The 72089-nt window shown below is 40.6% G+C and overlaps 3 protein-coding genes across 4 annotated transcripts; 1 reads left to right on the top strand and 2 right to left on the bottom strand.

Annotated features, from left to right (window-relative positions):
- Positions 1-25013: 25013 nt before the first annotated feature.
- LOC138889948 (uncharacterized) lies at positions 25014-25370 on the bottom strand. Its single transcript, XM_070173296.1, has one exon. It carries the CDS (start codon positions 25368-25370, stop codon positions 25014-25016), a length of 357 nt encoding a protein of 118 aa, XP_070029397.1.
- Positions 25371-26155: 785 nt separating this feature from the next.
- On the bottom strand, positions 26156-26560 carry LOC104239683 (uncharacterized). The gene has a single exon (XM_009794378.1). It carries the CDS (start codon positions 26558-26560, stop codon positions 26156-26158), a length of 405 nt encoding a protein of 134 aa, XP_009792680.1.
- Positions 26561-49921: 23361 nt separating this feature from the next.
- On the top strand, positions 49922-54131 carry LOC104239682 (protein DETOXIFICATION 54). 2 transcript variants are annotated; one of them, XM_009794375.2, is made up of 5 exons: positions 49922-50026; positions 50144-50200; positions 50417-50486; positions 50577-51449; positions 53258-54131. In XM_009794375.2, exons 3-5 carry the CDS (start codon positions 50433-50435, stop codon positions 53819-53821), a joined length of 1491 nt encoding a protein of 496 aa, XP_009792677.1. In that variant the 5' UTR covers positions 49922-50026; positions 50144-50200; positions 50417-50432; the 3' UTR covers positions 53822-54131. The 2 variants fall into 2 exon arrangements, with proteins under 2 accessions (XP_009792677.1, XP_009792679.1); XM_009794377.2 differs by having other exon boundaries at positions 50373-50486.
- Positions 54132-72089: the final 17958 nt, after the last annotated feature.

The following is a 72089-nucleotide window of genomic DNA, read 5'->3' as shown; positions in this document are numbered from 1 at the left end:
TACTGTTGACCACATTCCCGATGGGGGTGGTTTTCCTCTTCTTTCCTTGCTCCGCGTTGTCTCGACCCCTTTTTCATTATACCCCATTGACATTTAGACCAACTCATCATTCGGTCTTGCAACAAATGTCTTTTCCATTTCATTGCCTTATCTTTGGCATGTCCTGTTCGCCTTTTGCATCGCACCATTTTTGGCAATTAGTAGTAAGCTCTGAAAAACAAAATCCCTCTAAAACACACTACTCGAAAAAAAACTCTTTGAACCCAAAAATGAAAAGTGATGACTTTAAAAGATAAAAGAAAAAGTTTTTCTGAACAAATGTTGGGGAAAGAAAAGGAAAAGAACTTATATGAATGGTACAATCAATCCCAATGATTATGTCATGCATTTCCGGATCAACCAACTCAGTCTATTTATATCAATCAATTTTTCTGACGGCCTTACTTTGCGGGGGATGCGCAGAAGCCTAACTTTTGCTTGGATGCGGATCATTTTTGCCAATCTTATCTTGCTAGCCCCCTTTATATCCTTGTCGCCTCATAGTGCCCTTCGAGGGGTTTTCACTGATGAGACTCTCTCATTTCTCTCAATTCTCGTCGCCTTATGGTGCCGATATGACTCTTTGCTGGGGATTCTTTAGGTTATCAATTCGTTGCCGACTTTTCTCTGCTTTTATTTGCCTGACTTGGCATTCCTCGGATTCTGATCGGGAGGTCTTTTTTGGACATCAACATGGGTTTTTGTTTATGGCTAAAAGAAAAAGGGGGCATCAAAAGGGTTCAAAATAATTCTGATGGGTAAAAACCATTACAACTCTTGGAATCGAACTTCTTTCTCAACATTACAAACATAACTTCTGCCCCAGTTTCTTGCTTGGGGATTCTTATTTTTGGTTTCACTATGACCGAGCCGTGAGGCGCCTACGTATCCTTCTTTGAGGAATCAGGTCAAACGTAGTTCAAAACTCCCTTTTTTCTTTTTTTTTTCTTTCTTTTTTTTGTGACTTTTCTTTTGTTTTTATTATATTTTTCTTCTCTCTTTTTTTCTCATTTTCATTACTGATTCCAAAAGAGGGGTATGAAAGAATAAATAAGGCTCAAAAGGGGAAGCAAAGTTTAAAATGTTTGGATAGAAGAAAAAATTGCCTCCGTCATTTCATTCTCCGATGAATGCCAAGTATAAACAAACAAACAACAATTAATAGCAATGCCGATGCATCTTCCCTCGACATCTGTCTGACATAAAGCGCAACTGGATAACATATTGGTCACAATAGATGGCCACTGCCAATTCGGGACAAATTTGCCATTTTTGCTTTGGCCTGATGTGGGAGGATCCGTTTCAACACTTGCTGTCCCTCTTCAAATTTCCTGATATCGTCTGCATCCCCTAAATTGATGTCTTATGCGTCATTTAAGTTGGGACTGGATTTCTCTTCCAACTAGCTTAACTCTCTGTTTGTCTATTTGAAGGCTTTATTATCACTGTATTCCGATTCGTCATCGTGATTGACCTTTTGTACAATCAGTTCGGAATCAGATTGATTTTTAGACTAAGTTGATGATCCGTTGTGCATGCCATGTCATTGGAATCAGTATAAAGAGCATTGTTTAGAAAGAGAAAAGGAAGAAAATAGATTCAAAATAAAATAAGAAGAGAAAAGCTTTCACTTTATAAAAATAAAGGATAACAGAGTTTCACACTAAAACAAAACTGGATTACAACTCTGCAATAATCCAAAACAAGAAAGAAAAATCAGAGCCCACTACCAAGACTCCCTTCGGATAGGACGAGGAGTAGCCGTCCAATTGTTGACCGTCCAATTTTCATTTACGATTTTTTATTTTTTTTTAATAAATTTTTTTTTTTTTTAATCTTTTTTTTTTTTGAACTATTTTCACCGGCACGGATCGTCATTAATGTTTGGCGGCTCTGGAACCTGAACCTCGATCCTATTTGTGTTGATGAGCTCTTGCACGACATTCTTCAACTTCCAACATCTCTCAGTATCGTGTCCGGGAGCCCCCAAACAATATTCACAACTTGCTGAAGGGTCAAGATTTTCAGGAAGGGGATTTGGTAATTTGGGCTCAATAGGATTCAATAGGCCTAACCGCCTCAATTTGTGGAACAGGGTAGTATAGGATTCTCCCAGCGGAGTATACTTCTGCTTCCTCTCATTCTTAAAAGCTTGATTCCCACGGAAACCTGACCCTGGAGGGTTTCTATAGGCCCTCGGAAGTGGATATATGTTTGGTGGAGGTGGGTATGTATTTTGGGGAGCCGGCGCACGCCATTGTGCATGTGTTGGAGAATGGGTATAGGTTTGTGCATGATGAACGGAAAAATGGGGATCTGGCAGTGGGAAATAATGTCGTGGAGGGCTAGATGGAGTGCGGGGGTAGTTTTGGTGGTAGGGTCGCGGTTGGCTATAGTAGGGTGACGGGCCTCTAGATCCGAACCATGCTGCAGACTCAACAGTCGTGACATCTTCTTCCTTCTTCTTCCCAAGTACGCCCTCAGTACTGCTCTGGATGTCCTGAGTGGTTGCTTTAATTGCCGAATAGCTCAGGATTTTGTTGGACCTGAGTCCCTCTTCGATCATACCGCCCATTTTTACTACTTCGTTGAAAGATTTACCAACTGTCGTCACCAGATGACCAAAGTAAGTTGGCTCCAAGGTTTGTAAGAAGCAATCCACCATTTCACCTTCCCTCATTGGTGGATCGACTCTTGCTGCTTTCTCCCTCCAGCGGAATCCGAATTCTCTGAAGCTCTCTCCAGGCTTTTTCTCAAGTTTTAACAGTGTGAGACGGTCCGGGACGATCTCAAGGTTGTACTGGAAGTGACCCGCAAATGCTTGTGCTAGATCGTCCCAGGTGTACCACCTGCTGGGATCCTGCCTTGTATACCACTCCAGCGCAGATCCGCTCAAACTCTGACCGAAATAAGCTATCAGCAGCTCATCTTTGCCACCTGCTCCTCTCATCTTACTACAAAAGCCCCGAAGATGTGCCATAGGATCGCCATGCCCTTCATAAAAATCGAACTTGGGCATCTTGAACCCTGCTGGTAATTGGATGTCAGGGAAAGGGCATAGATCCTTGTAGGCCACGCTGACCTGGTTTCCTAACCCGTGTATGCTCCTGAAGGACTGCTCCAGGCTTTTAAATTTCCTCAATACCTCATCTTGTTCTGGGGCTTTAACCGGCTTTTCAATTTCTGCCGGTACCTCCAAATGTGGATTGTAGGTATGTGGTTTGGGGGCATGGAATGTAGGCTCAGGGGGATAGTATTGCATATCGGAAGCCTGAAACAATGGCTCGCTGGCCGTTCTCTGCAGGGTGGCTGATGTGGGTCCCACAGGAATGGGAACATTTGGTGTTGGGAGAGGTTGATGCGGTGGTGGAGCTTGGGAATCGTGGGGGCTTCTTTCTTGATGATAACGGGGATTTGAAGGGCCGGAGGGATGGTATTCCGGCATGTGCCCCAGTGGCTCAGGGCTCTTTTGTGTTTTGGCTAAAGCTAGCTGCATTGCATTCATCTCTAGTCCCATCCTTTCAATCTTTTCCATCGCTTCTTTTAACAACTGGCTCATCGGCCTTTCTTCCTCGGTACTATTCTCCGGAGTAGTCATGCTTGTTGCTACCGGTCCTTTGGATCTGGTTTGGTAAGGGTGTGTTGCCAGAACTCTTTAACAACTAACTGTCTAGATTCAGACAACAACAAACTTTGGTAGCGTTAGAGATTAATAAATTTGGTAACAACACATTGAGAATGCAACGCTCCTAGGCAGTTAACCGTTTCTAACATGCTATGCTTCAAACACACGCGTCATCTCGGCTTGCTTACTTGCCCCCTAAAGTACTTTGGGAACCCCCGCATTTTTTTTTTATTATTATTTTATTATTTAATGGTGGTCGAATCTTATGTGGATTGCCTATGTATCATGTCCCCGCATGAATCAGACCTTGCGTAGTTCGGACCACTAAAAGATAAGCAATACTAAATTTTTTTTTTTCATATTAAAACAAACTGGGTTTCAAAGGTTTGAAGATGACCTACAAACTGAAAATCAAACAACCCAAATATTCTAATTAAAAGATTTACAAACTCCAAAACAAATGGCCAGCTTTCTTTCCCCGTTTGACAAATGCAACCAAACGGCTATTTTTGCAAATGTGACCCCTTCCCAATCTCACATGAATTTTGAGGCCGGGGAGGATTATTTTACGACACTTTACAAACTTGTCCGTTCTTTTACGAAAATAACCTTTCGACAACTGAAAGATACTCTAAGGCTGTTTTGGCAAGAACGGTTTAAGACATTGCCGAAGCTGGCTTGGCTTATTTTTGACTAAAAATTCAAACCGTATTCGCCTGACCGCTGACTCTTGTTTTTTTTTCAAATTACAATAAAAACCTGGTATTGCAAACACGACCTTTCAACGTCTCGGGGAGAAGATTTTTAAGGCTGTGAGGGTCAACTGGACCAAATCTTTAATGTGACCCAAAGGTGGCTATTTATGCAAAGTCAGCCTTCCGGCGTCCCTTTCGGGAACATTCTGCTATTTATGACAAAACAGAATCACCCGACTTCTTTATGACAGAATTAAAATTTTGACACATCTTTTTATTATTATTTATTTATATTTGGCTTTTTAGCAAAAGGGTGGGGTTGGACCCGATGAGGGTTACCTACGTATCTCACATCTGGTGAGAATCAACCCCGCGTAGTTCGGGCAATCCCGAATAAAGTAAACAAACTAACCCCTTTTTTTTAATTTTATTTTTTGAAGGAAAGACTTATAAAGAAGAAAGAAAATATTTTTGGAATTTTACTTTTAATGAAAGATATGCTTACGAAAATATTTTTTGAATTTTGAATTTTCTTTTCAATGGAAAAGTAAAAGGAAAATATTTTCGGATTTTTTTATTATATATACTTTTTATTGTTTTTTTTAATAATTAAAAAGACTTTCTAAAGAAGTCAATAATGGAAAATATTTTTGGATTTTTTTTTTTTTTGAAAATTGGTGGCATAAAGAAACTTTTCTAGCCTTTTGGCAAGACAAATATTTTTTGCAACTAATAAAGATATAGATATATATTTTGGAAATAAAGAAAAAAATTTGGACTTATATATATATATATTTGTGACAAATAATGAATGGCTCTTTTTATATTTTTATTTTATTTTTTTGCATTTTCATAAACAAATAAATAACAAAAGAAATATCCTTTTAAAAATAAGACTCTTTTTCATTTTCATTTTTATGGCAAGACAAACTATATATTTTTTCTATTTTTTTTTTTTGAAAAACAAAACAGTAACAACGACTTTTTTTTCGCTTTTAATAAAACAAACTAATAAGACATTTTTTCATTTTCTTAAAATTTCGACGGAGTTTTGATAGTATTTGGGCATTTGTTTTTTTTTTAAAAAATAAACAATCAATTCCCTAACCGCTATTTCTTTTTTTTTCAGTTTCAAAATATTATTCCTGATATTCACAAGTCAGTCAACACACAAGTCCGAATCAAATTAATGCGCAAGTAGTAACAAGTAAGATGCATCAGGATGGTCATTTTCATTTTTCGGTACACCTGTCCTAGACAGACCCAACCCTTGTGTTGAGCCTCCAAAGTCAAATGCACGTTATGCAAACAAACGTTCCTACTAGGGATCCGGTATGAGGCTTTGTTATACTAAGTTTAAAAACCTAAATGTTTGTTCTAGACCTGGCTTACCCGAGCGGACAGCTCGAGCCGAGGAGGAGGCGGCAGTCCGGGAATACAGAAGCTTCACCGGCTTTGCGACTTATCCAAACCTCGTTCTAAATTGGGACTTGACACTATACAGAAAAGAAGTCGTACGAAGTACACCCTTCTTCATGATTCAGAAGACTCAGAGAGAAGATGGGTTTCGGCACAGTTTATATACAGTTCACATAATATCAAAGCGGTAAAAGCAACATTTAGCACATTAGGCTCAAAACATGTAAAAATCAGATAAAGCCAAATATAACAATTTATCTAAGCTCGAATTTCTAACCCTGAACCAGTGGTTCTGGGTTATTATCCCCAGCAGAGTCGCCAGAGCTGTCACACCTCCTTTTTCCGTACCCGAGAGGGTACAAGGGAGTTTTTTCCAATTAAAGGACAATCGAAACGGGATTGGTTTGTTTATTTCAGAGTCGCCACTTGGGAGATTTAGGGTGTCCCAAGTCACCAATTTTAATCCCGAATCGAGGAAAAGAATGACTCCATATTACAGTCTGTGTACCAGAAATCCGGATAAGGAATTCTGTTAACCCGGGAGAAGGTGTTAGGCATTCCCGAGTTCCGTGGTTCTAGCACGGTCGCTCAACTGTTATATTCGGCTTGATTATCTGATTTTATACAAATATGAACTTATGTGCAAATTTTATCTTTTAACCGCTTTATTATTATTGTTTTTAAAAGAAATGTGAACATCGCTTAAAACACGTCTTTGGACTGCGTCACATGAAATGCACCCACAATCCGGAACACGTTTTATTTGATGTTTTGGGATTTGGATTCGGGTCGCATGAAATGCACACCCAGGCTTAAGAAAGTAAAATATTAAACACGCGCCTAAAGAGACTATCGCGTTATTATTTTGGGAAGACCGTGAAATTTGCTAAACGGTCCTTCCGAATTCTAATTAAACCATACATTTTGTGAGAGCCCCGCAATCTATACGTTTTATTTGGCGAGGCTCGTCTCATTTTTATTTTAAAGGATAAACCTACAATGACTATATTTTCTATTAAGTTCGTCTCTAAAAATAAAAGAAAATCTCTTAATTATTTACATGCTGAAAAACGTCAACTTATTAGTTATTAGTTTACGGCTAATGCGAATGGAAAATTGCGATCGAGTTTGTACAAAGAAAAACTACTTTCATTCTATATTCTATTATTCAATAATACGAGAACATGAGATTGACATGCCATAATATCAAAATGAATTAACTAGTATTTGATTAATTTAAACTAATATTATTAGATGAAGAAATTATACATATGCAACCCCATTACTCATTAATAAATCGACTACATTTTTATACAAAGAAAGGAAAATTATATTCAAACACAAATCTAAACATGAGGGATTCAACAGGAACAAAAGCCTGATTAATATTTCATTTCTCTTCCAACCGAGAGTGTACAAATGTGTACCTAGAAATGGCAGTACAAGAACAAAAGAAGGAGAAGTCAGCAGCAATAATACCACAGCAACAGCAGATTCGGCAACACCGCAAAACCAGTAACAACCAGTAGAATAACCCAGCAACAGATTGAAAACTCAGCAATACCAAAGTGCAATCACAATCAAAGCAGAGGAGAGAAAAGATACAAGATGCAGTAATTTCGGATTTTTGAATAACACTCGAGAAAAGCAAACGGAAATTATTCGAGTGAAAGTTCAAATTGTATTTCTCTTTTACTCTCTAACACTCTTGAAATTTTCCAGAATGTATTACTCTCAAAAATATTCTCTCAATAATCCCTCTGTCTTCCTTAATGTTCAAGTTCTCCCCCCTTTTAATGTCAAGAATGACTCTATATATAGCAAGACAAGTCTTCAATTCCCAACCCCAAATTATTCCCCCAATGGCATGCTTTGTTCCACTACTTAATGTTTTCTTTATTTTAAACTTTGTCCCCCATGCCTACATTAAATAAATACCACATTCCCAACCCACTACAATATGTCCCCCATGCTTAATTAAACAAGTACAAGATTCCTCCCCATTATGTTTTGTCTTGTCCCCCATTATATTAAACAAGTACATCAAAAACCCCACCCCATTATATTTGTCCCCCATGCTTAACATAAAGAATCAAAATAATGTTCAATTACCAAACTACCCCTCCGACCTTATTGCAATTACAAATCTACCCCCGAATGCAATGCAATTTACCAAATTACCCCCATCAGCTCTAAACACTCAATTAATCATAACTTGACCAAAATATAGCCAAGATGACCAATTTCTCAACAATCTTCAACAACAAATTATACGAACACGATGAACAACACAACTCCAAATTAATGGGAATAAATCAACCATATCGGGAACCAATCCTGGTTAATTTAGACCATCAATGGATGAACAAAGAGACAACAATACAAACAACAATATGCATGATTCAAATTAAATCAACAAATCACAAACAAACATAAACTCACATTAAATCACTGGATTTAAACATGAACTTCAAACCAAGACGAACATGAATTAAATCTATTTTTAAGCAACAAACATGACGGATTCACATGACTCAAACAACACTAATAATTTCTGGAAAATACATAACAACATGAAACAAATTGAAGAAATAACTAATTAAATTTCAATTTGAATCTAACAAACATTAAACTAACAAATATTCACTTAAACAACAATACAAACATGAAATAAACATGAAAAATAACCAATTAACTTCCATTTGAAATTTGAAAATTAATTCAACAAAAACACATGAACATGAACAAAACCAAAAATCAAATATCTAACCATAGACATGAACAAAACAAACATTTGCCGATTTTAGATTCGAAAATATCAAAACAAGATACGGACAAAATAAAACTCAAAAAATCTACTAACCGAATTGAGCGACGACGAATTCGATTGTATGGACTATTTCCACGAACCTCAGATGGGAATAAATCTGTCCGGACTCAACGACGAACTCAACGACGAACTCGACTTCCTTGTAAACTTGGCGAACTCAAAACTACGCTCGACGACCTCGACTAAAACTCGACCAAACGAGATGGTCGAATCATGTTTTAGGACTGAAGGCGACCTTGACTAAAACTTGGGACTGAAGACTGGACTCGACCAACAGAAGATGAAGAAGGCGTTGGACGTAGCAGCTGCTACAGTGACGACGGAGCAGTGACAGCAGCCACGGCGGACTGCTTGTCGTCGTTCATGGTGAAGCAGCTCGATGGGTCCGTTTGGCTTAAGGACGTCGAGCAGCTGCTCGTCGAGGAGGAAGGCTATGGCGGACAACAGTAGCTCGGGGGTGACACAGAAACTGTGCACGTGTGGGGGACTGCCGGACTGGTTTGGGTGGTGTCCGCGTGGGTTCGACGGGCAGTAGCAGCTGGAGGTCGACGACGATGAGAAGGCAGCTGTGGCTGGTTGGAGATGATGAAACAGTGGCAGCTACCATGTGAGAGCACCGAAGCTCAGCCATGGTTGGACATGGCAGAAGCTCGAACGGGGACGATGAAGTGGATGACGGGGAAGATGTGCTCGTGTGAATGTGTTGACGCAGCTGTGTGTGTGTGCGTCGATGAGGAGCTTGGAGGTGGAGGGTGATGAAGCTTGGTGAGGGCAGCCATGGCTGTGTAAATGGAGATGGAGAAGAAGAGAGTAAGAGAGGGGGCGGATGGTTTTTTTTTTTTTTGTGTTTTTTAGGGTTTTTGTTTTGTGTTGTGTTTTGAAAAATGAAAAAGGGTGTTGGGTATTTGGGTTAATGGGGCGGACCGGGTCGACCCGGTCTGAAGTGGACTGGGTCATGGAGAAGATTGGGCAATTTTTTGGGCCTTTGGCATACAATTGAAGAAGTGGCCCAATCCGATTTTCTTTTGTATTTTTGTTCTCTTTTCTTCTTTTATTTTCTAAAACTAAATTATAAAAGTACTTAAATTATTATTAAGAACTAAATTAAGTTATAAAAGTGCAAATTAACTCCCAATAACAATTAACGCACAATTAAGTAATAATTAAGCATAAAATTGTTCATTTGGACATTAAATGCTAAAAATGCAAAAGATGCCTATTTTTGTAATTTTTTAATTTTTGTAAAACTAATTTAATTACCAACACTTGTAAAATTAAATCCTACATGCAAAATGCGACATATTTTTATATTTTTTATTAATTTAACAAATAATCAAACACAGACAAATACAAATAATTATCCAAAAATATCACAAAAATACACAAAATTGAAAATCATTTTTTTTGGATTTTTTTTTGGGAGTATTTCTCATATAGGGCAAAAATCACGTGCTTACACTCGCAACGGTAAGGAAATAATTCGAGGGCAACGTCCTCGAGGAATCTTCAGCGGAACCGGATCTGACGAGGCGCAAACCAGCAGAGGAACCCCGCCAGCAGAGTACGATTTCAGCATTGCCATGGCAAACATCATGATCACCATAAGCGAAACCAGGGACGCCGAACGACTCAAGCCTATTCGACCAAGACCCCTTCAAAAGAACCAAAACCCGGCGCGGGAACCGCAGGGTGCGAAGGGGTCACGGGGTCAAAAATGACCACCAGCTCGGAAGGACGACGGTCGTGTTACTCAACAAAAACCACCGCCGAGTAACATTGAGCGGTCAGGATCGAATCTGGCCCCAAGGAAGGAAGGTAAACGGGAAGGATGAAGTGAACAAGCCACGACTTATTACCACGACAGTGAAGGGGTGGCGACACCCTCCGTGGACTCATAAAATGGAAAGTGAAAATGTTCGCCGTCAGGAAAACTCGTGTCCAGGGAAGTATTCCGGAGGACACCCTTACATCCATGGAAAAGACATCGTTACTTTGCCTCGGCATCACACTGACGCATTGGTAACCCTCTCCCTCATTTGATTTATTTTGAATAAAACATGTGTTCATGAATTCAGGTGGTTCAATCACGTACAACAACGATGTCGAACCAAAGTCAATAGGGCGGTCCAGGCTAACGGACCAAATCACTCCCGTATCCCGAATCCCTGGCGAATTCCTAATGACGAATCGCCATAAATACCATCCTCTTAATACGGCCCGAATGAGCTCGAGCCAGGACATCGAGTCATGTACCATTGGAAGAGGCGCAAAGCATGGACGTCTTATTCTGATGACTGGTGGCACACCACACGGAGACAGCGTCGGCCTCGTTTTACCAAAATCATAGAACCCCTCACAAAGGGCAGAACTAAAATAAGCCGACAGAAAGCAATACGCAATGAGAGGAAATTCTTCACCATATGACGCATCACCGGCCTCAATGCCCCCACCCTCGGAAGGATCAAAGGCTAAGCAAACCATATCTTCGGCCAAACCTAATAAGACACAACGGATGGCTGTATCGGGGCTCACACCTCAAAAGGATAGAAACATAATCTCAAAGTGTCGCCTACGTGTCCCGCAGTGAGGAAGAACTGCTTTATTCCCTTGTTATTGTTTCACTACCTATATGCAGACAGCTGGCCAGGATATTCGGAGGTTCCCCTTAGTCGGGCTTCCGCCCCAAAGAGGGCCTTGTAAACAAGATATTAGCAGAGCCACGTACCCCCAGAGGAGGATCCGATATAGTCACAGGCCTTCTTCTACAGTCTAACGACGAGCGATTATCTGCTTCTAAGGGCACCGTCCCCTCGGGAAGACCGGAAAAAAGCAGACTAAACCCCAATCGGGAATTATGTACGTGATCGAATGGTCCGAGAAGCCGCGCCCATGCGGGCTGAGCTCACGATGATGTAACAATGTATGTCTACACCAAGCAATAAAAGGATATCTTTTCAACGTCTTATTCTCCAGATAAGGATATCTCAAGTATACCCCCGACAAGGTCTCTCCGAAAAACTCGTCCTGAGATACTCGGAGACTTAGCGTCAGTGATTCAGTACCCGCACGACCCCAGGGACGGAACTCCGGGCTCATAAAGCCCCTACAAGGAAACTCCGAGCTCATGAAAAACGGTCTTCACGCTTAAACAAATTTGATGACTCGGAGACTGTCGTTCATCGCTAATCGCCTTGCACTGGACAACCCGAAACTGTAAGACTCCTAGCGGGCAGACTCGGCGTAACCAGATCTATTCCACATTACAAAAACTGTAAGACCTCAACAGGCATGACAAACTGTAAGACCTCAACAGGCATGAAAATCACAAAGTTTAGGCTATACATCGCATTTGTAAGAATCCTAAAAAGGCATACCCTTGGTGTTGACGCCTAAACTGTCACTCAGGATCAAAAATGGCTATGGCCAAACACATATGACTACGGTCAAAATGGCTGATACAGCCAAACTAACGCAACTCTGTGATGCCCGACCGTCGCTAAACAAAAATCACAAGCCACTACTTCGAATATACTTCGGAAAGAACCTGTTAAAACAGGCTTCCCTTAACAGGCAAAAACGAGCTTCGACCATGTCAGCTCCAAATCACAAAGCTTCGATCTACTCAGCCTACGAGCTATGAACCTTACGAGGTGCTCAAAACATCGCCGATAATGACTTGAAATTGAGGTTCTTCTAGAACTGACGACGGGTCAGGCAAAAATCTTTCAAAAGACCTTAACGAGCGAAAAATAAAGCTTACAAAAAGATCACTGGCAAAAATAGTGTTAGAACCAGTGTCGCCAGCTAAGCAAGCCTCCGGGCCACATATTAAAAGTTCTCCACGACCAAACAGCGTAAGAGCCATTGTCATCAGCTTGAAAATTGACAACTTGAGGATTCAAATGAGCTCGAATCGTAACCCGATTCGGAGATCGAATCTAAAATAGTTAACTATGCAAGCCTCCAGGCCACATATAAAAAGGTCTCAATGGCCAAAATAATGTAAGAGGCACTATCGCCAGTCGGGAAATCAAGAGTACTTAAGGGTCAATTAAAGCTCGAGTTGCAACGCCACTCGGTGACTGAACCCGAAATAACTAAACTACAATAAGCCTAAGGGAACGGCATAAATGCCCTATCAATGAGCCTCTGGGCCACCCACCTGTAAGGTTACTTCGACCCGAATCATAAAAGGCCATTGTCATCCGCTCATGCAGGCAGGAAAGAACTTGAGGGTCAGTTGAAGCTCGGATCAGAACGCGACTCGGAGACTAGACCCAAAATGGCTAAACTACAATATGCCTAAGGGCACGACATAAATGCCCTATCAGTGAGCCTCCTGGCCACCCACCTGTAAGGTCATTTTGACCCGAAGCGCAAAAGGCCATCGTCGTCCGCCCATGCAGGTAGGAAAGAACTTAAGGGCCAATTGGATCTCGAGTCGCAATGCGACTCGGAGACTGGACCCAAAATAGTCGAAACGGCAAATGCCAAAGGGCAAGAAATGGGAGCAATTACTACTTGCCCGCACGGGCATAGATGATTTAAGGGCAAAAAGGCTCGAGTCAAACCTCGACTCAGAGACTAAGCCTAAGCAGTTGGGTAGAGCACGGAGGCCCCAACACCTACTCACGTCAAGGATCACACTTAAGAGCCCCCGGGCCTGCCCGATCAGCTCCGGACCTACGAGGATCCTGCCAAACACGAAACCAGCCCGCCTGGCCAAAAGCAATAACAGAAAAGAGATGCTGAAGAAATAAAGCTTCAAGTTTCCTCTTATATTACATACACAAAAATTGGGGGCGCGCTCTCCATCTACAAACATGTTCTACAGAAACAAAGCGACAAAACGGGGAAATCTATGCTCTACTCCAAAGGGCTATAGCTTGCCGGGTTCTCTCTCCGCCTCATCAGCCCTGATCTTCGAGAGATCAAATTCAAGTTTCACGATCATATCCTCTTGAAATTTGGCATTATCACGAGCCAAGACAAGTTGAACTTCGAAGGCGGGGACCTTGGCCGAGGCGCCTGCCTCCTCTAATGCTTGAGCTCGCACCTGAGCCTTGAGCTCACCACAAGTAGTTCTGATGCGGTCAACGTCGCCCTTGAGGTACTTCAAAGCCTCCATCCTTTTCTGTAGCTAATATAAGAAAAAGGGGGTTAACCTTAAGGTCCAAGGGGAGCAAAGCACGAGTTGTAAAAAGTTACTTGCTCCATCAAATAGCTCTCATAATTCGAGCTCCGGTACGCCTCATATCGCCAATGCTGCAACTCAACCTCCTTCTCCTCGCTAAGGAGCCTAAGGGACTCCCCTCGTCCAGACTTTTCTGAAGTCTAGCCCCTTGACGGAGTAGCTCAGACATAAGTCTATCACAGGCCTGCACAAGGAAAGTTCAATAGAGGGAGGAGGACACGGAATATAGGGGAGCTGCACCTAAACTCACAAAAAAGTGAAGCCGACGGGCTTCCTCGAAGTCGGAACACACTCCTGTTGATCCTGCCTCTTCGGCCTTAGGAGAACCGACCTCGGGCACAACATATTCACTCAAAGGAACTGCCGACCGGGAATCAGGTACTCTGAGAGCAGCAGACACGGATGGTGCCCTCTCTTCGGAAACACGGGCCCGATCAGCACCACTAAAATCTCTATCACACCGCGGGTGTGGATCCCTCTTATTGCCATCGTCTCTCGGCTCGGAAGCCGACGACTCTTTCCCCTCTTCGGATGAACACTACCTCATCCCAATGAACCGCTCGATATCTGCAAGATGAATCCAGTACAAATGAAAGTGGAAAACATTACCTCAAATATACGAAGGCTAAGGCAAAGGCTGCATATGCACATACCTTGGTATTTCTCTACCCATCTGGCACGGAATACAGCGTGCCACCGACACTCATCGCAGAACGAATGGGTCACCAGCCTTCGGACCCAGCCGGGTAGGTCAAGGACTTCGCCCAGCGTCCACGAAGTTGCTACAACAAGGGAGACAACGTTATTACTCAACTAATTTTTGCTATAGGCAAAATCTGAAAAAGCACCAGACGCTCCACTCACATGCATAATTCCACCCTTCGGGAAATGGCAAAAGATCCATGAGGATAATATCGATCATCTGGACCCTTATAAACCAACTGGCGCACTCTTGATCCTCGTCCTCTTCATCGTCAACTACAAAAGGTGTGGTCGAACGACACCTCAGGGTTAGCAGGCCCTGGTGATGAAAGGGTCGGTATAGCCTGACGAAATGGTTAAGCATGAATTCAAGCCCAGCCTTCTCCGCAAAGAACCTCATCATCAGCACCACCCGCCAAAACGATAGATGTATCTGCGCCAAAGTAACCCGATACTTCAAGCAAAAAACCAGCACAACCCTATCAAGGGGATCAAATGCAAAAGGATATATATATACGCTCAAGAATCCATCAGTAGAGTCTGTAATACTCTCATCCGAGGGAAGCACCTACGGAACTATCCACTCGCTCCACCCGCAGTATTTTCTCTCCATCTCCAGATATTTCCCTCTTATCAAAGACACCATCTTCGGAGCAAACTCCAGCAGTTCCTGAGCACCAGGAGCAGCACTCCTCGTTCCCTGCCGGGCCGGCCCCTAAGTGGTTGCCATGACTATGGAAAAACTAACAGATCAAAGCAAAGGCGTGCACCAACACTTTTTGCGCCTGAAGAGATGAATAACCCTATGCCAAAGCGGAAGAGCAACTATCTAAAAATAGTGAGGTCTTGCGAAGAAGCCGAAGCTATCAGAACAATCCAGGATTGGTCCGAGGTACGACTATGGTTTCGGAAGAGAGCTATGTCAATCGACAGAGGATCAGAAAGAACGCTCATTCAAAATCCTCGAAGGGCGCGAGAACATGCAATTATGAAGCAAGGATTGAAAGCAGAAGTCAATGAAATATATTCACATTCATAAAGATCCATGTACAACAGCCCTCGAGGGGTCCTTACATACAATTACAAAGGCCTACGGAGGATCTCTACGCATAAAGGAAGAGACAAAGGGATGCACATGCAAAGTAAAAGCCTGAAGACCGGTCCACCTTCGAAGCTCCGCAACAGGTGCTTCCGGACGCACATCCTCATGAGTTTCATCCCAACCTTCCACACTGATATCCCCAAAGGGCAAGGTGAGTGACAAGGAGGTATGAACAAACGCCATAGCTCTCCGAAGCTCGAGGACCCTCTTTGGCCAAGGGAGCCTTAGAGAGACAGTAGACCGAACAACCTCCGGTCCCGCTTGCACGACTACTTAGAATCCACTTCTTGGAACGTCTAGCTATGCAAACCAACTCGGAGCAGGGCACCACGTCGAGCCGGGGTACAAAGGTGAGCAGCGATGTATAATCCGAGCCTACTTTTGAGCAGCGGTGAATAATCCAAACGACTGTCTATATGAGGGGGAAACTAACTCCTTGTCCATCATCACCTCGGGCCAACAACAATAGCAAAGGCTAGCATATCGATGACCACAGCAATAGTGGGACAACGCGATTATGCTCGACAAAGGGAAGTCCCGGCAAAAGGCCACAACACAGTCTAAGAAAGCTCCGCCAAACGGCCTTGAGGCCATGAGACCCAAGCATAATGTTCAAAGATAGAAGAAAATGGTAAGAGGGAATAGGCAAGCAAGCCAACAAAGGCAATGGGAAAGAAAAAACAACACCAAAATGCCCCCATTTATAGAGGGTTATGACGCGGTCATCGAGGCTTTGGAAGATTGACCAATGGGCGAAGTCAATACATCCATGGAAAACCGAACCGACGGCGGTACCTTCACTTTGGAAAGCGAGTATCAGGAGTGCATTGAATGAGGTTGAAATACACAAGCCTGTGGATGCCCGGTTACCACAAAACTAATGACAAGAGTTGCATCATAGGTATGGCATTGCCGAGAGAAGCTCGAGGAGTCAAATGTCAGAATCATTTCCCATCACTTTGCCATGGGAAATGCGGAGACTATCTATACGCGGCAAAATTAGAGGACTTGATTTCTCACTGTCAAGTCATTTTGGGGGCAGGAGGCCACGACCGAGTTCCCTACCTCGGGGCTCGTCGAGGCCCAACTCAGAGAAAATAAAGATCGAAGCCAGGACAGAGGACGAAGCTCCAAAGGCGCACGACTAAGTCTAATAGGGTCGGCCTATCCAGAGCCTATGATGAGGCATCACGTCACACCATCCCATCTCCCTACTCTGTAATTAATCTCCTCGTACATGCAGCCTAGTTCCCCTCTTATATAAAGGGGACTCACCCTACCTTGTAAGGGACTGATGTTGCTCAATTTCTCTACAAAGTGCAATAATATCTCTCTCTATCTCTTTTCTTTCTAACTTGTTCGTTCTCACTGGCCCAAGGTCGCCTCGATATCCATCGCTTTCTTACTTGTTCTTTATCATATACCTTAGTAGTGGCCATAAAGAGCCTTGTTTAATTATATCTTCAACTGTTATCCCATCCCTGACTATCCCCGATAGCTCGAGCTCGACCCTGACATCGACCCTAAGGTCCCTCATCGACCAGACCTGTATTCGGGCAGCAGGCCCTTCGGTTCGATTATTATCTCATTTTAGCTCGTATTTAATCTTTGAACCCCATATTATTAGCATCAACTGCTCTAACAACTAGCTCGAGAATAGATCACGTAATTTTAGAATCCCATTTACAAATTTAATTGTTGTTACCATTTTCATGGTAAACACAACTATGAACTTCTCAAAAATTGAAAGCAACCACACATGCATGTCATAATACATGAAGTGAATCTACTCAAGTCCTCAAACCGCCTAACGACGTTCTAGACCTCAAAATGACCAGTCGAGTCATTACATTCTCCCTCACTTAAACATACGTTCGTCCTCGAATGTGCCAAGAACCGTCCCCGAGTTGCCCAAAATCATAGTTTAACACTTCGTGCACCTAACCGTGCCACCATAACCCATATGAGCACATTATCTCAAGCCAGTCTGAAGTTCATTCCTTCTACCTTAGCCCATAAGCCTTAGAACTAAATTCTAACATCCATAATTCTCTACCAGGTGATTCTAACATATGAACACCGCCTTAATATCAACATGTTGCACCAAAACATGATCATGCACCCATGCTGAAATCACACAATGCATCGCATAATTATTATGCCCATAATAACATCCTCCAACCACAATAGCTGCAAATTCAAGAATTCCATGCTCGTAACTTACCATATGACACATACAAGACCCATTCCAAACCGTGCAATACATCAACAATCAAAGGGACGTGTAGAAACTCATAACCACCTATCAAATCAATAACTCATGGAGTTTCTCCACTTGACAAGAATCATTGCCTCATTCTGAATTAATTAGTGACATTTTCCCTTTAATATACATATTCAAATCTGATTACACTGATTTCAGGTCTAGCAACCTCATCTCACATGGTACAAGCTACTGGGCAATAAGCCACCTCAAACACCATCTAAAATCTCACATGATGACACCAATGCGCCAATAGCATACAACTCAAATATGACCAATAAGGATAATGAACTCTGGTAAAGAACTACCCAGCCCAAATAACATTCAAATCTACTAGACAAACGCTATGAACCTATCTTAAGGGTTAAAAACAAAACACACGAAAAACGTATAAGTAATCATGCTCCACATCTCACTGTTGTGGCATGCAACCCGATCTAAACATAATACCCGTGGCGGCGTGCCACCCGATCCCCACATAACAATCAATAAGGAAATATTCATCGAGCCAAAATGCTCATACCCACTAAATGTTCGAATATCGACCACAAGAAGGCCAAGTGCATAAACACAACCCTAGGGAGACATATAGCTCCATGCTCTACAAAATGCCAAGCACGAGTAAGGTGCAATAAACAACCAACGTCTTGAAGGCCATTTCACTTTATAACACCACAAACTACACGGGATCACAACACACATGTGAATAATCAAGCCTTCTCACAACACATGGCATAAAAGAGTAGCACCTGAAATAAACGAAGGAAGGAATAACATCCACCACACACGAAGCCCCATCCATAAGCAATGTTATGCTGAATAAGCATATCTGATATAATATAGAACAAACATTCACATTAAGCCTACCCATTGACCTTACAACCGATTTCGGTCATCCCAAAATAGGTCAATGACCTTCCAAAGATCCATAATGATCATATCCATGACACATACGATCTACCATCCAATACAGAACAACTTCCACAGTCTGCAACCAAGGGAATAGAGCATCTCACAGATATAAACTTTCCTATCAGTGACACTGCCATAATCTCCATACCTAATTTCAATCTCTGCCACTTAAGTAACTGACATGTCACACATATATGGTCATCCCGTAGGAGATACTCCCACAACCTTCCGCACCAAGTAGCAAAATTTGCACATCCATGGATGCTAACCAACCATACTATTTCTGTAACACAATTCAAGAATCTGTGATCCAATAAACAATGCCTCTTCCACGGAAAACACCATTTTCGGGCGGCACAAAATAGAACCAGCATACTCTGAACACCTGAGATCTCTCCCCAGCTCTTTCGAGCTCATGACATTCCTGTTAAAACTAGATCGCAACCTTGATCCTCAAGTTCCAATTCCATACAGCTCACTGCACCTATCATGCTGCTATGCAAGAGTACAAGAATCTCATCACAACTCCTGAACCACCAGTAGAATAAACACTTCACCAGCTAGAAACCTTTTACTTAACTCATCTAAGAAAAAGAACCATAACGCACAACTAAGTTCCCATAACAGCAGAAAATGCAAACCACAAGTCATGTTCCAAACCGATATGACTCTTCCGAGATTGATTTACACATAACAAAACCATCAAAATCAAATACCTCAAAATCAATCATACGTTTAGCCATGAATCATCTGTATATCCTTACCACACTGAAGGAACCGATCCTTTCCTTAACCATGTCAATCCAAGCCATTACTAGACTAACTTAGCTTATTCCGATTTACTCTTGACTTGCCTTCGAAATATTACCTCTATTCAAACACATAATGGACCTCAATCAACCGTCATCCTAAATGAACCAAATCACAAGACCACGTAGTCTCAACATCCATAAGCCATTTTATACCCCTTCCCCATGCACTCAATAGTATCTCCAACTGATACACATGCGCTGATTAGATCTTCTGTGAACCCGAAGCTATTTATCCTATTTCTCTAACACTGCACCTCAAACCTGATGATAACTTACAATAGTCTAAGTGCCCTTCACCCTCTGATACAAAACCTTATCTTTAGCCACAAAACGAACCCAAAAATCCTTAAGCATCAAACCTTAAATCTTGAATCCACCAGGACCATTATTGAGAGTGGCCCGCTCTAATCCACTCCCGATTATTTAACCAAATAACTAGTGCTCCATTAGCATATGACCACTCTAGTGAAGTAATTAGATGAATCCTTTCTCGTGTACATCACGTCCACCAGAAGTATAAAATCTAAATCATTCCACAACCCTCACATATCAGTAAGGTTACACGTCGCACACATCCATTAAATCCATTGCTCGAATTCCTGGTGTTTTATTCACTTAGTCATAACTAATCCACCAACATATTGATAACCCAAATCTGCTAAGGCACATAACAACGTGACCCAAATCATAAATAGTAGGCTCCCCCATTTAGCTTTAAGCGACAATCATATAAATCTAGAACCCACAATGACTTCTCCTTCTCAGTTACCATAATCTCGCATTGTTACTCAGCCAAATTATCAGAAACTTTTGTTGCACTAATCGTGACATACCCCGAATTAATAGCCCCAAACACACACTCAACCTCCTAGAAGTCGCAACATCTTCTTCATGCGATCCTACATCGTAGTACATGACTCCCGCTAGATAGAAAGTAGAACCCTTCATAGGAACTTCATCAGAAATCACGCAACTGCTAACCTGCTCACAGGAGATACCTACTTGTGTAATTCCATATCGACATCTTCCAATGACATTGCCATGGTTACAACCACCACGAAATCCGGGAATCCTCCTAAGCCCACATTTACCCACCATCTGTAAGAGTCCGTCCATTTCCATTAACACCCACTAAAGATCCAACAATGCATCCCATAACTCGAAGTCATGTTGTATCCAAACATAATGATCAAGAATTCACGTTCCTCTACTTTCCATGCAAACTCTTCCCTTCACATTCAAACTTCCTAAGTACAAAAACCATTGCCCTAAATTGAACACACAGACTTAGTTATTTGTCAACCATGACCCCAATCACTATAAACTTGATCAAAGCATGTGGCTACCCTACCACCAAAAATCCAAATGATATGCTTCCACTCTCATTCTGGTTAACCCATCTTCCTAAGTAACTACTCGATCTCTACTACTCATACTTGATCTGCTAACAATTCAACCACTACGAGACATAATCCTCCATGTCATTTCTCATCCTTCGCTGCCAATGAGGTTGTTTTAAATCATGATCCATCTCTATAGCACCCAAACAAATAGATTACCATACTCTAAGCCTCCTTAAGATCATTTTTCTTGAGCCATCGACACTAGAAACACTCATTAGACCCTAAAGTTGCAACACATTATCACCCACAATAATCGGTTTTTAGATACTACTTAACAACACTGTGCCCCAAAGGCAAACAAATGAATACCATTATACTGATTAGCCTTAATGCGTCCAAACAAGAATGACAACACCATAACACAAACAAGATCTCCACCAAGTTTGAAAATATCCAATCTCGCTACTCCGCCAACCAAATCTTAAACATCCATAGTCCAATTGCCTCTCCTCCATTGGGATTATATGCCGAACCTCTAAACATGAACCGAATAATCCTCCTCTCGAGTCATTCAGAATAATGTATACACTGCTGAGGGTCGACTGGCGAGAACCATAGATGTATCTCAAATATATTGTTGACGCTTCCGGCCCGATCCACAAGAAGAGAAGAAACTTATCAAATTGTGACCACGTGTTTGCAACACAAGAATAGGAATATAAAGTAAGTATAACTGTTACCAGTGATCAAATATCCTGCCAAACACCTCAAGGTAATGAGGTTCGTTCTAACATGATCGCTAATCAAATTACATTTACAAGTTCTTGGTAATTAAACTAAAAAATTGAGTAATACAAATATTGCATGATAAAGTCCTAAGTCTACCCGGATGTAAGATTATTTTAGCTATGTATGGACTCTCGTCAGCTTGTACATATGTAACTCCAATAACAAGTAGCACGTAATAAATACAGTACATAAGGTGTAGTTTGTCCCTCACAACGTTATACAAGAGACTTGCCTCACTCTGAAATCTGATAATCGGCTCCAATGCCTCTCTAACACCTCAAATCAATGCCAAATGATCTAAAACTAATTAAACAACGTGAAAACCAATCAAAATATACTCGCAATTTCACAATTTATACCAATTCCCAACTTCGCTCAAAAAGTCAACAAAGTCAACCCCCAGACCCACGTATCCCGATTCAAAAATTATCAAAAATAGATATTTTACATAACTTATATAGTCTATATCCAGAAAAGCATCCAATTTCGTCCATGAATTTACCCTCAAATCAAGGATTTATCATTTCTCAACTTTAGGACTCAAAATCCCAATTTCTATAATCCAAACACGGATAAAAATAATAACCAATAGAATTAATCATGGTAAAACATAAAAATAAAGGTTATATATTTACCCCCTTGTTGGTACGAGAACAACGCTACAAACATCACCTCAAACGGAACTCTAAAACTCAAGATATGCTCAAAATAATAAAATGTTCGGTCTACCCATTTAAAACATTGCCCAGGTGATTTTTGTTCTCCGCCTTCGCGGGACACCTTTGCGTATGCGAAGAGAAACTTTTCGCGTTGACCGGTCAACCCAAAATTTCTTTTCTTCGCATTCATGGGACTACTCTCGCGTTCGCGAAGAACAAAAGTTCGCACCAAAAACTAGCAATCTTTTCCGACACAGAAATGTGCATAACTCTCTCATACGACCTCGAAATTTGATGATTCTTACTTCTATGGTTCCGTACTTACAATATGGATATAATGGTTCAATGTAATCATAAATCAAAGGTAGTTTGCTCAATATGGTACCCTTTATACCCAAAGAAACGATGCTGAAAAATCAAATAAGAGCGCGACACAACCCAAACCCATCTGAAACACACTTGAGGCCCCCGGGACCCCGTCCAATCACACCAACCAGTCACAAAATATAACACAAACCTACTCGAGGCCTCAAATATCACCAAACAACATTAGAATTATGAATCGCACATCAATTCAAGCTTAATGAACTAATGAATTTTTAAACTTCTAAAACTTATGTTGAACTATGCCAAATCAATCCAGAATGACCTCAAATTTTTCATACAAGTCCCAAATGACACAATGGACCTATACTAATTCATGGTACTATAATCTGGACCCGATATCAACAAAGTTAACCCTCGGTTAAACCTATCAACCTTCCAAACCTTCAATCATCCAACTTTTACCAAAAAGCATCAAATTAAACTACGGACCTCCAAATCCAAATACGGACATACGCCTAATTCCAAAATAACCATCCGGACCTAACGAAACTGCCAAGACTCTAATCTGATGTCGTTTACTCAAAGTCAAACATTGGTCAATTATTTCAACTTATAGCTTCCGAATTGAGAATTATTCTTCCAAATCAACTCCGAACTTCTCAAAAAATCGAAACAAACCATACGTGCAAGTCATAATACATGAACTGAAGCTACGCAAGGCCTCAAACTATGGAACGGCATGCTAGAGCTTAAAATATCGGTCAGGTTATTACAGGTGTTGTTGTGCCAATTAATTTGACATACATGCATATATTTGGTGAGGATGACGTAAATGCACGAAAGGTATTTTCATGCCATTTGATTTGATATATTGAACACATTCCTCATATTATGAAAATTCTTGGGTTACTATGTTGTTTGAGTGATTTGTGCTTTAACCTCGGGACTTGAGTTGTTATAAGGGGATTGGTTGTTGGAAAACCGATCTTCGTTTATTTTAGTTAATAATTTGCTACTTCTTATACGGTGTTCTTGAAATTTACTTGATTATTCTAATGTTATTTCTATTGCAAGTTTAACTACAAGAACAACATACACAGTATTATCTCACACTGTGGGGTCTAGGGAGGGTAGTGTGTACGTAGACTTTACCCTTACCTTTTGAGGATAAAGAGGTTGTTTCCAATAGACCCTTGGCTTATGAAAACATAAGCACCACATTAATAAAAATATAAACAAGAAGGGACAACACCAAAAAGCCATATAAAAGCATAATGAAAACAACTAGATCGTAAGATGACGAACAATGAAAGAAAGTAACGGTTAGTCATAAAAACCTACTACAAATAGAATGCGAGAATGCGTGCCAATACTACTAGTATGAACAATCTAGAACGCCTACCCTACTACCCTAATCCTCGACCTCCATACATTCCTATCAAGGGTCATGTCCTCGGTCAGTTGAAGCTGCACCATGTCTTGCCTAATCACCTCTCCCCACTTCTTCATTGACCTACCTCTACCTCTTCGTAGGCCCTCCAATGTCAACCTCTCACACCTCCTCATTGGGGCGTCTGTGCTCCTCTTTCTCACATGTCTAAACCACATGAGCCTCGCTTTCTGCACTTGTCCTCAATAGGGGCCACACCCACCTTGTCGTGAATAACCTTATTCCTAATCCTATATAACCTAGTGTGCCCGCATATTCATCTCAACATCCTGAAATCTACTACCTTCATCTTCTAGACATGAGCGATCTTGACTGATCGACACTTAGCCCCATACAACATAGTCAATCTGACCACCACTCTATAGATCTTACCTTTAAGTTTTGGTAGAACCTTCTTGTCAGACAAAACACCAGAAGTGAGTCTCCATTTCATGCATGCCTTAATACGATGTGTGACATCTTCATCAATCTCCCTATCCCTATGTATAATAGATCCAAGGTACTTAAAACTTCCTCTCCTAGGGATGACTTGTGAGTCTAGTCTCACCTCCTCTTCCCCTCCTTGAGTCTCACCACTGAACTTACACTCCAAGTATTCTGTCTTGGTCCTGCTCAACTTGAAACCTTTAGACTCCAGGGTCTGCCTCCAAATCTCTAACCTCGTGTTCACACCGCCTCGTGTCTCGTCAATCAATATAATATCATCTGCAAATAGCATGAGCCATGGCACCTCCCCTTGGATGTGGCATATCAGTACGTCCATCACCAAGGCAAACAAAAGAAGGATGACTGTCAACCCCTGATGCAACCCCATCATGATCGGGAAATGGTTCGAGTCCCCTTCCATTATCCTCACTCGGGTCTCACTCCATTATACATGTCCTTAATCACCCTAATGTAGGCAACAGATACACCTCCAACTTCCAGACCTCTCCACAAAACCTCCCTCGGGGCTTTATCATATGCCTTTTCTAATTCGATGAACACTATATGCAAGTCCATATTCCTCTCCCTATACTGCTCCATCAATCTCCTAACAAGGCAAATGGCTTCTATAGTCGAACGTCCCGGCATAAACCCTAACTGAATCTCGTAAATAGACACACTCATCCTCACGATTAGCTCTACCAACCTCTCCCAGACTTCCATAGTATGGCTAAGCAACTTGCAATTTTGGATATCACCCTTGTTCTTGTATACAGGAATCATCGTGCTCTACCTCAACTCTTCTGGCATCTTCTTCGTTTTAAAAATAACATTAAATAACCAAGTGAGCCACTCCAAGTATGTCTTGCCCTCACTCTTCCAAAACCCTACCAGGATTTCATCCGGCCCGATCACTTTGCCCCTGCTCATCTTACGCATAGCCCCCTCAACCTCCTCAACTCTAATCCTCCTACAATACCCAAAGTCACAATGACTCCTATAGAGTTCCAAATCATCTAGTACAATGCTCTTGTCACCCTTCTCATTTAAGTGAAATTGGAAGTATATCTAGCATCTCCGACAGATAAGCCCCGCATCCAACAAAACACTACCTTCTTCGTCCTTGATGCACTTCACTTGGCCCAAGTCATGAGCCTTCCTTTCTCTCACCTTGGCTAACCTGAACAACTTTTTACTCCACTTCGACCCTCCAATTCCTCATACAAACGACCAAAAGCTGCATTTTTGGCTGCCGTAACTGCTAGCTTCACTTACTTCTTAGCCAACTTATACTGCTCCTTCTTCGGCCTCTTCTCCTCCTCGTTTACATTTTCCACTAGTTTCAAATACGCCGCTTTCTTGGTTTCCACTTTTCCTTGCACCTCTACATTCCACCACCAGTCTCCCTTATGACTACCAGAGTAACCCTTTGAGATCCCTAATACCTCTCTAGAGGCTTTCCTAATGTAATGTGCAGTCGTGGTCCACATAGAGCTTGCTTATCCAGTACTCCTCCAAGCCCCCATAGCCAGCAACTTAACCCCCCAACTCCTACTCTTTATCTTCTGTTAAGGCTCTTCACTGCTATATTGGCTATACACCGCCATCTTCCCCGTGATCTCAAGGTCCATGACTAGGAGCCTATAAAAGGACGAGAGGTTATCACTCGGGATGACCTTGCAATCTGTGCAAAGACCTCTATCGGACTTTCTATAAAGTAGATAATCAATTTGAGTCTCGGCCACCGAACTTCGAAAGGTGACCAAGTGCTCCATATTCTTCGGGAAACTCGAGTTTGCTATCACCAAATCAAACATTCTAGAAAAGTCCAGCAAAGAAGTTCCTCCTCCGTTTCTATCTCCAAAACCAAAGCCACCATGCACATCATCATACCCCCCAAATGTTGCGCCAATGTGGCCATTGAAATCTCCTCCTATGAAAATCTTTTTGGTATGCGGAATATCATGCACCATCTCATCCAAACCCTCCTAGAAATGCCTTTTGATTTCATCATCCAAGCCTGTTTGGGGTGCGTACGCACTGATTATGTTCAAAGTAAAACCTCCAACAACTGGCTTAATAGTCATCAGCCTATCTTTCACCCTCCTAACCTCCACCACTTCTTCACGAAGGTCCTTATCAACCAAGATACTTACCCCGTTCGTGCCCCCCTCCACCCTTCAAGAATACCATAGTTTGAACCCGTCCATATCTCGCGCCTTATCTCCTACCCATCTAATCTACTGTACACAAGCTATATTAATCTTCCTTTTATCAAAAAGCTTAGCTAACTTTACATAATTTCCAGTCAAAGTTCCTATGTTTCAAAACCTCACTCTCAGCCTGGTAGCTCCCTTAGCCCTCTTACTCCCCTACCCGTCGGTTATATTAACTGAACGGGTTATATTAGTGAGTATCTTTGACTAAAAAATCTCTTCATTACTTCATCGAGCTTAGTCAAGATACTTACTAAGTACATGGGATCGGTTGTACTTCTACTACACTTCTGCACCTTGCATTTGGAAAAGAGCGGCTTCGGAGTTCGAGAGTCTAGCATTAAAGACGTACTAGCAGTCCCGATTCAAGCTACAATTTGATCGTGGCAGTTTAGAAGTTATAACTCTATTGATGTAAATTTCAAACACATGATGTATTTTTCCTAAAACTGAAGTTGTACTCTTATTCATAGTCTCTCTTGACTTATACTACCAGTCATTAGGATAATTGTATTAAACTCTTTTGGATATTTCATTCACTATCTTTGTTAGTTTCTTATCATAATATTGACTTATACTGTTGGACTTACCTAGCGGATTGGGTTAAGTATCATCATGACTCAGTGGAATTTTGGGTCGTGACATTTGATTAAATAATATAGTAAACAACTTTGCAATTCATATAAAAACTCTATCAACAAATTCAAAAAATTAAACAAGAGTCAAATCCATAACACTTAAAACATCATGTCTATCAAAACCCTAAGGTAAAACTACTCCACAAATAGCAAGAACAATATCATCGTAAAAGAATAGGAACTAAAAAATATTACAACCAACTTTCAACCCAAACTTGTGTATTGAATCATTTATTGGTGGAAATAGCAACGAATATGTGTTTTTCCAAGCCTTAACTACTCTCCCATTCTTTCATAGGTTAAAAATCCCTTAAATTAAAATGGCAGAATACATAGACAGACACTTAAACTATCAAAGAAAGTTCACTTGAACACCTCAACTAAGCCATTTTCCACCGAAACACTTTTACTATACTTTTACTACACCAGTTTAACACGTCCAACCTGAGCTTGTAAAAATTTTTGACGCGTTTGATTACGCGCTTCTAGCATGGATAATCTAACCAATTAAAAATTGACACATTTTTTACAATGACAAATAGATTATTTTACCAGCTAAAACCAAACTTATTTACCTTATTCCTAATTATAACCCTCTCTACACATTCCTACAACAACAAACGACCAAAAAAAGCTCTCAGTCCCAAATTCGATTCCAGTAAAATCCGCCCAAAGCGATGCATGTCCATTGATTTTCCTTCGTTTTCGTTTGATATTGAGTGGTAATTAGTTCCATAGGTAAATATCAGTTCGATTTGTTTGATTTTGTCCAAATATGTGCTTGAAGAACGATCAACAGTATATTGTCGGTGTTGACTTGTTGAAGTACTGCTTGATTTCCAAATTGAAGTGCTGAAAGGGTAAGTCTTTTAGTGTTTGTATTGTAGTCATTTTAGTGGTGGGCTTCTGTGGGAGTTAGGACTGATTTGGGACCACAATTAGGGTTTTTTTAAAGAAATTGAGGAATATTAAATAGTGATGTCAGACTTTATTGTTGTTAATTTTCACCATGGTGGTAATTTTACTCTTGACCATGACTTGAAATATGTAGGGGAACAGGAGGTGTTAATAGCTAATATTGATAAAGACCATTTTTCTGTTCCAGAACTATAATATTACACTAAAAAAAATGGGATATGGCACAGTGGGTGGCTTCTATTACCAAGACCCGAAAACTAAGAATTTTGTCTATGTAGATAGTGATGCACAATTATTGAATATTGTGTCTAACCTTGAAAATGGAGACGAGTTACATTTGTATATTCAACATATGATTCTGATGATGAGCTAGATGTGGAAGATGAAATTGGTGTTGATTTGCCAAGTAGAAGGAAGAGTACAAAGTTAAGATATGATCCAGATTGTGTTGTGGCTATTTTTGAACTTGGTATGATATTTGAGAATGTGAGGATCGAATGTGTGCTAGGCATATATGGTCTAACTTGTCAAAAACTTGGAGAGGTGAGGAGATGAGAAAGCAATTCTAGAGGTGTTCTAAGGCTAGTTTTGAGGTGAAGTTGAAAGAAGAACTGGCTACTTTGGGAAAGCTTGGAAAAGGTATATGTGAAAGCTTATTGAAGTATAACAAAGAGTATTGGTGAGCTTTTTTCCTTGAACACTCCAAATGTGATATTGTAGAAAATAATATGTGTGAGACATTTAATTCTTGGATATTAGCACCTAGGCACAAGTCTATTATTACCATGTTAGAGGACATTAGATATAAAGTAGTTAGGAGACATGTTGATATGATACTGTTTGCAGAGACTTGGATTACAGACATTTCTCCTGTGGCAAGAGTGATTCTAGAAGAAAATAAGGAGTTGTCTAGAAAATGCAAAGTTTTGTGGTTTGGAACTGATGGGTTTGAGGTTGATGAGTATGAATACAGATACACAGTGAACTTGAGGAGAAGAACATGTACTTGTAGATCCTGGCAGTTAAGAAGGATCCCTTTTGCGCATGTAATATGTGCAATCTATCACCAAGAATAAAAATCATGCAATTATGTGGATCACTAGTATAGAAAGGAGACATTTCTCAAGGCATACCAATATTTTCTTGAACCAATCCTCAATATGAAGATGTGGCCTGACAGTAATAACATGGTAATTGAGCCTCCTGCACCAAAGTCAATGCCAGGTAGGCCCCAAAAGAAAGAAGAAAGGCAAAGAATGAGCCTAATAAAAAGAAGTATGGCAAGCTCTCTAAGTGAAGAGTTAAAATAACATGTTCAAAATGTCATCAAGGAGGCCATAACAAGTCTACATGCCAATCAAGGGTATGTTGTATTATTTTTTACCTTTTTATTCACTTAAACTGCCAACTTATATATGTACTTTCTGAAATTATTAGGGTGGAATGGGAGAGTCTATTCAAGCAACTCAACAAAGCCAAGGAAGTCAAGCAACTCAAGAATCTACAGCAACTAATAGGGGCAGTGGAAGAGGAAGGGGAAAGAGTCCTAATACAAGCACAACCAGTGGTAGAGGAAGGGGAAACAACACTAGTTTTGGCAGGGGTGCATTTCCAAATGCACCTCCACCAACTGCTCCTAGAAAACTTACTGTTGGGGTTAAAAGAACAAGAGGAAGATGCGCTAAATCTACAACACCATCTGATGGACATAAGAGGTCAAGAAATGTTGGTTTTGGATGTTACACAAACCCTACAACTGGAATGACTATCATTAATGTAAGGACTGTCTATTCACAACTTCATTTTGTTATTACTACCATTTGTTAAAACTGATCTATGTGCCTTTTATGTCAATTTTAGCCAGGTAGTTCGGGTGAAAGAATTATATCATATGGGACCAAGGTTGTAAAGGATACCAGTGCAGTCAATATCGATCTTGGATTTAAACCTCCTGGCCTTAAGTTTAAAGGCAGAAATGTTATAACTACTTCTCAGCTACAACAACTAAGTGCAGATAAGAGAAGACAAATTGGAACTTCAGCAACTACCTCTTCAGTTGCAAGTCCAGCCACTTCAGCGCCATAGTTGTGTTAGGATTGTGCTATTTTGGATTTCAGCTCATGTATTTTGCTAAGTATCCAAACTTGGATTGATTATTTTGTCTTTTTGGGCCAGTTCATGTATTTTGCTAGTTGTTTGGAATTGTTGAAAACACTTTAGCTGGAATGCAATTAAATACGTTGGTAGCATTCTATTTAATGCAATTTAAATGCCTCTGTTTAAACACTTTAGCTAGTAACATCAAACTGCAGAAAAATTGCATTCAGTTTAAACAAATGCATTCAGTTTTGTATGCATTCAGTTGGTAACATCAAACTACAGAAAAATTGAACCAATACATAAAAACTGCATAAACTTTTTCACCTAGGCATAACAAATTGCATAAAAATTTTCCAATACACATTAAACTGCAGAAGTTGTTTCATTTCATTGAAGTAAGGCCACAGGCCACAATTACATCCAAACAAACTAGATACACCCAAAACATATCTACCACCACTACAAACTGCCCACAAAATACTTCAACCACCAACAAAATTACAGCAACTTCAATGACTAATGACACAGTAGCAAACCCAAATAATTAGCATCGTTACTATAATAGAAGCCAATTTCTTCCTCCTTGTTCTTGCTCGAGCCCTTTCTTCTTCAAAAGCTTTGACTCTGTTCAGTAAACCACAAATAACCATATTCGCTTGGCTAGGAAACTCGTCGTCAACCCACTTAAAATAATTACATCCACCTTTGTCCTTCAAAAAAAATCATTCAAACTAAAATTAGCCCAAAAATAATAGGACAAATATTTAATTAATTGTAGTTAACTATCACTTACCTTTTCAATTTTGCATCCATAGAACCTCCTTCCAGGATTAGATGGAGTCCATGAAGTTTTCAATTGACATTCATGACCACACCGACATGAATCGACTCTTGCTTTGAGAGACATAATAGAGAGCTTATTAAGCCAAGATTCGAACACAATTTGGTGAGTAAAATAAAAAATTTAAACAAAATCAAGAAAAGGCTGAACAAATATTTTGAGGGAATGGTAAAGAATTAGGGCCGGTAAAAGGGAGGAGGGTCTAATTATATTATTGGAGAAAGGAGGGATATTACCGTTTATTGTACTGTTAATAGGCTTTTTGTCAGCATATTTCTGCTGTTCACGCGCTCAAATGCAGTGATATTTACGTTATTTGACATATCAGTCAAATATCACTGACATATCAGTGATATTTAGTATTTCGATAAAAAATGACTTAGTTGAGCTATTCAAATGAACTTTCTTTGATGGTTTAACTGTCTGTCAAAAACACTCTTTACGAACCACAAATCAGACCACACGTTCCTGACATAAGCCTGCCACGCCGTATGATATGATGTATGCCCCAACGTAGTAGAAGGGGCTTTCTGAAAGTGTAAATTTTGCACTTCTGACATATGCAGAGCACCTCGCGTAAGACCTTGCATGACACCTCGTGATAGACTATTTTTGGGGTCTTAAGTTATTTTCCCAATTTTTTCATGCACACTTGGTTTTTGACCCTCAAATTCGATCTCAATTGATTGTTTTGGATTTCTATTCACACTTCGAAGTTTTAAATTGTTTATTTTAGCTCCAAAATTATTTCTTTGCTCATTATCAAGTCCTACACACCCTAAACACGTAATGAACATAAAACACTCACATTCGAGCTCAAACATAATTAAAATATAAGAATTTAAAGGGAAAATGTAGCTAATGCCCGTATTTTTCTCCCATCGGGTACGTACTATGCAATAATCTAAGGCATAACATGCACGCATGAATGTTCAAACCGAATCAAAAATCGCACCAAACTAAAACATCAAATCAGACTGATCAAAAAATCGGTTAGATTTGGTTTGATTTGATTTGGTATTGAGTACAAAAATCCGAACAAAATAAATATATAAATTTTATATATACTTTTAAAATTTTACATATTTTTTAAAAAAAATATATTCAAAAATATTTGTGATCGTCTCAAGGGATATAATATTTAATAAAATTATAAAGTGCATTCATGTTTATTTGCTTTAAATAGTGGTTTATTATAACTTGTATTATCATTTTCTTATCAAGTTTTATTGAATGCATCAGCTTCTTTGATCTTCCATAATCATATATCATTTAATTGAAGCAAGATGAACAAAACTTGTCAATACTTGATTGATGTACCATTTGAAGTTATGAGGGTTACCAACAAGTTGATCTCAGCTAGCTGAAATATAATTGGTGATAATTATTATGCACAATACTAATTATTGGTACCAAACGAAATCAGGACATGGTTATCAACAAATTACATTCTTTCTTTACTTCTCCACTTTTTAACATTCTATCAAACTATTTTATTTTTTATTTTTTATTTTTTGAATTTGAAATGGTATTTTATCCATAAATTTTAAAACTAAATCAGACATATCACTATTTAGGTTTCCTATTGTTTTTGTGCTAAATTATTAGAATACAATTAAGCTTGAAAACATACACCAATAAAAAATTATTGTTAGACTAAAAAAATAAATATAATGTATGTTACTAAAAAAAATTCTCCCATAAGAATAATTTAATATATCATATTAATTAGATCAATGTTTGCAAGGAAAAAAAAGAGTTATTTGTGGAAAATATATTTTTAATATGACATGGCATGCCAAATGGATATTCTTTATTTTTTAATTCAAAAAGAAGTAGTTGGGTGACTTTATTGTCCCAAACCAAATAAAAGTGACTTTGATAGAATATTTACATAAGTTGGGTGACTATCCACAGAATTATCTCCATTAATTACATACTTGAACATTTTAATTTCACTAAATTATTTGTAATATTAGTTACCAAATTTTTTATGGTGCCATCTTGATTACAGAACTTTTATAGTCCAACCTCGTAAATCATATTTTCTTCTTCCTCCTCTTCTTCTCTCTTTTCACTAGCCAGGTGATTGAAAAGGAATCCAAATACTCATTCTTCATATTGCAAGGTATACAACCTCAAGCATGATTTTCAGTTAGGCTAAAAACAATATTATGCAATTATTGCTTTTCATCCACTATCTTGCAGTTCATCATTCTGAATTTTAGTTCTCTAATGACAATGTTAAGTAATTAATCAATATGAAGGAATCTTCTTCCTCTCCTTCAATATTTTCTTTAATCAGCACTTTGTATTTTTAAAGTTTGTGTCTGTCGTTGGTTTGTTATAATTGTTATAATTACCTTACAAAGCACAACTTTATTTTCTATTGTCTACAAATTGATTTTGCTTCTTCCTCTTCTATAGGATTTGCTGATCTTTTGCTTTACTTTAGGGTTCATTTTTGTGAAACAGCATCAGTTTTCCAAGTGATATCTTCAAAAGGTAATCAGTTCGCTCCTCAACTATTAATTTCTAAAGCAAACAGGAAATTAAAATGTCAAACTTAGTCCATTTATGTACATTTTCTGAATTTATCACAAAGCTCCTTTCTTTGTCTTGAGATTAATTGCATCAACCATCCGAATGGAAATTTCAATATCCGTCTCTAGAGATGTAATCTAATAGCCAATAAAGTAGGATAAATATAATGTAAGAGTAAAATTTAAATTCTAGTAACAAAAATATTTTTTTGTCTATTTGTTTGAACTTTATAAGGTAGAATTTCCCGCTACTTCTGTTGATAGGAGATAGCGGTACTTGATGGAGAATTGAAGATGTGCACTAATTAGCCTAGATGCAACCATTACAAATTAAAAAGATATATGCAACTTTAAATTAACTTCATTAATATTTGCTTATGCTCAAAACATCATTAATTCATTATGTTATTGTCACGACCCGGATTTTTCATCCTCGGGAGTCGTGATGGCGCCTACTAATGAAAACTAGGCAAGCCAAACGTTTGAACAATTTACCTGGTTTCCCATTCTTTTATCCTTTAACAATTATGAAACAACAGTTTGTAAACAGCGGAATTTAAACAAGCGGAAGAAACCATAAAACTAGTTAAATATGTCTGATACAATCTCTTAAACATCGACTACCCAGAACTGGTGTCACACTTCACAGACAGTCTAGGAATACTACAAACAAAGTCTGGAAAAAAAATAATACACTTTTTCTGAAATAAGTAAATGAAACAGGATGAAGGGATAGAGGGAGACGCCAGGGCCTGCGGACGCTTGTAGGACTACCTTGGGTCTCCGTATGGACTGAAGACAGCCACCCAAGCTAAGGTCCAAAAATTGCTGCTCCGGGATCTGCACAGAGTGCAGAGTGTAGTATCAGTATAAACGACCCCATGTGCTGGTAAGTGCCTAGCCAAACCTCGGCGAAGTAGTGACGAGGCTAGGACCAGACTACCAAATAAACATGTGCAGTTAAATCATATACAACAAAAATAGAAGCGGGAATGTACAGTGAAATATGGGAGGGGGAAAACATGTTGTGGAAGGACATCAATTAAAATAGAAAGATAGCAAGTAAATACGAGGAACACCTAATCTCAATTATCAATAAGAATCAGAAATCAAGCAAGTGCACGGCATCACCCTTCGTGCTTTTACTCTCGTCATCACCGTAAGAATCAATATAAACTGCACGGCATCACCCTTCGTGCTTTTACTCTCATCCTCACCATAAAATCAATATAATCGGCACGGAATTGTACTTCGTGCGGCATGACATCACCCTTCGTGCTTTACACTCTTCTTCACAAAATCATACACAGCATCACCCTTCGTGTTTTAACACTCTCTCATCAAAACAATACACGGTATCACCCTTCGTTCTTTAACACTCTTCCTCACCCAAACAACAATCACAAGCAATAGGGTAAGAGAACAATATCAAAAGCATCAACCCCGGCAAGGGAACAATATCAAAAGCATCAACATCCCGGCAAGGGAGACAATATAATAATTCTCTTCTCTTTTTTTCACTTTTACTTCACAACTTGAGCCAACGCTCCTCAATGTTCAAATATCACTACTATTTCCACTTGCCCCACAATAGAAATTATCACAAAAGGCATGAACAATACAAGCAAAGTCATAGTAATCATAATATAAGACTCACGGGCATGCTTGACACCAACGTGTAGATACTCGTCACCATGCCTATACGTCGTACTCAACAAATAACATGTAGCAAATTAGACACAACTCATAATCCCTCAAGCTAAGGTTAGACCAAACACTTACCTCGATGCCACGAACACAATTCAAGTCTCAACTATCGCTTTACCTCTTGATTCCACTACGAATTCGCTCGTATCTAGCCACAAGTTACTTAATTACATCAATAAATGCTAAATGAATCAATTCTAATGCATGAAAATAGGTTTTATTAAGATTTCTTCAAAAAGTCAAAAATCGACCCCGGACCCGCTTGGTCCAAACCCGAAATTCGGACCAAAACCCGATTACCCATTCACCCCCGAGTCCATATATATAATTGGTTTTGTAATCCGGCCTCAATTTGAGGTCTAAATCCCCAAATTTCAATATTCTTAGGTTTTACCCAAAATTCCCAATTCCACCATGAAAACCCTAGATTCTAGGATGAAATCTTGTTAAAAGAAGTTAAGGAGTGAAAGAAATAAGTTAGAAATCACTTATTAATATTTTGGAGAAGAAAAAGTGTTTGGAAAATTACCTCTTATGTCTTTGAAAAGTGAAAAATAACTGAAAGTCCCGTTTAAATATACCTTTCTCAGACCTTCTCCGCGGACCGCACAAAAAGGGTTGCGGCCGCGGAGCTCCACCGTGGACTGCAAGAAATCAAGGGAGGCCGCAAAGTCCTCTCCGCGGTCGCACAAAATCATTGCGGACTGCACAGGTGGGTTCAGAGATCTGCAACTTCTCTGAACTTGCAACAGTTATGTTCTAAGTAAACACCCCGGAACCTATCCGAAACTCACCCGAGCCCTCGAGGATCCAAACCAAATATGCATACTAACTCAAAAATATCATATGGACTTACTTGTGCGGTCAAATCGCCAAATTAACACCTTTAACCACGAATTTAGCATCAAGATCAAAGAAATAGCTCATGAACTCTAAAGTTCCATTTTTAACAACCGATGGTCCGATTCACGTCATTTCAAGTCTGTTTCTTACCAAATTTCACAGACTCAACTTAAACCACACATAAGACCTGTATCGGGCTCCGGAACCAAAATATGGGTCTGATACCATAAATTTCAAGCACATTTTATTTCCAAAAACTCATAAATATTCCAGAAAATAATTTTCTTTAAAAATTCATTTCTCGGGCTTGGGACCTCGGAATTCGATTCCGGGCATACGCCCAAGTCCCATATTTTCCTACGGACCCTCCGGGACCATCAAATCATGGGTTCAGACCCGCTTACCCAAAATGTTGACCGAAGTCAACTTAGATGTATTTTAAAGGCAAAATTCATTATTTTTCACAGGTTTTCACATAATAGCTTTCCGGCTACGTGCCCGGACTGCACAAGCAAATCGAGGTGAGATAGAAAGAGGTTTTTAAGGCCTCATAACATAGAGTTTATTTCTAAAACATGTGATGACCTTTTGGGTCATCATATTCTCCACCTCTAAAACAACCGTTCGTCCTCGAACGGACATAAGAAAGAAGTACCTGAGTTGGGGAAAAGATGGGGATAACGGCTCCGCATATCGGACTTGGACTCCTAGGTCGATGCCTTAGTAGGCTGACCTCTTCACTGAACATGAACAGAAGGGAAACTCTTCAATCTCAACTGACGAACCTGCCGGTCTAGAATAACTACCGGCTCCTCCTCATAAGACAAGTCCTGGTCCAACTGGATAGTGTTGAAATCTAACACGTGGGATGGATCGCCATGATACTTCCGAAGCATGGACACATGAAACACTGGATGCACAACTGATAAGCTCGGCGACAACGTAAGTTTGTAAGACACCTCTCTCACTCGATCAAGAATCTCAAACATGCCAATGAACCTAGGGCTTAGCTTGCCCTTCTTTCCAAATCTCATCACGCCCTTCATAGGCGACACCCGAAGCAGTACCCGCTCACCAACCATGAATGCCAAATCTCAAACCTTACGGTTGGCATAACTCTTTTGCCTGCACTGAGCTGTACGAAGCCTATCCTGAATAATCCTAACCATGTCCAAGGTATCATGTACTAGATCCATACCAATAACCGAGCCTCTCCCGGCTCAAACTATCCAACCGGCGACCGACACCGCCTACCATACAAAGCCTCATAAGGAGCCATCTGGATACTCGACTGGTAACTGTTGTTGTAGGAAAACTTTGCTAAAGGAAAAAAATGATCCCACGAGCCTCCAAAGTCAATGACACGCTCGGAGCATATCCTCCAAAATTTGAATAGTACGCTCGGACTGCTCGTCCGTCTGAGGATGAAATGATATGCTCAACTCAACCTGTGTGCCCAACTCTCATTGAACTGCCCTCCAAAAACGTAAGGTAAACTACATACCTCGGCCCGAAATGATAAACACGGGAACACCATGAAGACGAACAATCTCTCGGATATAGATCTCAGCTAACCTCTCGGAAAAATAGGAGGCTGCCACAAGAATAAAATGTACTGACTTGGTCAGCCTATCAACAATAACCCACACTGCGTCGAACTTCCTCCGAGTCTGTGGGAGTCCAACAATGAAATCCATAGTGATCCGCTCCCACTTCCACTCGGGAAGCTCAATCCTCTAAAACAAGCCACCAGGCTACTTAAACTGCTGACAATTCAAACACCGAGCCACATATGCAACGATATCCTTCTTCATCCTCCTCTACCAATAATGCTGCCGCAAATCCTGATATATCTTAGTGGCGCCCGGATGAATATAGTACCGGGAATAATGGGCCTCCTCTAAAATAAACTCTCGAAGCCCATACATATTAGGCATGCAAACTCGACCCTGCAACCTCAAAACTCCATCATCTCCTAATGTAACCTGCTTGGCACCTCCGTGCTGCACCGTGTCCCTAAGGACACACAAATGAGGATCATCGAGTTGCCGATCTCGAATATGCTACAATAATGAAAAACGAGCGACTGTTCAAACTAACACACAGCTGGGCTCAGAAGCATCCAATCTCACAAACTGATTGGCCAAATCTTGGACATCCAAAGCAAGCGGTCTCTCACCGACCGGAATATAAGCAAGACTGCACATGTTGGCTGACTTCCTACTCAAAGCATCGGCCACCACATTGGCCTTTCTCAGATGATATAAGATGGTGATATTATAGTCCTTTAATAGCTCCAATCACCTTCTCTGCCTCAAATTTAGCTCCTTCTGCTTGAAAAAGTACTGCATACTTGTGATCCGTGAACACCTCACATGACACACCATATAGATAATGCCTCCAAATCTTCAACGCGTGAACAATGGCTGCTAACTCCAAATCATGAACCGGATAGTTTTTCTTATGAATCTTCAACTGACGCGAAGCATATGCAATAACCTTGCCATCCTGCATCAACACCGCACCAAGTCCAATACGAGATGCATCACAATAACCTGTATAAGGCCCTTAACCTGTGGGCAAAACCAACACTGACGCCGTAGTCAAGGCTATCTTGAGCTTCTGAAAGCTCGCCTCACACTCGTCCGACCACCTGAATTGGGCACCCTTCTGGGTCAACCTAGTCATTGGGGCTGCGATAGATGAAAACCCCTCCACAAACCGACGATAGTAGCCCGCCAATCCTAAGAAACTCCGGATCTCTATAGTTGATGCTGGTCTAGGCCAGTTCTTGACTGCCTCTATCTTCTTCGGATCTACCTGAATACCCTCTGCTGATACAACATGACCCAGGAATGCAACTGAACTCAACCAGAACTCGCACTTCGAAAACTTGGCATACAACTGACTGTCTCTCAAGGTCTGGAGAACCACTCTAAGATGTCGTTCATGCTCCTCCCCGTTGCGGGAATAGATCAAAATATCATCAATGAAGACTATCACGAACGAATCCAAGTAAGGCCTAAACACTCGGTTCATCAAATCCATAAAAGTTGTCGGGGCATTCGTCAACCCGAATGACATCACCAAGAACTCATAATGCCCGTTCCGAGTGCGGAAAGCTGTCTTAGGAACATTGGATGCCCTAATCCTCAACTGATGGTAGCCAGATCTCAAGTCAATCTTCAAAAATTTCTTGGCACCCTGAAGATGATCAAACAAATCATCGATCCTCGGTAACGGATACTTATTCTTGATTGTAACCTTATTCAACTATCGGTAATCTATACACATTCTCATCGATTCGTCCTTAGTTTTAACAAACAACACCGGCGCACCCCAAGGCGAAACACTAGGTCTAATGAAACCTTTTCCAAGCAAGTCTTGCAACTGCTCCTTTAACTCTTTCAACTCAGTCGGGGCCATATGATACGGCGGAATAGAGATAGGCTGAGTGCCCGAAGCCAAATCAATGCATAAGTCAATATCCCTATCGGGTGGCATTCCCGGCAGGTCTGAAAGAAATACCTCGGGAAACTTACGAACAACAGGCATAGAATCAATAGAAGGAACCTCGGCACTAGAATCACGAACATAGGCCAGATAGGCCAAACACCCCTTCTCGACCATTCGCCGAGACTTCACATATGAGATAACACTATGGGTAGAATGACCAGGAATCCCTCTTCACTCTAAATGAGGTACACCCAGCAAGTCTATGGTCACAGTCTTGGCATGACAGTCTAAGATAGCGTGGTAAGGTGATAACCAGTCCATCCCCAATATGACATCAAAATCGACCATATCCAAAAGTAACAAATCGACACGAGCCTCAAGACTCCCAATCACAACTATACATGAATGATGGACTTGATCTACCACAATAGAATCACCCACCGGTGTAGACACATATACAAGAGTACTCAAAGAATCACTAGGCATGACCAAATATGGTGCAAAATAAGATGACACATAGGAATATGTAGACCCTAGATCATATAAAACAGAAGCATCTTTACTACAAACCAGAACAATACATGTGATAACTGCATTGAAAGCCTCAGCCTCAGGCCTGGCTAGAAGAGCATAGCATCGGGGCTGAGCCCTACCACTCTGAACTACATCTCTAGGACGACCTCCTACTGGCTGGCTTCCACCTCTAGCGGCCTGAGCTCAACCTCTAATACCTCTACCTCCACCTCTAGCACTTCTACCCCTACCTCTAGCTGGCTGGGCGGGTTGTGGAACACTCGGTACCTGAACCATGGCACGGGAACCCTAATGCTGAGAGTTGATCGATGCTCGAGGGCAAAATCTAGCAATATGACCCATCTCGCCACAAGTATAACAAGCCCTCAGCTGCTGAGACTACTGACCTTGATGACCTGAATGACCACCCCGAAAACTCTGGAGCGATGGTGCACTGATGGGAGTTGGTGGTGTACTATAGAACTGCTGATCGGGATACTGCATATGAGAACCACGACTACCTGAAGAACCATGAGAAACCTAAAGTGCTGGCTGGAAAGGCCTAGGAGGATGGCCTCTACCATATGAATCCCTGCCTCCAGACGAGGCGCCACTGAATCTGCCTGAATGACGAGGCCTCTTGTCAGACTCCTAACCACCTCCATGTGATAGAACCATCTCAACTATCCTGGCCACATTGGCTGCCTCCTGAAAAGAAATCTCACTCCCCGTCTCCTTGTCCATCAGAAGTCGAATAGGCTGAACGAGTCCCTCAATGAACCTCCTCACCCTCTCTCTCTCGGTGGGAAGTATGATAAGAGCATGACGGGCCAAGTCGATGAATCTGGTCTTGTACTGAGTAACAGTCGTAAAACCTTGATGGAGACGCTCAAACTGCCTCCGATAGCTCTCTCTCTCTCCGAGTGATAGGGAGAAACTTCTCAAAAAATAGCAGAGTAAACTGCTCCCAAGTCAAAGCTGGTGATCCAGCTGGCCTAGCAAACAATAATCTCTCCACCAAGTCTTGGCGGATCCAGATAAATGAAAAGTAGCAAAATCGATCCCATTGGTCTCCACTATCCCCATGTTTCTGAGAACCTCATGATAGCTGTCTAGATAATCCTAGGGATCCTCAAAAGATGCACCACTGAAGGTAGTAGTGAAGAGCTTGGTGAACCTGTCCAACCTCCACAAAGCATCGACAAACATAGCTGCTCCATCACCGGTCTGAGCTACCACACCCGGCTGAACTACTCCAACTGGCTGAGCGGCTGGAGTCTAATATTGGGGAGCCACCTGCTCCGGAGTGCGAGTATCAAGAGTCTAGGCTCCTCCTCCAGCCTGAGAGATGGCTAGTGCGACAGGAATCAAGCCTACCCGGGTGACACTCTCCATAAGGGCCACCAGACGGACCAGAGCATCCTGGAGTACTGGGTAGCAATAAACGCCTCTGGGACTTGAGCTGGGCCCACCGGAACTTCCTGGGCCGGAACCTCATCATCAAAGTCAATCTGAGGCTCCGCCGCTGGTGCTGCTATTCTGATCTGAGCTCTGCCCCTACCTAGGCCTCTAGCACGGCCTCTGCCTCTCCCTATGCCCCTCGTGGGAGCTGCTGCTGGGGGCTCAGGCTGCTGATCGGTGGATGAGAAAGCGCGTGTTCTCGCCATCTGCGAAAGAACATGGTAAAAATTCAATTAGCATTGAGAAACCAAGCCGCACGACAAGAAAGAATAGATGTGAAGTTTTTCCTAGCTCTGTAGCCTCTGGGGGATAAATACAGACGTCTCCGTACCGATCCCTCAGACTCTACTAAGCTTGTCTGTGAAATGTGAGACCTATGTAACCTAGAGCTCTAATACTAACTTGTCACGACCCGGATTTCCCACCCTCGTGAGACATGATGGCGCCTACTAATGAAAGTTAGGCAAGCCAAACGTTTGAACAATTTACCTGTTTTCCCATTCTTTTAGCCTTTAACAATTATGAAACAACAGTTTGTAAACAACGGAATTTAAACAAGCGGAAGAAACCATAAAACCATTTAAATATGTCTGATACAATCTCTTAAACATCGACTACCTAGAACTGGTGTCACACTTCACAGACGGTCTAGGAATAATACAAACAAAGTCTGAAAAAATAAATAATACACTTTTTCTTAAATAAGTAAATGAAATAGAATGAAGTGATAGAGGGAGACGCCAGGGCATGCGGACACCTGCAGGACTACCTTAGGTCTCCGTATGGACTGAAGGCAACCACCCAAGCTAAGGTCCAAAAACTGCTGCTCCGGGATCTGCACACAGTGCAGAGTGTAGTATCAGTATAACTGACCCCATGTGCTGGTAAGTGCCTAGCCTAACCTCGGCGAAGTAGTGACGAGGCTCGGACCAGACTACCAAATAAACATGTACAGTTAAATTATATATAGCGAAAATAGAAGCAGGAATGTACAGTGAAGGATGAGAGGGGAAAAACATGTTGCAGGGAGACATCAATTAAAATAAGAAGACAGAAAGTAAATACGAGGAACACCTTATCTCAATTATCAACAAGAATCAGAAATCAAGCAAGTGAACGGCATCACCCTTCGTGCTTTTACTCTCATCCTCACCATAAAATCAATATAATCGGCACAGAATTGTACTTCGTGCGGCACGGCATCACCCTTCGTGTTTTACACTCTTTCTCACAAAATCATACACGACATCACCCTTCGTGCTTTAACACTCTCTCACCAAAAAAATGCACGGCATCACCCTTCGTGCTTTAACACTCTTCCTCACCCAAACAACAATCACAAACAATAGGGCAAGGAAATAAATAAAATTGCAATAAAATACTGGCAAGGGAACAATATCAAAATCATCAACATTCCGGCAAGGGAGATGGCATTAAAAGTAACAACACCACGACAAGGGAGACAATATAATAATTATTTTCTCTTTTTTTCACTTTTACTTCACAACTTGAGCCAACGCTCCTCAATGTTCAAATATCACTATTATTTCCACCGACTTTGCCCCACAATAGAAATCATCACAAAAGGCATGAACAATACAAACGAAGTCATAGTGAAATTCCCACCATCGGGATTGTGATTGCTCCTAACATTTCACTTGCTAGGCAAGCCAACGTTAGAACATTTTATCTACTTTTAACAGTTTTAAAAAAATTAATGAGAAAGAACTGAAATAACTTCAATAAATACAAAGTAAAAATGCGAAAACTAAAAGAGCCAAACGTCTAATACAACCCTGGACCCTGTGTCACGAGTACACAAGCTACTAGAATAGTACAAACAAGGGTCTGAAAAAACACAAAGCTGTCTGAAAAGAAAGTACACAGCCAAATAAAAAGTAAGGAGAACCCAGAAGTTGCGGGCGTTGAGCAACTGTACCTCAAGTCTCCACAAGCTGTCCGATCCGAGCACGCTAATAATCGTTGCTGGGACTGACTCCAAAATCTACATAAGAAGTGTAGAGTGTAGTATGAGTACAACCGACCCCATGTACTCTATAAGTGCCGAGCCTAATCACGACAAAGTAGTGACGAGGCTAAGGTAGGTCACTCACACTACAACCTATACATAGTATTTAATAAAGACAAAAAAGAAAATACGGAATGAAATAAGACAGTTAACTGAAAATTATAGTTACAGCCTCAAGAATTAAGCCAGTGTCAGTCAGAATTACCAATCCTTAGAGTTTCAACTGAAAATACTAAAAACCAACACAACTCAAGAAAATAGAAACACATAGTTTGTTGCGGCGTGCAACCCGATCCCTCTGTAAAATACAATCGTCCCTTATTCCACCATAACATTATAAATAATCAAGATAAATAAATGTTGTGGCGTGCAACCCCATCCCACCGTATAACAATATCAGTATCATAATTCACTCTTATTTCACCGTATCAATCCACCCTTATTTTACCTGTTGCGGTGTGCAACCCGATCCCACCGTATTAGTACAAATTTGCACTTATTCCACCATATCAATCCACCCTTATTTTACATATTGCGGTGTGTAACCTGATCCCACCATATCAGTACCAAATACTCAATGAGCACAGTCAAATCAATAATTCAGATCACAAGAACCTCTACGATCAATGAATACAACGTTGGACAAGCAAGGAAACCTTGTACAACATGGGAATTCACATAAGTAATACTACACAGCAAGACAAGTCCAGTAATTAACAATTTGAAGGTGCAAGTAAGTCAATTAAAGCAAATAACGGGAAACATGAAACTATAAAAAGATCTAACATCATTAACAGGAGAAAACATTGATTCACGGGTAGCAAATAAGCATGGACGGCATTTAAAGCATATAATAGTTAAGACAGGGAAAGAGATAATTAAGGAAAGCGGAAAATCACGGAAAACAAGTAATTCGGCGACGTATAATCACTCGTCACCTTGCATATACGATGTAACACATGAAATTCACATACCACATTATCCGAGGGTCCCTAATTCTGTCAAGTCAAGGTTAAACTCAATATTTACCTCACTGTACAATCAATTCAGAACTCTACTGGGGCCTTTCCCCTAGAATTTGCCTCTAACCACTCGTATCTAACCACAATTGACTCAATAATATCAAATATTGCTAAAGAAATCAATTACAATGCATAAATTTAGAATTTCTAAACTTTCCCCTAAAAAGTCAAAAATCGATCCTGGGCCCACTTGGTCAAAACTCGAGGTTCGGACTAAAATTCATTTACCCATTCACCCCGAGCCTGATTGTATAATAAGTTTCGGAATCCGGTCTCAAATTGAGGTCTAAATCCCTAATTTGCAAAAAACATCCCAATTCTTCCTAAATCCCTAGTTTTCTACAATGGAAGAACAAATATTAGGGCTATGTTAGAAATGGAAGAAAACAAGTTAAAGTGTACAAACCTATGAATTGTGTTGAGTTTTTTCTTCAAAATCACTCTTAGGCCTAGCTCTAATTGAAGGGTTATGAAAAAGGGGAGAAATCCCATTTTAGAAATGTTTTAAAGTGTGGGCATCAGGCCTTCTTCGCGGCCGCGAAGAGCCTGCCATGTTCGCGAAAGGTAGCGGCCCAAAAGGCCTACGCGTTCACGAAGGGTTGCACGCTTTTGCGATGGTCTGTCCCCCCTGAATATCGCATTCACGAGTCTTGGCTTGCGTTCGCGTAGAACAACCCACCAATCCCAACCCACCCCCAATAACTCTGCGCGTTCACGTGTGGCCGGTCGCGTTCGCGAAGAGCAGACCCCCCCCCCAATGCTTCGCGTTCGCAACCATGGCCTCGCGTTCATGTAGAACAAATCCTCCCCTAGACCAGTTCACTCTTTGCGTTTGCGAGAGTACCTTCGCGAACGTGAAGAAGGAAACACCAGAAACCAGCAGAAGTCCAAAAACAAGAGTTTTCTAAATCTAAACCATCTGTAGTCTATCCGAAATTCACCCAAGCCCTAGGGCTACAAACCAAATATGCACACAAGCCCAAAAACCTCATACGAACTCGCTCGCATGATCAAAACACCAAAATAACACCTAGGACTACGAATCAGACACCAAATCAAATCAAATTTTCAAGAAAACTTTAAAACTTATATTTTAACAACCGAACGTCCGAATAACGTCAAACCAACTCCATTTCTCACCAAATTTTACACACAAGTCATAAATATAGTAATGGACCTATACCAGTTTCCGAACCCAAAATACGGACCTGATATCAACAAAGTCATGCATCTGTCAATTCTTTAAAATTATTAAACCTTTAAACTTTCAATTTTAGACTAAAATCAATAACTCGAGCTAGGGACCTCTGAATTTTATTCCAGACAGACGCCTAGGTCCCAAATCTCGATACGGACCCACCGGGACCGTCAAAACATGGATCCGGGTATATTTTCTTAAAATGTTGACCGAAGTCAACTCAAATGGATTTTTAAGGTAAAATTTCATATTTTATCAGTTTTAAACATAAAAGCCTTCCGGAAAAATACTCGGACTGTGCACGCAAATCAAGAAAGGCTTAAAGAAGATATGGGAGACTTCGAAACCCATAATTAGGTTCTAAAACTCTAGATGACCTATCGGGTCATCACATTCTCCACCTCTAAAATAATCTTTCGTTCTCGAACGAACATTGAAAAGTACCTAGGCCGGTAAAAAGTTGTGGATATCTACTCCGCATTTCCAACTCAGACTCCCAAGTAGCTGCCTCGACCTGCTTGCCTCTCTACTGCCTCGAATTGAAGGATAATTCTTTGACCTCAATTGTTGAACCTGCCAGGCTAGAATAACCACCAGCTCCTCCTCATAAGTCAAATCCTTGCCCAACAGGAATGAGTAGAAATCTAACACGTGGGACGGATCACCGTAATACTTCTGGAGCATGGACAGATGGAATACTGGATGAACTGCTAACAAACTAGGAGGCAATACGAGCCTGTAAGCCACCTCACCTACTCTCTCAAGAATCTCAAAAAGTCCAATATACCTAGGGATCAACTTGCCCTTTTTTCCAAACCTCATCACACCTATCATGGGTGAAACCCGGAGTAATACCCTCTCTCCGACCATGAATGCAACGTCACGAACTTTACTGTTGGCATAATTCTTCTGCCTAGATTGAGGTGTGCGAAGTCGGTCCTGAATAATCTTGACCTTATCCAAGGCATCTTGTACCAAATCTGTACCCAACAACCTAGCCTCCTCCGGCTCGAACCACCTAATTGGCGAACGACACCGCCTCCCATATAATGCTTTATAGGGAGCCATCTGAATGCTCAACAGGTAGTTGTTGTTATAGGCAAACTCTACAAGGGGCAATAACTGATCCCAAGAACCTTCGAAGTCTATAACACAACCGCGAAGCATATCCTCCAATACTGAATAGTGCGCTCGGACTGTCCGTCCGTCTGAGGATGAAATGTTGTGCCCAACTCAACCTACGTACCCAACTCACGCTGTACTGTCCTCCAAAAATGCAAGGTGAACTGCGTACCTCGATCAGAAATGATAGACATGGACAAGCCGTAAAGACGAACAATCTCGTAAATGTAAATCTCAGCCAACCGCTTTGAAGAATAGGTAACTGCCACAGGAATGAAATGCGCCGACTTGGTCAGCCAATCCACAATGACCCATATCGCGTCGAACTTCCTCTAAGTCTGTGGAGTCTAACAACAAAATCCATAGTGATACGCTCCCACTCCCACTCAGGAATCTCTATCTTCTGAAGCAAACCACTAGGTCTCTGATGCTCATACTTTACTTGCTAACAATTTAGACACCGAGCTACATATGCAACTATATCCTTCTTCATCCTCCTCCACCAATAATGTTGCCGCAAGTCCTGATACATCTTGGCGGCAACCGGATGAATAGAATATCGGGAACTGTAGGCCTCCTCAAGAATCAACTCACGAAGTCCATCTACATTGGGCACATAAACACGACCATGCATCCTCAAAACTTCATCATCTCCAGCAGTAACCTGCTTGCCACCACTATGCCGCAATATGTCTCTAAGGACAAGCAAATGAGGGTCATCATACTGTCGCTCCTTGATGTGCTCAAACAAGGAAGATCGAGTGATTGTACAAACTAGAACACGACATATGGATAGGGTATTAAACTTATTACTATTGACATATGGATAATAGACTAAATATAAAGTATAAGAATTTCAGATTTTCGGATATCCAAAAATTCGAATTGCCAAATTCAATATCCAATCCGAAATTCAAACTGTATTAAAAATTAAATCCAAAATTCAATCAGTAATTCGAAAATCTAAACCAAAAAATCAAGAAATTCGGATTTCGGGTTAGTCCAAAGTATGTCCATCCCTGCTTCACACAACCCTTAATGATAAAGTAATATAAGTTCATCAACATGAGGTAAGGAAGAACACTAGTGGCAAAAATGGTCAAATAACTGCAAAGACCATTCTTCCATGAAATGTAAAAAAAAAATATAGTAGTATATTTTACGAGTATTAACCGAAAATCACAATTCCAAGTAAAATAGTATACAATTATATTAGTAAAACTTATTACAACAACAACATACCAAGTATTATTACACACCGTAAGAATTTGGGGAAGGTAATATGCACGCAGATCTTACTCATACCTTGTGAGGATAGAAAAGTTGTTTCCAATAGATCATCGACTCAGGAAAACATAAGCACCACATTAATGAAAATATAGACTTAGTAAAACTTATTATAATTAGAAAATACAATGTCATTTTTGTATCATCAGATTCCAAATCTTTACATGACGAGATGGAAAAGCGTTACTCCTCCAACCAAAAAGCAATTGCTTCAAAAATTTGAAGAGTTTTTGCAGCGTATAAAGAAAAAGTACATTTTTTTTTCACAGTTGCAATTTATTTTTTAAAAATTGTTTTTCAACCGAAAACCAGGAAAGTAAAGCTTTTGATTGAGAAACAATTTTTGCAAAACATTGATTTACAAAAGTTAAGAATTGAATTGCAAAAAACGCCATAGTTCAGCTTTTTCAGTGGAGTAGCTTTAGGAGAAATTTTTAATTAATTTACAAACCTATATTTATTTGATCTAATTCAAATTGACTTTCGAGAACATCATACTCAGCAACTTTGAGGTGTTACTTAAAAAAAAAAGATAGAAAGTCCCCTCATTTTGCAAAAACAGGTAAATTTAGTAGGCGTTTGGACATAATAATGGTAAAATTCCAAAAAATGGTGAAAAAAAATTTCAAGTGAAGATGGTATTGGAAATTTAGAGTTGTGTTTGGACATAAATTTCAGTTTGATTTATTTTTGAAGTTTTATGAGTGAAAATTTTGAAAAATAATCTTTTGGAGTTTTTCAAATTTTCGAAAATCTATAAAATACATATTCAAATAAAAATTGAAAATTTTAAGAAAAACAATGATTTGGGAAAAAAGTAAATTTTTTTGGAAAAAAAAAAATTTAGGTCCAAACGGGCTCTTAATAGCCTGAGCGTCAGCATCCCCACGAACAACAAAAAAATAAAAAATAAACTGATGGTCCTTTCCTCTGCCCCGCTCCTCCATCTCCCCCTTCACACACACAATATATATTCATACTGTACCACATAATATACACATGTCAATGTAATGAAACTGTAAAAGTAGTAGTGGAGCAGTAGTGAAAGTTGTAGTAGTATAGCATAAAATAGGCAGCTAAAAAATCCCATTGTCTCATTCTCCCACCCCTCCTCGCCTCTTGGTTTATATATGTTGAGGGAGGTCCCTATCAATCCATCTTTCTCACTCAAAAACAAAAATAAAATAAAATAAATAGAGCAGAGTGCTTTCCCTTTCTCATGTGTCTTCTCAAACTAGCCTCAGGTCACAGTCGCCGCCATTAGCATTTATTTGTACTACCTTTTCTTGCCCCTATTATCCTAGGCAACAAAACCTATATATATATATATATATAAAACCGTATCATAATATTATAAAATAAAAAAGAATAGAAAAATAGTTAATCCATTTTCACTATATATATGCATATCACCACCCTATATGTATAGAAATAGAACCCCATGATTTTCTTGGTTTTCACCATTTTCTTCCCCTTCTCTGTGAAATCTTGAAATTCGAACCAGTTTTTGGGTTCAGAAACTGATGTACAGGGGTATACCATAAGGTGGGTTGGTTTTGTTTTCGTTGTTTCTTGATTGTGTAAATATAAAAAAGAGCAAGCTTGTACTACATCTTTCTCTGTTTTTGTATTGATACCTTCACTTTTGTTTTTGCGTTACAGTTTGAAGTGCAACTTATTTTGGTTTGAGGAACTGACAAGCACAGGGTAAACTAAAAGGTGGGTTGGTTTTGTTTTCATGTTTTTGTTATTTATGAAGACAAGTATATAGAGAATTAAACTAAAGGTGAAAGTTCTTGAATATTGATGTTTGATCTTCTTCTTTTTACTGTTCTGATGTCTTGGTTTTGTTTTGCGTAATAATCTGAAGTGTTAATTGTGTGGTTTACAGACCACTGCATGCTATTCTAAGGAGTTTTCTTGACTATCCTTCAGGCTTCAGGCTTCATCAATGGCAGAGAAAGACCCTGACTTTTTGTCCCACAAACTGCCTACTCCTTCCCAGGTTTTCTTCTTTTACCCACAAAATTTAAATGCTTATGTTTTTCAGAAGAGAGGATACTAAATTAAAGTTGCATTTGTGATACTTGAAAAGGTGGTGGAGGAATTAAAGGAGCTATGGGGAATGGCTTTGCCAATAACAGGAATGAATTGTTTGGTTTATGTTAGAGCAGTGGTGTCTGTTCTATTCTTGGGCAGGCTTGGAAGTTTACAACTTGCTGGTGGAGCACTTTCCATTGGTTTCACAAACATAACTGGCTACTCTGTTCTTGTTGGTCTTGCTTCAGGTCTTGAACCAGTTTGTAGCCAAGCTTATGGCAGCAAAAACTGGGACTTGCTCTCACTTTCCCTTCAACGTATGATCTGTATACTTATGTTGGCCATCATTCCCATAAGTCTTCTGTGGATAAACCTTGAGTCCATCATGCTTTTCATGTGTCAAGACAAGGAAATAACAGCAGTGGCTGCGACTTACTGTATATACTCACTCCCTGATCTTGCAACAAACACTTTGTTGCAGCCTCTTAGGGTGTACCTGAGGTCACAAGGGGTGACTAAGCCACAAATGTGGTGCACTTTTATTGCAGTGCTGTTTCATGTGCCTTTGAATTATTTTCTGGTGGTGGTGATGGGGTTAGGGGTACCAGGAGTTGCTATGGCTTCAGTGCTGACTAATCTGCATATGATGGTGTTGATGATGGGGTATGTGTATGTATATGGGAGGTGGGAGTGGAGATGGACGGCTGGGATTGGAGGGATATGTGGTGGGTTGGGGCCACTGCTGAAGTTGGCAGTTCCTAGTTGTATAGGGATATGTTTGGAGTGGTGGTGGTATGAGATTGTGACTGTACTTGCTGGATATTTGCCTAATCCAAGACTTGCTGTTGCTGCCACTGGGATTATGATACAGACCACTAGCCTTATGTACACTGTTCCCATGGCCTTAGCTGGTTGTGTATCTGCCAGGGTAAGTTTTCCATCACCTTTTTCTGCTGAAACTGTGATTGCTTCTAGTATAGGAAGCATACTTAATGCTGACATGAAAAAAGGCAGCTCGGCGTAGCACGGGTTTCGGGGAAGGGCTGGACCACAAGGTCTATTGTATGCAACCTTACCTTATATTTCTGCAAGAAGCTGTTTTTACGGCTCGAACCCGTGACCTCCTGGTCACATGACAACAACTTTACCAGTTATGCCAAGACTCCCCTTCAACTTAATGCTGACATGACGAGAGCTTTTACTATAAATTCTTGGAGAAAGCCATTTAATGTTTGGAAATCTAACTCATAATTCATATACTAAGTTTTATTTGGTGGTATTTGATTGGACATAGAGTTTAAGAAACATATACTTTGGTATGTGACACGTGGGTTTATAAATATATTATGACATTTTCATCAAGGGAAAATGGGAAGTTAAAGTTAGAGAGTTGTTAGATGTAGAAAGGTGGTCACTATAAGACTAAAAAAGAAAAGAGTATTGTATATGGAAATTATAATTTCTAATTTAACTATCTCATTTGTATGTGCAAGATATAGTTTCTACTTTCTAGCTAGAAAACCTCTTTTTTCTTCTTCTATGATTCTCCCATTTCATGGCTATGCTGTGAACTAAGTCAATTAAAAGGGTGTCAGTAATTATGTAATTTTGTGACAAATCACTTTGTCTAGTCATGAAATCTGCTGAGCTCTTTGCAAATCAAACCCACCAAAGAAAATCCTTTTGTTCGTTTACTTTAACTAATGGATGGATGATATAGCCATATTCCTGTTACTGCAATTATTTGTTAGCATAAGTAAAGTGATGATTAGTTGATAATGATCTTTGTAATGTTTGCTGACAAATATTAATGAATGTTGTTGTGAATTGACATATTTAATTGTGACAGGTTACTTAGGGGGGAAGGGTTGAGGGAACAATTTGCTTCAATTTGTTGGATGGATTTGACCTCTTTGACTCAAATACATTGCAAATGCTTATTTGTCCTAAACCTTTTTGTTTAATGATTGAGTACTTTAGAACTGGAAAGCAATTAGGCCATTGAAACCTTTGCTATTCATTATCCCAAGTGGCTGCTCATCTTTGGTTTCTTATGGTTGACATACTATAGTGGAACATTTATTTGTACAATTTAGTGAATAGAGATCCTAAAAGGGAGTGAAACGTGTCGACATTTTGTTGCATATTGCACTATATATGATTCTTAGGTTATATAGAGCCATCTTTTGCTAGGCACTGTAACATTGCTTGATTCTGTATGATAAATGAACTTCATTTCCTGTTTTAGATTTTTTATCAATTATATGCATGAGACTGTTATGGAAATCTTGGTTCTTGATAGCATATAACTAACATACCAAAGAGAGAGGGAGGCTCCTATTATAACTTAAACTGTAGAAAAAACAGAAAAATTTCTTGTCTAGTTTCCTAAAGATTGTATGCTTTTTGTTCAGTTACTTTATTGCATCATACTTCATTTACATCCCTATTCAACCGAATCATCCATGTTGAGTGGTTACATCCTCTTTTATGCCTAACTTCCTTATCAATTGGCTAATATATGACATAGCCATTTAACCAACTAGAGTTGACCAAGGATTTCATGCCTAAATACCCTCGTCTCTTTTTGCATATTTTATATGTTTGGCATTTTACTAGCAGCATCTTAATATTGTAACGTCTCTGACTTTAAAATGTTATGCCATTTTATCTTAAAACTTGGATATTATAGAGTTATCTTTTTGTAATGGTATATTAATTTAATGTCAAATTCAGGTAGGGAATGAGTTAGGAGCTGGGAAACCATACAAAGCCAAGTTAGCTGCAACAGTTGCATTAGCTTGTGCATTTGTGATTGGACTCATCAATGTTATATGGACAGTGATCTTCAGGGACAAATGGGGAGCCTTATTTACAAAAGATGACATGCTTAGAGCACTTGTTGCATCAGTCTTGCCATTAATAGGGATGTGTGAGCTTGGAAACTGTCCACAAACCACCGGTTGCGGGATACTCCGTGGAACGGCTAGACCGGCCATAGGCGCCCGGATCAACCTCGGCTCATTTTACTTCGTGGGCACCCCAGTGGCCGTAGGATTAGCCTTCTGGCTAAAAGTTGGGTTCAGTGGCCTATGGTATGGCCTCTTGTCAGCTCAAGCAGCCTGTGCTATCTCTATACTTTATGTTGTGCATTGCTGCACAGATTGGGAAGGTGAGGCATTGAAAGCCAAGAGGCTGACCAACTTGGAAATGATGGGCCATAGAGATGACACAAGTGATGATGATGAACAAAATGTCCTTTTGGTTAATGAGAAAGACAAGTTTGATGATGTTCTATAAAAAAAAGGAAAGTAAGAGAACAAAGTTCAATGAGTTTGGAATTATGTAGGGACTGAAATATTGTTTGGAAGGCTTTTTTTTTTTTTTTTTCTTTTTTTCTTTTTTAGGAGGGACTATCTTTTTGTCGTTTAGTTGCTTTTCTCAAGGCATGGGTTTGTGAAAAAAAGGCAAAGGGAATATCATATGGTGTCCCATACAAAAATGTTCCATTATTTCAGGCTCTATACAAAAAACATTTTGCTTTGAGTTGCTCGCCTATACTCAAGTGGTTCCTATATTATAATAGATGTATCCTAAATTTTGGTGCCCCTATAGTCAGCTTTACTTTTATGGTTTTCTTTTTTATAATTTAAATACTTAATTTGTTGAGTTATTGCGACCAATAATGTTGCTTGATAGGGATTAAGGGTAGAACAACAGACTAACTAGTCATCATAGACCTATAAGAGTCTTTTGATAATTTAATTGGAGAAACTCTTGTGTTGGATGGATTTTTTTTACTTTACATTAAGTAAAGCATTTGCACTTTAGTTTCACTTTTTTAATTTACTTAGAAATTAGAATGACGTCCCAATGAGCATTCATCCGGGTGAAATTCAAAAATAGTTAGATTTATAAATGATAATTTATCACGCTCCAATCTTGGGAAACGTGACCGGCGCTCAAGGGTGAAATTCAAAAATAGTTAGATTTATAAGTGACAATTTATCACGCTCCAATCTTGGGAAACGTGACCGGCGCTCAAATGTGATACTCCGGTCGAACAAGCCTGCACAATGTCGTCTACCCAACTCACCCATGCATAAAGAAAAGAAATATTTCATTAATCAGAGAAAAGAAATATTTCATTAATCAGACAGTAAGAGGTCATGTGAACAACACTAGTTCATTGCCACAAGTTGCGTCATTAGCAAGTCTCCAAAATAGTGCACTATACAATCATAGTTGAAGTGGAACAGGTGATACAATTACATCACTTTTAGTTTAACTTTCCCAAAATAAGGTACAACATACGCTATCTCTACGGAGCGTCTAACAGAAACGAAAGAGTGTTACGACAACGTCGGCAACAAGACACCGACTATAACTCAAAATGTTGTATACAAGGGACAAGAGATACAGAACCCTGGAATGAAGTGGGGGTCACCAAGTCAGCTGAGGAGAGGGTGTACTGCTATCACTGCTCAATGCCGCCTACTATGGAACCACCTGCATCCATTAAAGATATAGCGCCCTCGGCAAAAGCGACGTTAGTACATATGGAATAGTACTAATATGAAAAACTAAACACCTCTCTAATAGAACGAGTAGCAGTACAATGAGAAAGAAACATGGAATCAATGAGGGCCTCAAACAATATTAAAGTATCAAGTTAGGATAAAGGATAAATTTCAAGCAAGTTTCAATATTTTAAGTTGAGAGATCTTTAGTACCGATACACCACTGTACTTTTAGCACGGAGTCCGATCTTAGCCCGATCGGCTAAGCCGTCTCACCCCGAGACGTCTACTCACAATACCACCATATGTCGGTATGGCGTCCGATCTCAGCTCGATTGCTAAGCCGCCTCACCACAATGCCGAGGGGGTCGACGTCACCTCCCATTTCGCTAGCAATCATCTCATCCCATTTGAGGGGAATTATCTCAACACTTCAATCGCATTCATATTCGGGGAAAACTCTAACCACTTCACACAGAGATTTTACCCTTCACTCACTCCTACACCGACATGTGTAGTTTCGAGGTTAGGTTATTTCAACCTACCCTTCTTCGGTGACTAAAACGATACTCCCAAAGCATTTATTATATAAAAGGGTTTACAACTCATTTCATAATTTTTCATACATCTTTCCATTTTATTGGCACTAGTGTCCACAATTGTAATATTATTCTTGGCACGTCGGCCACATTTCATATTTCATACTCGCCCTTATGACTTTCAAACGTTACCATGGATTATCATTAATATTTCAAATCAAACTTTAAGTACACATATGATCAAACAAGCGTCTTAGACATATTGAGTTTCTCTTCCGCAATTAGGCATACTAGCTTATAATTGAAACATGATTTTTTTCAAAACCTTTGGTACATTGATCATACAAGATTACATCCTCAGAGGGAATCACGATATGATAGGAACATTTGTGACACATTTTTGGTACATACATCTTTTAGCACAACACTTATTTTAGAATTATCAAATCTATTGGGAAGTACTCGGGACATGAGACATAACAAATTAAGTCAACCATAACCGCAACTTACAAAGACGTCATGGAAATTGATTCTACCAAAGGAGTTTAGCCAACATACCTTGTTTGTGCTTTCTTAAATTACTACAAGATTCCGAAACTCCTAGCGACTTCAATCTAATTAAAGATACGACAAAATTTAACTATAATTAGGAAGATCTCGAGGTTTCAGCTCATTAGAGCATTTTATCAAGAACAATATGTGCATTAAGGTTTCAAGGTCCTCCTATGGTGGGTTTTTGTCACGCCCCAAGCCCAGGTGCGAGACCGGCACCTAGTGCCTCATTTATCCTTGCATACCATTTGCGACTAAGAGACTCTGAACATGTAATGTCATATATGGAGACTAACACTGACTAATGTCAACATAAAGCTGGGCCGGTAAGGCTGTCATAATTACTACAACTGACAGGCCAACAAAATATATGTACAGGGCCTACAAGCCCAACATACTGCACTAACTGACAGGATATATCTACAAGCCTCTACTAATAGATGTAGTGTGATTGGAACAGGGCCCCGACCTACCCTTAACCTATCTACATATATGCACAAGATGTACACCAAACTGCTAGACCTGGGAACTCCGAAAGACGGGGAGCTTACCGATAAGGCTGAACTCGGCAAATACCTACTGAGGAGGTCTACCCGTCTTTATGTCCGAACCTGCACCCATGAAATGCAGCCCCCCCCAGAAAGGGACGTCAGTACGAAATAATGTACCGAGTATGTAAGGCAATATATTGAAAGTTGAAACAGAACTGATAACTTGAACATATGCTTAGCTGCTGATACTGACTCAATTCTCTCAATATAATAAGTAAAATAGCTGTCCGGACTTATAACGCTCGGTATATAAATATAACTGCTCTGCCGTAGTAGGCTCGCTCATAGGCGCTCTGCCACAGTAGGCTCGATGTATAACTTACTATCTGATTAGAGATTGCCCAATAGGGGCTTGCCTATCGATTATAGCTTGATAGTGATGAAAATACTTTTAATACTGTATATATGTAAACTCTATGCTCTTTTGACCGGAAGAAGGAAATACTTAATTGAATATGCAGTCCCGATAAAAAGAATATGGTAACTTACAAAACTAAAACTAGAAAATATATGTAATTTGCGAGACTAGCAAAATATACGTAAATTCCGGGATACGATTTTTTCTTTATGCCTCGTTATCAAACTTGTGTAATTATGATATTATGCTAAAACGAAGGAAAAGCTTAGCCTTAACATACCTGGAGTAGGAAAAATCCCATATAATATTTTGTTGGAAAACCTTCATTGATTGAACAAAAATTTTCCCCTGCTCCTTAGAAATTCACGGACGAAATTTGTTTCTGGTTCCTAAAAAACTTGGAACGAAATAATGTTTTCAATTTCAAAGAAAACGTTTTCTAGTTCTTTGTTTGGAAGGAATAACGTTTCTCTTTTGAACTTTTGGAAAGAATAATGTTCTTTGGAGTCATTTGATTTAAATTGAATCTTTAGCAGATACTTAGTCATCATTCCTCACTTATGCTTAGATTGCCACCTAGACATAAGTGACTTCTTAGTCATATTTCTGACATGGTGGATCCTTGCCATGTGGTTTGGGAATAATTATTAAGTTTCTATCCACTTATTAGTTAATCGGGTAATGTCATGTTACCCGGTAATTAATTAATTCCCGTATAATTTAAAAATTACTCCAAATTACTTAAAATTATACTTATTTTTAATATACTTTATACATTATATTATCGTGATAATATGGTATCTTGCATGATACTAGTTTATAATTATCGGATATTATCACTTGATCCGTATTTTATCCCAAATTGGCTATTTTTAACGAAACTCGTTTTCTCTAATTCGTGTGCCCTTTCTTCCATGGCACTTACTTATTGCTTGGTACAAATAGCATAAATATTCTAACCTCAAGGTAATCTCATCCCCAAGTTTACATCAATTAACTTAGGACGAATCCTTAACGTACGAAAAACGCGAGATGTAATATCCTTCCCTCCTTAAAAACATTCGTCCTCGAATGTGTATTCTAATACTTTGGGAATTTTTTTGCCAGAGCCTCTTTCGTACATTAGACTAAAACCTATTTGTACACAGCCAGAAAACTTACTATACATGCCACACATGGACACTATCTATAAATAGCAACACTTGGCTCCACACAACTGTCCATTATAACTTCTGAGAGTTAAAAATGAGAGCTTACCTAATGACCTACTGGCCTGAGAGTTTATACCCTCTAGTCATATCTTCAGTTTGAAATAGGTGGGGGTATTTAGACTTTATTTATTCTTCTGCTTCCCACGTCATCTCTTCCATATTCTTACTTCTCCATAAAACCTTCACGGATGCTATCTCCTTATTTCGTAGCTTGCGGATTTGTCGGTGTAGGATGGAAACCGGAATTTTCTCGTATGACAAGTCCTTTGTAATCTGTACGTCATCTGTGGGCACCATGATCACGGCCTACTCCGCACTACTATTGAGTAGCGAGAGAGGGTCGGAGCAGCTTTTACCCGATTTAGGGTCGGGATCGATTTCCACAAAGAGCTAGAATTTGGAATCGAGTATTTATCTAGTTTAGGATTGCGTATGTGTTCCAAATTACACTTTTAATCATTTTTGGGGTTTTCGTTTTACTTATACTATTATCAACTACAAATGGTAAATGCAACTAGATTAAGCTAAGAGTTAAATTAAAAAGGGTTGTTCAAATGGTTTAAAAGGCACTAGAGTAATGACTTTCACCTATATGGTTAATTGACGGGTAATTGAATCTAAGAAACGATTGACATAATTGGGGAGTATGATATAACCGTTGCACAATATTACCCACTCTACACCTCTCGGTGGTTCGAGTGATTTTGCCCGAATTGACTTTCTCAAGACCAATTGGGTATGCAAATTTGCACAAGCAACTAGGGTTCAAGTCGGGTATTACTCTCGAGGTTTAACCCTTTAATTGGGGCTATCAATCTCTTGAGTAAGCCCCAATTCCTTGTTGGACCAATTTCGGAGACTTAGGCTCTCTTTCTCAAGAAGAGCCCTAGTCAACTAAACACAAACTAGTGTTTACAACCACTAATTCAGCAATTAACCATGAAATTGGCCCAAATATCAAACACCCTTAGTCAATCTAGCCCTAAAATACAAAACCCATCAGTTACCCGCACTAGGATTGAGCTACAACCCTAGCTTATGGGTCTAGCTACTCATAATTAAGGAAGAAAAGCAAGAAATAGATGAAGAACAACTCATATTAATTAATCACTAAGGTAAATAACAAGATTCAACGATGAAAAGTAGTTAAAATTGCCCAAAATAACTAAGAAAATTGAACCCACGAGCACAACTGCTTAATTACAATATCTGATATCATAAAAATGGGAAAAGAAGCTATTTATACTAAGCTAAAAATTCTAGACAAAAATGCCCCTGCGGGGTTAGTGCAGATCGTACTAGGGCTCTAAATCTGAAGATCTGACTCTTTGAACTCAGGCACTACGGACCGCAGATAATGGACTGCGGCCGCGGAGGCTTCTAGTGCGGTATGCACAAAATGGAATGCAGACTGCATTGACTTGAATTCTTGAAACTGGCACTTCTCTGATCTTGGGTTCTGCGAACCGCACTAAATTGAGTGCGGCCGCATTGCCTTCAGTGCAGACCGTACAAATCCTAGTACGGCCACATTGCCTTTGTGCCTTGAAAGTCATGCTCTCTGAACCTCACAATGCGTACCGCACAGAGTGTAGTGCGGCCGCACTGGCCTTGCTTTGCCTGAGCTTTGTCTTGTCTTGGTACTTGTGCAAGTTTCACGTCTTTTGAGCTGATCTTTGGCATCTTATCACTTTGTTGATTAAACCTGCAATCAAGCACAACTTGTGAGCCTTTTGGGACTATTTTGTATGAATTTTTCTAATCAAAGCATAAGCAAGAAGGAGTATAAAATGCGTTAAAATCTCTAGTTATCATCTCCCCCAAACTTAAGCTTTTGCTTGTCCTCAAGCAAACAAAATAAGACCCACCCCTTAAGGGAAAATTTAAGAAGTTTTCAGATGACCTAAAGTAACCTCATCTAGCATCAATTGGGACTAACAATTGCCCTCAATACAAATGAATCATTAATAACTTTTACTCTTTGAAACACCATGGATTAAGTGCGACACAAGAGCATCAAGAGTTGGCTCAACACATCAAAGGACTCTTTCTATTACTTTGGTCATTGTGGAACCCAAACTCACACATCATCAACTCTCCCAAAACAAACCTCACCTTTAGAATAGTGGCACTCAAAACGAAGTTAATGGAAGTTCACTCATCTCTCTCAAGAAAAGCCACAAGTCCGGCTCTAGGTACCATATGCTTGCCCCTTATGTGAGTATCCACTAATGTATGATTCATTCAACTCAAGATCATATAGGGCTTTTGTGGAGACATTGTGAAGGCTTTTTGTTCGGGGTAGGAAATGTTTTGGTCTAAGTAAGTTCCATCTTCCCTTAAGCACTTCTTTTGATTTATTTGGCACATATTCACTTGACTCTTTGAGTCATTTCACTTCTTTCTAAGGGGTTAGAGAGACACACCGTCACTCTTTCTTATGCATTTCAAACCTTTTCTCCCTTTTCATCTTTCTACACCTTTCATTCTTTACTTTTCTTGAATCCCTTTTTGTTCTTTTTCATATTAAACATTCTATTTGCCATTTTGCTTTTCTTTCTTTTTCATTGCCTTTCCTTTTCTTCATTTTTGTGCCTTTTTACCACTTTGTTGCAATATTCATCTCCCCCCCAAACTTATACTTTTTTCATGTGCTAAAGGAAAGATCGGGTGGCAAGAGGGGGTATCTTTTAGAACGGGTATAGGCTTGTATTATGGTTCTTGAAGGAAAAAGGTCTAAGGCTCAAAAAGGTTGACTAGGGATCTTATCATTGGTAGGTTATGGGTGTGTTCAACTATCATTTGGACAAAGGAGAGCCTATAATCATGTCTCAAGTCAGAATTCACTTAGGATTTCGCCTCAACAAACATTCAGATCAAGTTCTAGAACAATGGCTCGGGACTTAGACTTGCAATGCAATTACTCACCACACAAGCTATGGGATTGCTAAAGGCGCAGAGTCGGGGTCCCACAACGACATTAGATAAGATTTGAGCATACAATGGTCCCAAAAAACCACTTGATGATTATTGGTCAATACAAGAGTCTAAGGTCACTACTTTTACCATCCTAAACACAACAATTTATTTTTGACCATAAGATCAAAGGCAAATGTGCTAGGCCCAAGTGAAACTTTGCTTGAGGCACCCTTAACTACTAACTACTAAAAACGAAAAGAAAAACGGACTCAAACCTTTAAGAAGGTTGTCACGCCATCCATCATTGAGAAGAGCCACCCGGTTCACACAACACTCCACCTTTGGAAAGAACCGTGGCATTAAGAAAATCAAAGGCTTATTGCAAACTTGAGAAATAAGAAGCTACGAATCACAAATAAGCAGCTAAGAACGAAAAATTTGCGGAAAGTAGAATGAATATATACAAGAGGGGATTTGGATATATAATAGATGGGATGAATATGTACAATGTAACATAACTTTATATACAGACCCAAAGTAAAATAAAAGTGCGATAAATGTACGACATGTTAAATTTATATACAACCCAAAAGTGAAAAATCAAAAAAGCATAAAAAAGTATCAAATATATATACAATCATCCGAATGAATAAAAAGTAGGGTCTCCCCCCTCAAATGAAAGCTGGCATTGTCCCCAATGCCAACTAAACCAAATAAAGCATCAAAAAATGATAGGAAAAAGGATATAGGGACTCCCTATGGCTTGTCTGTCTGCTTAGGCTCCTGAGTGGTCCCAGGGTCCTCACTGTGCTCGGGAACCTTAGACTGGTTCCCGGTGGCCTGCTACTGTGCTGCTGGGACCTGAATCTAGACCTGGACAGGCTCTTGTGGTGTATCTTGTGGCTGACTGGAGGAGGCCTCCGGTAGGTCGGCCAACTAGATGACTGCATCATCCGCTCTAGGAATCATCCTCTTTCTCTTTGAAGGCCTCTGTGACTGCTCTGGCTGGGGATGAGCTGGTGGCATAGGATCATCAGCAATAAGTCCAAAGGCAGTTGGTCTGCCTTCAATCGGTCAACATCAACCCTCAATGCCTTCACAGACTCCTTAGAAGCCTGCGTCTTCCTCAATTTCTTGTGCTCCCTAGCATGCTCCTTGAGAGACTGGTTGTGTGAAGCAACTGTATCTGTGAGCACCTTCTGAGTGTCGAGGATTTTCTTCTGGTTGTCTAAAATCTCTTTCAAAGCATCCTCTATTGATTGGGAAACCTATGGGGCTGGAGGTGCCGACTGAGCCTCTACCGTGGTAGTCAGGATGGACAACTTGGATGAGGCAGTCTACATCCAGTTCTTGATACTCAAAAGTGCCTGGCTCAATCGATGGGAAGTAATAGGATGGGCCCGGGAAGATGGAATCTCCGGGTCCGTTGAGGTGGATGGACAAGGAGGGGCAGCAGTGGAAGTAAATGCAGGCTCAGTTGGAGTCACTACCACAACTGGCTCTTCAGACTGGCCAGTTGGAGCAGTAAATGTACTCTTGAAGTTCTTGCTCTTGGGGTTGTCATCCCCCTGCATGATGTACCAGGAAAAAGGGGCCTTCGCTTTGACTTTGATGTCGAAGGGCCTCTTCTCCACTTTCAGGTCCTGGAAGTACATAGTGAGGAAACTGGGGAACAGGTAGTTTCTGTCATGCTCAGAACCCACAATAGTAATAATCCGCGACATCACATTCCCCACATTGATTGGGTACCTCGCCATGATCGAAGCCACTAACACAGCCTGGTGGAGAGAGAGGTAGTTGTCATGTGTCGTGGAGTCCAATCGGCTATATACAAAGGTCTCCCACCCCCGTGTCTCAAAGTTCTAACTCTGTCTCAAGATCTTGACTCCAGTAGTCAACCAGTCGGGGGTGGTACCTGGGATTGCCAGGTATTGTGCTAGCCAGGGACGACCTCCTTGCCCATTTCCATCTTTGCCATGTATAGGGTCTCATCTTCCTCATTAAACCCAAGATAGTCATTGATTGTCTTCCCGTCGAACAACACCTTCAGATTTTGAACCTTGGTCACTTTGGATCCCTTTTTGATGTGGGCTACGTTGCTGTAAAATTCCTTGACCATGTGTTCGTTGGCATCCACACACTCATCTAGAAAGTGTTCCCAGCCCACTCTTGTCCTAAACTGCCTCATCACGTTGGGATTGTGAGGTACTAATCTCTATCAATAAAACTCCACTCCGGGATTAACTTCCTCACCGGCCACCATTCCCGGAACTTGTGGTACGCTACCTCACTAACAAACCAGTCCTGCCACACCTCTGGCTTCCTAGTTCGGGCAATACCCCCACTTGTGGTTCACCTCCTTCTCCTACTTCTTCGTCTCCCCCTACTTCCTTCTCATTACCTATTGCACCCTCTCCAGATAATGAAGCTGTGGGAGAGGTGGAGTATTCCCCACTACCATCACCTAAGCCCTCAGACGACCCAGAAGAGATGTTCATTGATGCTTGAGCAGTGGGGGATGCTGGAGGTGTATCTCTTAGTCTATGCCTCTCCGGCCAGTCAGGGATGTATTCTGGCATAGAGTCCGAAGAGATCTCCCGGGAAGGCTCGTACTCACTCCCCGACATGCCAATGGCTCTGTCAGCAGCTTTTATTGCTTTCCTCATGTTCTTGATGTTTTCCCTAGCTTGGGGAGTGAATTTTATCATTTTCTGCTTCCCTCCCCGGGAAGGTCCACCTCTGCCACATTGTTTAGTTCCTTTGCCTCGTTGTTCTACCATTGTCTGCAACCATAATTCAATCAGCTTGTTAGTATCAGTGTAATCAGTTAAGAACCAAAGTTGCATAAGAGAAAAGAAGAATTGTAGACAGTTCTCAGAAATAACCCAGTGCGGACCGCACAAAATGGTGTGCGGCCGCACAGGGGTCAATGCAGACCGCACAAAATGGCCATGCGGTCCGCATAGGGGTGGGGTTCAAACTACCCACCCTCTATATCTAGGCAGTGGGGACTGCACAAAATGTAGTGCGGCCGCATATGGGCATAGTGTTGTCCGCACAAAATATAGTGTTGTCTCACTGCCCAAAGTTCAGCTTCCAAGTATTTCATCAAGGCGGTCCGAACAAAATGGTACTGCGGACCGCACAGAATCGACTGCGGTCCGCACTGAATGCCCAGAAGTGGCACTGACTTAGGGTTTAACGGAATTTTGATTTTAAACATAATTAACACCTAAACAATGGCCCTAAGTGATTTCCCATTGTTTTTAACTATAGGAGCCTACTCTAATCAAGAAATTTTACAACCTTAACCTAATCAATTGACTAAAATCTACGGGAAACATAGAGAGGGAAGCAAGAAGAACTAAAATTAAAAGAAATTAACAAAATTGAACAATTAAAAGGCAAGTAATGGTACCAGATGTAAAATGAAATAAAGTTAATCATTTCCAACAATCAATTACGAGCAAAGGGAGATGATGAACAGTGTTTGTATTAGTTTGAGATTCAAGGGTTCAAAAAGGGTAAAAGAAGAGCCTGAGGCCGTATTTATAGAAAAGGACCTGGGGCCCAGTCTCACCAGCCAGTACGGTCCGCACAAACTGAACCGCGGTCCGCACTATACAAATACTTTCAAGCTTGAGAAGGCAACAATCTGCGGTCCGCACAAAATGTAGTGCGGCCGCAGTGGAAAACTTCAGAGGGATCTACATTTCACCCTCAATAGTGCGATCCGCACTAAATGTAGTGCGGTCGCATTAGCCACTTTAGAGACCTGGCACTTTTTCCACTATGTCCTGTACTGCATCAACACAGCCCTGTACATCTCATAACCAGTTAGCCCAAAAATCAATCATATACTAAAAAGAAAATCAAAGAAAACAAGAAGAAAACACATGGGTTGCCTCCCAAGAAGCGCCTGATTTAACGTCGCGGCACGACGCATGTTACCATCACATCATTTGAAATGAAGAAGTGCCACCACGTGGCTGTCATCAATTTTTCCAAGATAATGCTTGACCTGGTGCCCAGTAACTCTGAAAACTTTACCATGTTTGTTCTTTAAATCAAGAGCACTAAACGGGGTCACACACACCACTTCAAAAGGTCCACTCCATTTTGACTTGAGCTTTCCTGGAAACAGACGTAACTGGGAGTTGAACAAGAGAACCAAATCACCTACTTTGAACTCCTTTCCACAAGCATATTTATCATGAAGGTACTGCATCTTGTCTTATAAGGACGAACTGGAGTAGACATAGAATCTGAATTCATCAAGTTCATTGAGCTGCTTCACACGAAGATTGGCTGCAACATCGCACTCAAGATTTAGCTTCCTCAAAGCCCACATGACCTTGTGCTCTAACTCAAGCGGTAGATGACAAGCTTTCCCAAACACCAACAGATACGGAGACATACCAATCAGAGTCTTGTAAGCAGTCCTATAAGACCATAGAGCGTCATCCAACTTCTTTGACCAATCGGTCCTATTTTCATTGACCGTCTTTGATAATATGCTTTTAATTTCCCTGTTGGAGACTTCAACTTGACCACTTGCTTGAGGATGATAGGGAGTAGAAACTTTGTGATTGACATCATACTTTGAAAGTAAAGTGTCGAAAGCTCTATTGCAAAAATGAGACCCCCCATCACTTATAATTGCACAAGGAGTACCAAACTTTGTAAAAATGCTCTTTTTGAGAAATGCAACAATACTCCGGGCCTCATTGTTTGGTAAAGCCATGGCTTCAACCCACTTTGAAACATAGTCCACCTCCACAAGAATGTAAGTATTCCCACAAGAGTTAACAAATGGGCCCATAAAATCAATGCCTCATACATCAAAAATATCAACCTCAAGGATGGTATTGAGAGGAATCTCATCTTTCCTCGAAATTCTACCCGCTCTTTGGCATTCGTCGCATCTCTTCACCAAATCACCCGCATCTTTGAACAAAGTTGGACAATAAAACCCACAACTAAGAACTTTAGAAGTTGTCCTCGCCCCTCCATGATGGCCACCATAGGGAGAGGAATGACAAGCCTCCAATATACTCAATTGCTCCTCCTCCAGGACACACCTTCGGATCACACCATCCGTGCAAATCTTGAACAAGTATGGCTCATCCTAATAGAAGTCCAAAATATCCCGCTTGAGCTTCTTCCTTTGGTTAGAAGAGAGCTCACACGGGATTATACCGGTCACAAGGAAATTAGCAACATCGGCAAACCATGGCATATCATTCATCGACACCGAAAGGAGTTGTTTGTCAGGAAATAAATCATTGATCTCTAGGCCATCACTAGGCCTCCCCTCCTCCTCTAAGCGGGACAAGTGGTCTGCCACTTGGCTCTCACTACCCTTCCGATCCACAATCTCCAAATCAAACTCTTGAAGTAACAAGACTCATCGCATCAGTCTAGCTTTGGAGTCCTTCTTCGTCATCAAGTACCGGAGTGCAGCATGGTCAGTATGAATAATAACCTTGGCACCCGTAAGATACGGCCGGAATTTTTCCATAGCAAACACAATAGCCAAAAGTTCTTTCTCGGTCACCGTGTAGTTCACTTAAGCATCATTCATTGTCTTGCTCACATAGTACACCAGATGAAATATTTTGTTCACTCTTTGACCCAAAACCACCCCAACCGCAACATCGCTCGCATCACACATGAGCTCAAAGGTCAAGCTCCAATTAGGCATGGTAATGATAGAGGTGGTGGTCAACTTATGCTTGAGAAGTTCAAAGGCTTTCATACATTTCTCATCAAACGCTAACTTAGCATTTTTTTCCAACAACTTGTACAAGGGGTTCCCCACCTTCGAAAAGTCTTTGATAAATCTCTGGTAGAACCCCGCATGCCCAAGAAAACTTCGAACTCCCTTGACGGATACAGGGGGAGAGAGCCTTGAAATCACATCGATCTTTTCTTTATCTACCTCAATACCATGCTTCAAAATTTTGTGCCCAAGAACTATTCCTTCTCCTACCATAAAGTGGCATTTCTCCCAATTGAGAACAAGATTGGTTTCTTCACAACGGGCCAACACCCTATCAAGATTCTTCAAGCATTCATCAAATGAGTCCCCCATAGCACTAAAATCATCCATAAACACCTCCAAAATGTCTTCCACCATATCGGTGAAAATGGCCATCATACACCGCTGAAATATAGTCGGTGCATTACACAACCCAAAAGGCATCCTAGATAAAGCAAATGTGCCATACGGACAAGTGAATGTGCCCTTCTCCTGATCTTCTGGAGCAATCAAGTTTTGGTTGTATCCAGAATACCCATCTAAGAAGCAATAGAAGGCACGCCCAACAAGTCGATCTAACATCTGATCCAGAAATGGCACGGGTCACTTTATTCAACTTGCAGTAGTCCATGCATACCCTCCAACCGATAACTATTCTTGTCGGAATCAACTCATTTTTAGAATTTGTTACCACGGTCATGCCACCCTTCTTCGGTACACATTACACCGGTGAAGTCCAAGAGCTATCAGAGATGGGGTACACAACCCCAGCATCCAACACCTTGATCACCTTTTTTTCACAACTTCTTGCATTGCTTCGTTCAATCTTCTTTGATGCTCCAAGGAAGGCTTTGCATCATCCTCCAAGATAATTTTCTGCATACAGAATGCGGGGCTTATTCTCTGAATATCAGCTAGAGTCCATCCAATTATCTTTTTTTCGCTTTTGAAGCACTGCCAATATGGCATCAACCTGCATGTTAGTAAGGCAAGAATAAAGAATAACTGGCAAAGTAGAATTTGAGCCTAAGAACTCGTACCTGAGGTGTGGAGGAAGTGGTTTCAACTCCAACTCCGGAGGCTCCTCAATTGAAGGTTTAGTTGGTGGAGTCTTTCCATTCTCGAGATCCAACGACAATTTCCTAGGCTCATAAGAATAAGATCTCATTCTATGTAAAGCATTCACGCACTCCACTCGGCTTGCATCTTCATTGACATCAAGATTCAACAATACGGCCTCCAATGGGTCCTCTACATTGATCATTACACTGGTGTCATCAATTATCACTGTTGTGATGAGGTCAACAAAAAAGCACACCTCGGTACTGTTGGGCTGCTTCATAGATTTGCACACATGAAAGACCACCTTTTCATCACCCACCCGGAAGGTGAGTTCCCTTACTTCCACATCTACCAATGCCTTTCCTGTAGCTAGGAAAGGTCTGCCCAGTATGATAGGAACATTGTAGTCCACCTCGCAATCCAAGATCACAAAATCAACTGGCAAGATAAATTTGTCCACACGGACAAGCACATCATCAATAATACCCAATGGTCTCTTCATCGATCTATCTGCCATTTGTAACCTCATGGAAGTCGGCCTAGGTTGCCCAATACCCAAGGTTTTGAATACTGAGTAGGGCATCAAATTGATACTAGCTCCCAAATCACATAGAGCCTTGGCAAAATCCGCACTTCTAATGGTGCAAGGAATGGTGAAGGCATCGGGATCTTCAAGCTTTGGGGCCATTGAATGCACTATAGCACTAACTTGGTGAGTCATCTTTATAGTTTTAAAATCCATAGAACGCTTCTTTGTGACCAAGTCTTTCATGAATTTTACATAGCTCGACATTTATTCAAGAGCCTCCACCAGAGGGACATTAATGGACAAGCTCTTCATCATGTCAACTTCTTAAACTGATTATCATTCTTTTGCTTCGCGAGCCTTTAAGGATAAGGTAAAGGTGGCCTTGGCAAAGGAGCCTTGGCTTTAGGCACAACCGGCTCCGGCATGTCTATTATGTGTTCCCTAGACGGGTTCACATCATTTTGAGTTTCCACCTCGACATCTTGAACATCAATTCTCACTTCGTTGTTTACATTTTCTTTAGCCACATCTTCAACTACCAAACGGACTTCATCTTCTTGCAACTCAACATCATCATCCAAGATTTGTTTTTGTTTGGAGGCATTCACATCACCGCCTCTCCCACTTCTCGTTGTTACCACCATGACATGATTGTTTCCACCCTTTGGCACTACCATATCACTTGGTAGGGCACCCTTAGGGAGAGTATTTAAAGACTGAGAGATTTGGCTTAATTGTACCTCTAAATTTCTGATAGAGGTATTGTGGGAAGCCAACTGTGCATCCGAATCCGCATTATTCTTCATCATCTGTTCGAACATCATTTCAATTCTACTCATATCATTGTCATAAGAACTAGGGCCTTGAGATGGAAAAGGGGGTGGATTGTTCGGTTGTTGTTACATTGGGGGCCCTTGAAAGCCTTGCCCCCGATTTCCTTGGTTTCCATTGTTCCATCCACCTTGACTGTTATTGCCACCCCAATTGTTGTTATTACCATTACAATTTCCTTGGTTGCCTTGATTGTTGTTCTGATTGCCTCAATTGTTGTTTTGGGTTCTGTTCCCCCAATGACCACTATTTTGTTGTTGGTTGCCCCAATTGCCTTGAGGTCTCTACTATTGTTGGTTAGAAGAGCTGCCCCATTGGCCTTGATAGTTGTTTACCTATTGAACCTCTTCACTTTGGTCATCATAACCATCATTTTGAAATCCATCAGAGTTATCATCAAATTGCTCAGAATTCCCTTGGTTTTGTTGCCTTATTTGCCTTCTTTTGTTGACAAGCATATTGACACCCTCCATGGCATTCACTTGGCGAGTATTTTGAACTTGTTGCAACTGTGCCTTTGCCAATTAATTCATAGTAGTTGTCAACTCCGCTATAGCATGCCCATGATCGTGTAATTCCTTATGCAAATAAATAACCGTAGGGTCACCCTGAGGCATATTGGCTCTACTTTGCCATGCAGAAGAAGTGTCAGTCATCTCGTCGAGTATATCACATGCTTCATCATATGATAGCTTCATAAAGTTTCCCCCCAGCAAAATGGTTTACTATGCATTGATTTGTTGTATTGATGCCCCGATAGAAGGTTTGTTATATCATAGCCTCGATCATATCATTATTGGGGCATTCTTTCACCATTATTCTATAATGCTCCCAAATCTCATGCAAAGGTTCTGTGGCTTTTGCTTGAAAGACAATATCTCATCACGCAATACCGCCATCTGCCCCGGCGAGAAAAATTTAGCAATGAATTTATCCGCCAACTCATCCCAAGTTGTGATAGAATGGTTAGGAAGTCTCTCAAGCCAATCTAATGCCTTCCCCCGAAGTGAGAATGGGAAGAGTCTCAACCTAAGAGCATCCTCGGACACATTCATCTGCTTGCTCCCCCAGCATGTATCCACGAACCTCTTGAGATGTTTGTAGGCATTTTGATTTGCAGCACCCGTGAAATACCCATGCTGCTCAAGTAAGGTCAACATCACATTGGTTATCTAAAAATTGTCCACCCAGACTCGGGGTGGGACAATAACACTCGCATAGCCTTGGTTCGAAAGTACCCTGGGTGCCACTCTTGGAGGTGGCAGAGGAGGGTCTGGAACATTGTCATAGGGATTAGCATTGGCATTGCGGCCTCTACGTTGTCCTTGAGGTACAAGAGGGACCTCATCATCTACGACATCATCTACCTCCTCCCCCGCGATCACATTTCCAAGAGGGTCATTAGTGTTGTTCGCTGCCATTTGGTACCTGAGTTATGACACAAACAAGTTAGTAACAAAGAAGGAAAGAAGAACAATACACAAGACTAACTAAATAGATAGCCAAAATCGTTAGCTCCCCGACAATGGCGCCAAAAAGGTGATCGCGGCCTACTCCGCACTACTATTGAGTAGCGAGAGAGGGTCAGAGCAACTTTTACCCAATTTAGGGTCTGGATCGATTTCCACAGAGAGCTAGAATTTGGAATCGAGTATCTATCAAGTTTAGGATTACGTATGTGTTCCAAATTACACTTCTAATCATTTTTGGGGTTTTCGTTTTACTTCTACTATTATCAACAACAAATGGTAAATGCAACTAGATTAAGCTAAGAGTTAAACTAAAAAGGGTTGTTCAAATGGTTTAAAAAGCACTAGGGTAATGACTTTCACCTAGGTGGTTAATTGACGGGTAATTGAATCTAAGACACGATTGACATAATTGGGGAGTATGATATAACCGTTGCACGATATTACCCACTCTACACCTCTCGGTGGTTCGAGTGATTTTGCCCGAATTGACTTTCTCAAGACCAATTGGGTATGCAAATTTGCACAAGCAACTAGGGTTCAAGTCAGGTATTACTTTCTCGAGGTTTAACCATTTAATTGGGGCTATCAATCTCTTGAGTAAGCCCCAATTCCTTGTTGGACCAATTTTGAATACTTAGGCTCTCTTTCTCAAGAAGAGCCCTAGTCAACTAAGCACAAACTAGTGTTTGCAACCACTAATTCAGCAATTAACCATGAAATTGGCCAAAATATCAAACACTCATAGTCAATCTAGCCCTAAAATACAAAACCCATCAGTTACCCACACTAGGGTTGAACCACAACCCTAGCTTATGGGTCTAGCTACTCATAATTAAGAAAGAAAAGCAAGAAATAGATGAATAACAACTCATATTAATTAATCACTAAGGTAAATAACAAGATTCAATAATGAAAAGTAGTTAAAATTGCCCAAAATAACTAAGAAACTCGAACACACGAGCGTAACTGCTTAATTACAATATCTGATACCCTAAAAATGGAAAAAGAAGCTATTTATACTAAGCTAAAAATTCTGGACAAAAATGCCCCTACGGGGTTAGTGCGGACCGCACAAAATGGTGTGCGGCCGCACTAGGGCTATGAATCTGAAGATCTGACTCTCTGAACTCAGGCACAACGGACCGTAGAGAATGAACTGTGGCCGCAGAGGCTTCTAGTGCAGTCCGTACAAAATGGAATGCAGACCGCATTAACTTGAATCCTTGAAACTGGCACTTCTCTGATCTTGGGTTCTGCGGACCG

The sequence above is a fragment of the Nicotiana sylvestris genome, chromosome 4, assembly GCF_000393655.2.
Source record: "Nicotiana sylvestris chromosome 4, ASM39365v2, whole genome shotgun sequence".
Classification (NCBI taxonomy): Eukaryota; Viridiplantae; Streptophyta; class Magnoliopsida; order Solanales; family Solanaceae; genus Nicotiana; species Nicotiana sylvestris.
Note: the sequence above shows the minus strand (reverse complement) of the source record. Positions and strands in the feature narration are given on the sequence as shown.

Bases quoted from the DNA above. Each gene is read 5' to 3' on its own strand.
- LOC138889948 (XM_070173296.1), bottom strand. From the start codon at position 25,370: ATGATTCCTGTATACAAGAACAAGGGTGATATCCAAAATTGCAAGTTG.
- LOC104239683 (XM_009794378.1), bottom strand. From the start codon at position 26,560: ATGGTGCATGATATTCCGCATACCAAAAAGATTTTCATAGGAGGAGAT.
- LOC104239682 (XM_009794375.2), top strand. From the start codon at position 50,433: ATGGCAGAGAAAGACCCTGACTTTTTGTCCCACAAACTGCCTACTCCT. The intron at 50,487-50,576 runs GTTTTCTTCTTT...ATACTTGAAAAG, and splicing joins AACTGCCTACTCCTTCCCAG to GTGGTGGAGGAATTAAAGGA. The intron at 51,450-53,257 runs GTAAGTTTTCCA...TGTCAAATTCAG, and splicing joins CTGGTTGTGTATCTGCCAGG to GTAGGGAATGAGTTAGGAGC.